The 72,089-nt window shown below is 38.3% G+C and overlaps 1 long non-coding RNA gene across 1 annotated transcript; it reads left to right on the top strand.

The window, feature by feature from the left end:
- Positions 1 to 36,785: 36,785 nt before the first annotated feature.
- LOC136289007 (uncharacterized) lies at positions 36,786 to 56,400 on the top strand. The gene is made up of 3 exons (XR_010720692.1): positions 36,786 to 36,854; positions 41,705 to 41,764; positions 55,875 to 56,400. It is a non-coding gene; the product is annotated as an uncharacterized lncRNA (long non-coding RNA).
- Positions 56,401 to 72,089: the final 15,689 nt, after the last annotated feature.

Here is a 72,089-nt window from a genome sequence, read left to right as displayed (position 1 = left end):
TGTGATATGGGGAAGTCAGGAAATAATACCAAATGTTTCCCTTCCACGTGGTTGGGATGTGTTAATGTTCTGTGGCCAGTGTAGGGTCAGGAGTGTGCAGAGTATGCTTTGCCCTCCAGAATCTTCTTTGTAGTTAAGAACCTGAATTTTTTTATTTGTTTCCCAAGTGTGCCCTTCCCTGGTTGTTGGTTTTTTTTTTTTTTTTTTTTTTTTTTTTTTTTTTTTTTTTTTTTTTTTTCCCCCTTTTATGAGGCTCATCATAGGTCTTTAAATTTGGGATTGTTGTTTGCTATGAAACCACTCCATTATTCCAGGAACATATGTTTGTGACAAGTACAAGTCATGAACATTTGAATAGTCTCCATCTGGCATGAATTAACATAGTATCATAATCAATGAGAAGTGTTAATACTGAGAAGATTGTCTGGGAATTCTAGATTTAACCAATATTTATAGTTATATATGGAACTTGCTTTTGGTTTTGCTTTGAAGAGCACAGACAAAGGCATGATGCTTCCAGTAGTGTAATTCTTGAAATAACTTGATTGTGCAGTAAAGCCTCTGTGAAATCCCCACATGCTTTTTATCTCTTAGAAACATATCTAAGGAAAATAACAAATGAAGAAATGGAGCAGGTTACTATTTGCTATGGTGAATACAGCAATGCTGGGTGCCAACTCAGCATTATTTTTTAACATATGTACTTTAAATCCTTCAGTGCCCCTTGAGCACATAACATATATCTCACATCCATATGGCCATATGGAGACACTGCACTCATTTAAATAACAAGTGCACAGTAAAATTATCTTGGCCCCAGAGTGCATGTTGTTTATAACAAGGAGTTACTCTTACTTCCTAAATTAAACAATTTTTCTTTTTTCTTTTTCCTATAGAACCTTAAGTGTAAGCTATTAGTCAATAAAAATTTTGGGTAGAGATGAACTCTTACCATAATATAACAGACACTGCTTTATCCACTGCTGTGTATTCTGTAGAACAGTCAAATATATTTTAAAAGGTCAATAATTCTTTCAATTCTTTTTTTTTCATACTTTGATTACACACCAAGCTTTCCTATGCATCTCTACAGTCTTTGGAAATCTTTTTTTTTTCTTTTGGGTTTTTAGTTTGTTCTGATAACCATTAAGTATTTTTTGAATGCATGGAAAAAATACAAAACATAACACCAGCAATGAATTAATCCTGAAATAGTTCTGCAATCTGGAACATCTTGTTAGACACAAAACATTTACAGCATTTGAGCTGAATTACCAAAATTAACCTTAGGATATGTTCCCAGGCCGGGGGCAGCCTCAGGTGGAGATCTTGGGTATGAGGAGTCCCAGGACTCTGAGCTCATCTCCAGTCCCTATTTTGGTCATCCTCTACTGGAATTATTTCCCCATAGTGCTCCAAGCTGTGCTGTTTGTGAGGAGCCAGATCTTCATCAGGAGCCATCCCTTCAGATTCCTTTGCACTTGGGTGAGGTGTTCTCTACCATGGCTTTCACTCTGAAGAAAATCAGAAATTTTACTGGCATTTTCTGAAGAAACAGAAATACTCAGAGCCATTAATTTTCTAAGAATTTTCAACAGCAGTTTGTGTGTTTTGGCTAAACTTCCGTTTAAAGCCAGCAGGAGAGGAGCAGGCTTTTCCCCCATCCCTCTAGACGTGAGTGTGAGAGCAAGGAGTAGGAAAGGGGCAGTGTCTGGCAAATTGCATAACTCAAGTCCTGTTTTTAATAAAGGCCCTTGAATTTGGCAGCGTGGAAGAAGCAGATGGGCTGCCACCCCCAGGAACACACAGCCCCTTGTTTGGTGTGTCTGGGCATCACTTCCCTGACAAACAAAGGGGTATTTTTAGGAGTGATGTCAGTTCACTGGCATTGTTTGGCTTGCTGAAATGATTCCCAAAAGCACTCCCTACCTTGGAGAGTGGCACTTTCCTCTCCGTGGGATGTCATTATCCCACGTGGTAATGGCTGCTCTGAAGGGCAGGTCAGGTAGTCAAATAAATGTGTAGTTGGCCTGATTGTTTCTCAAATAGGCAGGGCAATTTCTGCTGAAGGAGAGCGGGTCTGAAGTGTGCCAGAAATGGTTCTGATTTGCTAGAGAAATTCCAGTGGCTGTAAGCACAGCCAGGGGAACTGGTCTGATGTGTGCTGCAGAAATGATTATGATGGTGCTCACAGTGTGGGCATCTCATCCTGGTGCCTCTGTGCAGCAGAAGGAGCAAAACTGACTCTAGGTTGTGACCTAGAATGCAAGCACAAGAAATAACAAATAATTGTGTTTGTGCTGGGAATGCTTCTTGTGAGGAGTTGTGCAGTGTTTAGTGACACCAGACAGGAAATACAATTAATTCAGGTTGTTTTCTATTTATAGCATTAAGAAATGCCAGAGATTTTTAAATAGGAATGGTTCCTTTTTTCACAACTCCGTGGACTGAGAAGTCTGCATTACAAAAATCTTTACCCCAATACCTGCAAGACTCTTGAAAACATTTCTGAACAGTTGAGAAGCAGGTTTATCTGGATTTCTGAGGCAAGTACTCTCCTATGTCACTAAAGCAATCTACAGAATTCCATCCGTAATTACTGAACACAGTCAAAGAGTGAGGAATAATAAGAGGAAAATATTCTGAAAGTTGTTGGGCTCTGACAGTGTATAATGAGCATGTCAGGTAATACAGCTATTCTGTATGGCAAAGTACAATCTTTCATCCTGTGTCAAAAAGCTTCTCTAAAGTGCTTTTCATATTAAAAGTGTCAGGTATATATCAAGCTTTTTTTTTTTTTTTTTTTTTTTTTTTTTTTTTTTTTTTTTTTTTTTTTTTTTCCCCCCTCAGTTTTATGAGGCAGAAAGTGAAGAATGAGTTAGTGATTTGCTAAGATCACCAAGAAATCAAAACCACAATGAGGAGCTCAATTCACTTTTAGCCTCCTTCTTTACCTTCATGACATTTTAGGAGTTTTTCTTTTTAAATAATTTTAGAAATGGAGGAATGATACATTTAAAGACACCAGGTATTGCATCCAAGCCAGTGGGGTTAATTCATTTCAGCATATGCCTGTCATTTTGTGTCACTGAATGCTAAGCCCTCATTTTACAATTCATCTAAATGGATTTGTTCCCAGCTTCTCAGTAAATCTATTTTATAAAAAGTTCTGAGCTCTCAGCAGTATTCCTGACAAAAATCAGTATTAAACCAAGGTATTTTGGGTTATGCTGAGAAAATTTAAAGAGAAGAAGCCAATGGTTGAGTTATCTCAGTGCCAGCCATGAGCTCTCTCCTTTTTCTGGTTGTTTTGAGTGTGGTGGTGGTGGTGGTGTGATGTTGTGACTAAGGATGGAATTTCTTCTGCCTTATCTTCCACCAGCCCAAAAGTCTTGTTGAACACAAGGCCCATCAGTGACAGTGAGGTTGTCTTCATGTCTGGCACAGCATTGGCAGCTCTGCAGTGAGCCTGGGAACCACAATTTGGAAATTGGCTGCTAGAAGTTGTTCCTTCTGCAGACTTTGGGGGAATGGCCTGCTCATTTCTCACCACCTTTTAATTTTCAGCACATGTTCACATCTATCTGTTCCTCTCCATCCCGTGGAGGCTGGCAATTTTAGCTCGTCATATTAATCAGTTCGACTGTTAAAAGATAAAAGCAGCATGTACTTTACAGCACTAAGGGGATATGATCAGGGGAATTGATGCTGACCTTGTTCCTCTTGGCAGTTGTTCCCAGCCTGTATTTAAATGAAGTTCGCTGCTTTTGTTTCATTTCTCTGGGAGTGCTCGAAATAATGAATTGTTCAAATAGCAATTTTAACCTCGGTCTTGAAGCGTGAAGTTTCGTGACACCTAAGTTCATCTCAGAGCTTGCTGCTTCCTGCTGGGCTTCCTTTCCCTCATCCTGCAGTCCAGGCACCTCTCCAGCTCCTCCTGTGTCAACTCCAATACTTGTCACCTTTTTTTTCCCCCTCCTGGTTTGTTATTTTTCTGGCAGAAAGATGAACTGCCTTCTTGAGAGGTCAGATGAGCGTATGGCCAGTCCAGGAGAATCTGTGAGCTGTGGGATTACCCCTTCTGACATGGGCAGGCCCCTCCATCTTCTCAGGTGTCTCACAGAGTCCACCACGAGCTGCATTTTGGCAAATCCTGAAAGCTGCTGCCAGCAGCAGTCCTGCCACCTCCCGCCCCAGGCAGCTCGTTCCTTCCCATGTGACACTCCTGAAGTCCCTGCCATGGGCTCTCTGAACTGATTTAATGATTTAATCATGAGTTTAAAATAAGTAATTGTGCTGGAGTAGTTCTCCTCATTTTACTGCAAGGATCTCCAGGGAGCTTCTCAGAGCTCCTGGTTATCCTTGGGGTTTCTGCTCAGAGAGGCTGTTTCATGAGATGTTTTCATCACTGCCACCTTGGTTGTGCTGGTCTGGATGTTAGTGGAACTGTTCTGGGCTATCAAAGCTAAAAAAAAAACAACCAAAAAACCCAAAAAAACCCAACCAAACAAACAAAAAAACCCCACCAAACCAAAACAAAAAACCTCGTAGTTTTTTTTAGCCCCCTGAGACAAATCCAACACGTTTTAACCCAGTCAATTTCAGTTATCAGCCATAACCATAAAAAGCACTGAGCTGCAGCTTACAGCCAAGAAATTCTTAAGGAGCTTTTGTAACTGAGGTAATCATCAGAGTAAACTAAATTGACCCATTATAATTTTAAACAGACCTGGGAAAATCCACTCAAAGCTCATGTATTCTGCACTATTAGAGGCATCAAGATTTGTGTTTTCCAGACACCCCTCCATTTTTTCCCCTAAGCAGAAAATTCCCAATTACTATTGCCTACTCAGAGAGCACGTTTACTGCTTTTATAACTTTCTGAGCAGTTCTTTGAAGTGAACCAATCGTATTAATGTAAGAAACCTGTGATGATGGAAATTTTGGGAACTTTTTGAGAAATTAGATGATTTCAGTGTTTGACTCATGTCCAGTTTATTAGGATTTCTTCTATCCAGCATTTATTTACTGCAGAGGTCTGTGCTTTGTAGTTGTGCACGTGGCTTCACCTCTACTTGCATTCCTAGCAGTGTTTTACTAACTGGCAACCAAAACAGCTGATGCTGGCAGAAAAGAGTTTACAAACCTGACTAAATGGGATTTAACAAATTAGATTGCAACATAATTTTGTTTTGCATTTTTGAAGTTGTCCTGAAGTGATATTGAGACACAATGCTCCATTCTATTAATGCATTATCATATTAAGTCTTCTGAATAAATCTCTTAATTCTATAAAAACTGGGTAACAGCTTGATGGAGTGTGGGTTCTGCCGTTGTTACTGACTCTAGGATGCATTTATCTGTTTGAGAATTTTATGTTTAAGAGGGTAGATTCCATTTATTTTATTTGTCCCATGTATTCAGAAAATGAGACTATTTGTGCTGAAGCTCTTTAAATTTGTTCAGGAAAAAAAAAAAGCTCAGCTGCACCACAAAAATTCTATCTCCAAGTGATTTTATCAGAAGCAAAAAAAATTTACATTTTTGCAGTGCATCATTTTGTAATTTTACAGGTGTTTGGTATAAATCTATGCTTTATGCTGTTAAGGTTTTCATTAGCTAAACTTTATCCTGAGTATTCATCCCCTCTGTTTTTCTAGTAACACTTTTTGATGTTGAATAAAAAATGTATTTTTATTTTTTCTCAGCTGAACTTCTGAACAAGGTGGGCTTATTTGTCAAGAGCAGAAGATCTGCTCAATAATATTCCTTTTATCTGATTCTGATCACGATGTTTGATGGTCTTGGTGACAAGAAATGTTAAAACAATGCATGAAGGTATTTTAGACTTTAAACAGGTTGTTCCAGTGATTTGTACTTTCATGCACTTCTTTCTTTGCTGTTTGTGCTACTCTGGTTTTGGACCTGTGTATAAATGAAATGAACCTGTATTTACAGATCCATATTTTGAGACACTGTAGTTTTCATTGCAAAATATGGGACTGAACACGAGCTGAGGAATCGCTGTTACAAAATACAAGTTTTACAAGGAAACATTTCTGCCTCCTGGGTTATCTGTACCCGTGCAGTTTATTGTGTGTTTTCCATGTGTGCTTTTCCCAGGGAGACAAAGAAATCCCCTCCCAAATTTCTCCCAGGAGTCAAGTGTGCATGGTGCCATGGGTTTGTGCAGGAACTGCCTTGAGATTTCGGGAAAAAAATATTTGAGTTTGTCAATAGAGATGTAATGAGCCACCTGAAGCCTTAATGCTCAAACTGCTTACTTTATCAGCCGGGCTTGGAAGCGCCAGGAAAATGTTCTTTCAGCTCTATTTATGTGGAGCATCCAGATGTCAGTTAGCTAAATCACAGCCATGTATTCTCCAGGGAGATTTGAGGTCTTGTTTCCAGTTAAACGATACAGCAGGTGGTAATCAGGATTCAGATCAGATGGCAGCTCCACCAGAGGTTTTCCTCATCTCTCTCTTTCTCTCCCCCCTCATTTTTTTGGAGCTCGTTTTCACATGAGGTGGACAGAGAAAAACAAAGCAGCATGGTAACACTTTGATAGCTCCAATAAAAGGGGGTTTTAATGTACGGAAAAAGAAGGAGCATTTCTTAGGAGTTTATTTTGGTTCTCCTAGCTTGAAGAAATTACTTCATGGCCTGTTTTGATAATTAACACATCATGAAATCTAAATTGAGAAATAGAGAAAAATGGTAAAGTATGTGTGTAATATATTTTAAATTTAATTAATTGGTTGTTTTGAATTTCATAGAGAAACTGTAAATTGCACCTTTTCTTTCTCATTCAGTGATACATTTTCATTCCAGTGTGTAGTTATGCACTTTACCCTTAGTTTTGTTTTTTTTTTTTCTGAAGTCATCATTGCTTTTTGGAGATTTTTTAATTTCATCATAAATAAGCCTGAAGATTTCATATATTTGATGTCATCATGGTAATTCAGAATCTCTGAGTGTGTCTTTATTGGGAACGTTTAGTGATGATTGAGCAGGTCAGGTTTTAAATTTCATATGGTAGGAATATTGGTAAGAACATCTTTACTTGTAATTCTTAATTATCAATTGCATTAGTTCATTAACCAATCTTTTCCATGAAAACTCTAAATATTCATTGTTTTTTTTCATAGTAAGATTAACCCAAACCCACGACATTGTGCTTTTGTTGACACAGAGCACAACATATTAATAAACCCAAAATATTGATGTTAACACAAAGATTTAAACTTTTTTTTTGTTAGTACTTAGAGGTGCCCTAAGGCATTGAAAGTTGTTTAATCTCTTTTCAAAAGGCCTGAATATACTGTGTTTTCATACTGTTATTTGAAGCTTTCATGAACAGCTGGACTGAGCCTCTTCTCAGCTCTGTGTATCCATCATTCCACCCAGAGGAGGAGGATCTCCTGGACTGGGATTCCTCCCGGATGGTCCCTGATATGTCCTGTCCCAGAGGTTTTGGATTTAGTGGGCAGTGACAGCTGGATCTCAGGACAGAGCTGTCAACAGGCTCTGACAATTGCCCAGCTCAGGTAAAAATTATATTTTATGTTATTCACAACAGCTGCCTGTCAAACTCAGGTTTTTCTGTCCTTTCATAAGCCAGTCAAAGATTTTACACTTTCCAAGTTTTGTAATGGTATAAAGAAAACATAATTGCTCTCTGGGCTGCATTACCTTCCAGGATAGATTTTACTGTCTAATTATTGCCTAAAAATCTGATTTTATCTTAAATCTGTGTCCTTTAGGGGACTCCTCTGCTGTGCAAAGTGTTTTTACTGCATGGCCAAATGTAGGCAAGGACAACCAACGAAGACTGAGATAAAGAAGCAGATGGACTCTTGGTATTTGGAAAAAGGAGAAAAAAATGGAGGCAGTAAATCAAACATACTCTTTTCCAAACTTTTAGAGCAGTTTTGTTTCTGGTGCACATGTCAGCTGAGTGTGAGCCTCGAGCAACAAAGGGAAGCTTTGTTCCAAAAGAGAAAGGCTAAGGGGTGTGCTCATTAGATGGGCTGCAGCATTCCTGGGGAAAAAGAAACAAACCACAAACTTTTTTTTTATAAAGGTAGTGCATAACTTAGGGCTCTCCCTTGATGGCAGTAACTTCTGAACTGAAAATTTATATACATTCCACGTGCTTATTTTCCTCTGCAGTTCATGAATAAATGAACTGGCAGTGCAACAATATTATAGCTCAGGGTACTGCTGTTTTTGTTGACTGTCAAGTAGATGGTTTATGCTGTACCAGGGCTGTATGTGAGCTCTGTCAGTGTCCTGGTCACCTCAAGATGAATATTGATAAGACCCAAATGCTACAGCAGTCAATTTTGTATCATTTTCTCTTTTATCCTCTCTGTTAGTTTTTATGAGGAAGGAAGGTGAAGGAACAGTGCTGCTGCCTGGTTTTGCATCTTCTCCTCTCCTTTTTCCTGTTGGCACCACACTACTGAGGGTGATTTTCCACTGATAAAACAGCATGGCCTCCACCTGGAGTGTGTCATGATAAACCTTTGAGCCCAGCAGTTCAGTCAGAGTTAAACCTGCTCAGCTGTCTGCTCCTCCGGTTCCTGCCCTGTCAGTTTGTCCAAGAGAGTATTGGGGGAGACAGCTCTGGAAGCCTTGCTGAAGTCAAGATCCATATCAGCTCTGCTCTCCCATCATCCACTGAGCACCTCTCCTTATGGGAGGTTCATTCTTTATTCTGCTTTGTAATTCCATGCTGACCACTCCCAGTCATCATCCTGACTTTAGCTCATTATTGCCAGTGCTACAGCAAAAGTAAGTCTGTGTTAGAAAAAAGTTGAGACTAGGAAATAAATTATTTTTATTCTGTATTAACGCCTTAGAGAAGCCATATTTTATAATAAAACCTGTATGACTATAGATCCGTGATTTCCAAAATTGTAGGAATGAGTAAATATGGTCATAGATCTTCATCTTCATGTTCTTTTTAACAAACTTTACTGCCATGTAAAAAGTATAAAAGAATGTATTCCCAATACTCAAAAAGAATTGTCATAGTTAGATATTGTGTTTGGTTCCACAGGTCTGCTTCACCTACAAGTGTAAATCCACAGTTCTCTTAGTGAAGTATTAGGACTAAAGTAGCAGAGTTGGTGGTTTTCGTTTCTCATATCAAAAGAACACAAAAAGTGGTGTTTTCCACTGTTTTTAAAGGTTGCTATTTAAGTATGTTAATTGGCCATTTCCACCCTATTTATTATTAACAGCCTGACAAGTTTAGAAAAACTTTCCAGGCTCTGTAACAGTAGCTGTTTCTGAGTTTTGCTAATTAATAGTGTCCAATGCATTAATTATTTATTTTCAAGCATATTTAAAATGCCCCAAGCGGGATAATTCATGCTGCCCAAAATTAATGTGAAAATGTTACAAGGCTGAGGATAGCCAGAAGCAAAGTCTTTGACAAGGGCTGCAAATCTCATGTGTGTGTGTGTGTGAACTTCAGTGCTCCATGGATTGCTTGGAACTGCTGCCTTATTAATATAATTGTCTGTATTAGGGGAATCTGTGTTCAGGGCTCCCACCCCCAAAGAAATGCTGATTAGGGAGTATTTCATGTGGTTTTGGACTTAGAAAAGAGTCAGATGGAGTCATGCTTTCCTTCATTGTGAGTCAGAAGAGCATGGAAATGTTTCTTGTGGTGGTTTTATTAGTGCAGGTAAATTTTTCACTAAAGCCCATACCTGGAGCAAAAAATATATTAAGAATATAGTCTGATATGTGGCGAGAAGAATGGCTGTGGTGAGCCATGGCAGAGAAAAAAAAAAAAATTTAAATATTATGAGGTGGTAAATGTAAGCCAGTAAAGCGATGGGAGGTTATTTAGAACCACAAAGAAGCTCAAACATGGTTTCAGTGGTGTTTCAGTGACAAGTACCAGAAGAATCTCAAAAAGTTCTCAAACACTGATGGTGATTTTGTGCTAGGAAGTGTCTTTTGAAAAAACTGGACTGTGGCTTTTGTTCTCCAAAACAACTGGGAGTGGTTCTTGCCCCCTCTCACTTAGGGGGGAAAGGATTTCTCTGTCATACAAAGACAGTAAAAAACAAACAAACAAAAAAAACCCAGAAGCAATGAGGAAAAAAAAGGTAATCTTAGGTAGTTTTGTTTGTTTGTTTTTGTTTTTCATTTGTTTGTTTTTTGTTTTAAATAAATGAATTTATGCCTTTGGTTTTCCATTCCCATTGTATACAGGGACGGTGAAAGGCTTTGCCATTTCCCCAAGATGTGTTTCTGGGAAGCGTTTTCAGTACACCCAGTGAAATTCTGCCCTCTTTGTTACCTTTCTTATTTCCTTAATTACACATCCATTCATTTTTAAAGAATTCTTAACAAATCTTCCTCATTCCATCCATAAATGAACCTATGCAGTGCTCCTTTCCTTTTTTTTATTCCAGTTTATTTTTTTTTTATTTTTGCTGTTTATCTTAAAATTTTCTTATGAAAAAACATATTTCCAATTCCACTGCACTGAAAACTGACATTGACGCTTTTCAGCTCCATAACCTTTCTTAGAATAAACTCTGTCCACACAAAGGGCACTGACAGCACTTTTTAATTTACTTCTAGAAGTTGAATTTTTTTTTCCTGTCCTTAGTGTGACCATTCAAAACCAGCTAAACCTCTCTTTGTCTTTGACTGTACCCATTTTCTATTTGTTTCTAAGGTCACTGAAATGTTTTTTAATAGCCAAGTGTTGGGGTTTATGGCACAGGCCAAAGTAAGGGTCCTGAATGGAAAGAGAATAATGCATCAATGTTGGTTTTGGTCTGCTGAACACGGACTGCTGTGGCCACAGGATCTCCATCCAGTCATGAATGATGTATTTGTGTTACTGCTAAAAGAATACGGGCAAAGACAGCAGCAGATGTTCCCTGCTTTGATATCAACCAGAATAATTCTGTATTTTCTTATAACCAGCTATGCATGGCCCATGTCATGACATCTAGGGTTAGTGAAAAACAGCAATGCAAAATATTTGAAATTTGCTAATTGAAGGCTCAATCCCGGATGTTTAATGCGACAAAAAAAGTGAAGGCTTCCACTGAGAGGCTGAAAACAAATTATTGTGAGAGATGTGGAGGCTCCCTTCACCAACTCTTGTAATTCAGAGTGGTTGTGTTCTCAGAGGAGTGTTCAGGGTTTGATGGATTTACACTTAGGTGTTCTTGCCTCCTGTGTTGCCACAGCTGAGTAGTTCTTTTATTATTTGAATGCTGAAGTGCGTGTGTATGTCTATAAAAGTAATAAGCATGAGATTTACAGAGGAAGAGAAAAAAACTACAATGTACCATAGTTATACTGCGGTAAGGGACACTATTTTTCTCTGTTTCATCACATTTAAGTCACAGAGCTGTTTTTTTTTTCTTATTCCTATGGCTGTTGAGTTATATTTACTGTCCTTGTACCTGGATAGACAGAGAAGTGTAACATTCAATTTGAATATTGGCCTATGTTGATTTCTTTTTTTTTTGGGTGTATATTAAAAACTCTGATCTTGAACAGTAGCCCAGATTTTACTGCCACTTAATGAGGTTGATGGATTCTGGAGAAAACTCTGCTATCAATCTTTAAAAAAGTATCACTAGTCATAGTTGGAGTGCAGCTGAAAACTATTTTCTAACACCTTAAACAGTGCACTTAAATTGGGAATTACCTATGCATTAATGTATATTAGATTTGTGTTCAAAATCATTTTGTCTTTCAACAGTGAGGACATTACAAAGAATGTCATGTGAGTCAGCGTAACACAGACTGCAAATTTTGTTATCCAGTCTTGCAGTAAACTAAACTAGATGGTATTTGATAATTTTTTGACATGATTTTTTTTTTATCTCAGCAAACAACTAAAACAATAATGACCCCTGAATATCCCACAACGCTGACAAACTCAGTTGGACTGTGGTTCAAAGTATTTCTGTATGCAAACAAAATGCAATGCAAAATTCTATCTGATTGAGATGTTTTAGAAGATTATTTTTTAAATGGACCACTTTTATTTGAAGTAATGGGGATTTACAGCAAAAGATTGTAAATATGTTCGTTTGAGGAGGTTCATATCATTTCTTGCCAGAAGACAAGAACTTCCTGAGATAAAATGTCCTGCACTCTCTCCAATACGGGCATCTCCATACTTTTAATTGGAAAACTGGAATATTTAAGCTGCTGGGTCTCTACTTTTTGTAGAATTGTGATCAGGGCTGAAGCTCATAAACTACAAAACTGCTTCTTACTTTAGCATCTCTACCCTCCTAACTGGGAATAGATGCTGGTGTGAAGTTCACCAAGTATCCAGGTGTCAAGTCTGGCCACAGGAAAGAAACAGCACTTGAATGGTGTGCATTGTCAGCTCAGACATCCCTTCAGACCCTGGAGTCTGCTCTGAATGTCAATGTCAGTGCTGGGTCCCATTCTCAAAGCAGTGTTCAAAAGATGTGCTTTTGTCCCTGTATAAACACTCAAAACTCAAATATGCTTGTTTGGAAAGCCCCTAAGTTACTATAAAACTAAATTTCACCTTTTACTAAGCTGTGGTAAATTAATTTATAGAGGTTTCAAAATGAGAAAGTCACTTTTCAGGGCTCTGAAAATGCTTCTCATGCATTTATTGTCAGTAAACCTGATTAATTTGCAGTGTTTGCATTAAATACGTCTCTACTACTGTAACATTCTAAATAATTTTTAAAAGAATGATCACTTAAACTTTCATTCAATGCAGTTTCAGTGGAATGAGTACACAAAGTTCTCCCTGTTTCTCTCTGGCTTAAACTTGCTTTTCAGAGGGTTTGGAAATCTTTCCAATGTGTTTGTAAGGACATGGGCATTCAATTTTAGCCTGCTTTCCTGAGAGCAATCAATGCAGATTTTTATCTTTTGATTGCTTCAAACATTTTCCTGTCCCTCTCTTTGGAGGAGAAGGGCAATATACAATTTAGTCAAATCTCTTTTATAAATTTTTTGTTCACTATCACTCTGAAAGAATGGTCATGGAAACCAAAAGTACACACAATACAAACATACAATACCATGAATACATTCAGTTCTTGGGGACCTCTACATACCTTGATACTTTGAATTTCTTGTGTCCTGCTCCCTTTTGTTCTTGAATACCGTATTAATCGACTCTTTGAAATCCCTCAGATGAGTTTAATTGCTGGTATTGATTGAGTACATCCTAAAAACTTATTCTGACAAAGAAATTTAAGAGATTATGACTTTTTATGGATACTTTTGACATTGAAATTTAACAGTGCAGTCACTATATTTTTGTCTCTCATCTCTTCCAAACCAGCCAGCCCGAACAGTCTGAACTGCCCAAGGACTCATTTTGCCCCACAAATGTTTGTGCAAATCTGTTCTGTACAAGTTAACATAATTCACAAAGTGAGTTTTATTCTCAAGTTTAGCATTTCATTTTATCAGTCTGTCATTAAAAATAACCAGTTGCAAATTAGCAGTGCTAGCTGACTCTCTTTAATCAATTTCCTTAGCAATTGTGAGGTTCAGAATTGCTTTCAGAGGCATTTAATAATGCCAGCATTACATTTATATGGCATCTCAGGACAAAGGAGTTCATCATGACACAGAATCTAAACTGCAGATTGACAGAAATAAATCAGATGAGGGAAAAGAATTCCCACCAATATTATTTTACAAACAGTGGCATCTAATTGCCTTCTGTGTGTTCACCAGGACTGCTCTGAATCTTGTTTCTGAATGATTGATTGCTCAGCTCAGCTGTTCAACTGGATTTGCAGTTTATCCGGGGCTGTTGTGAAGTGAGTAAGCCTTGAAAATGAGTAGGATGGTGTTGTACATTACAGCTGGCTGGGTAATGCAGCACATCCAGCCCCTGACATTTTCACAGGCATTAGAATCTGTGTTACTGCAGGGCAGTGGCCACAGCCAGGAATGGGCTCAGGCCTCGAGCAGCCCAATATCAAAAGCCATTTGCTTCTGTGGGGTTGTGAGTTTGTCCCAGGGATTCCTGTTGCCTGAAAAAGGGATGTACAAATTGTTTGGTCACCGAGATCAGCCAGAGCACCTTAGGGAGCTACAACCCCGCACAAGTCTGACATCCTAAATGCTGCAGGTCCCACATAATCTGGGTGTGCTGATGTGGGATCACCTCTGTGGTGCCTTGTCTGGCCTACCTAAAAACAGAGGCCAGACAAAATTAGGGTGTAAAAAGCAGTTTATATTTGCTGAAGGGCCTTCAGATACATTTTGAGCAGAAAAAGCACCGCAGGGGCTGCACCCAAAAATGGACCACAGGTCACAAGTTTTCACACTTCGATCAGTTTGGTCCATTTGCATATTGGGGATCAATATTCCAATTACAGCTTCGGGTAATGAAGTCATTCACCCCAACTTTGCTCCCCCATCTCACTTTTGTTTCCATCTCTCAGGGCCTGAGGCAGTGAGGTGTCCTTGATCCTCAGGCCTGGAGAGGAATTGTTGTGTCCCACTGTGTGTGGAGTTTAGAGTTGTGCACTAAAGAACTGCAGGGTTCAAATAGATGAAAAATACAAAAGCTGAAATCCTAAAGCATCACTGTATCATCTCTTTTTTCCTCCCTGTTTCTCCAGCAGAACTGAAGCTGTCTCACATCACCCAAAGGTCCCCAAGGGCAGGCAGGAGGCTCCAGAGTGCAAAGCACATCCCTGTCTTCAGCTCTACCCTCATGAAGCAGCTCCAGGACAGTGCTGGGGATCCACAGGGTGATGTGGAAGCTTGAGAAGTTTCAGGTTTGGTTCACAGTGTGCCACTCTTCAAACACTGAAGAAGATACAACATTTTTTCTGATTTTTCATGATTTTTCAAGCCGAGAAACCAGCTGTACAATGTCATCTCTTGCTTTTCAGTCTAGGATTAGCTTGGTGAAAGGTAATGCTATATTTCAAATGGCTTGTTTTAGGTATTTCCCAAGCAGGAATGTTTATTTGAGTGAAATATCAGCTGAACACGTCCCCAGTCACAGATTTGTGCTGACATATGCAGCATATTTGAGTCCAGCTGGCAGGACTAATAAACAATACTTGTCATCACATCTTGTTTTTATTTAGAGAGAAAAAAAAATAGAAGATCTAATACATGTGTATAGTATACAAATATATATTTATGAAAACACAGTGTTGTTCTAAAGTAGGGGTCAAATGTCCAATCTGTTCTGAATTTGGTGTCTCCAACATTTACCTGTGTTCTTATGAATGTTTCTGGTGTTTACTACGGGCTGCTCTGATACCTCCTACTATGGTTAAAGAATTATTCAATGTCATTTTAGGTCACTTTCACTCAAGAGCAACACAATCCTGTAGTGGGAACTATATGCACTGGCAGCTTGCCCAGCAACAAACCCAAATTATTAATTGGGAAGCAGAAATGCAGGTGGGGAATACTGTGGGCACTATGTATCAAATGGGAAGGCTTGATTTCAAGGAGCAATGTCTTTTTCTTCAATATCTGAGGATTCTGCTTATTTCAGTTTGATGCTCTCTGGCTAAAATATTTTCTTCATGATTGTACATCAAAATTTGAATAACTCTTCTTCCCATAGTCATTGCTTATGGGCATAATTTGAAGCAGCTGATTAATTTCTCCATCTTTTCTACAGAAATCAATAATGGACAGTGGGAAGATTAATATTTGTGAAAGAAAAGATGATATAACAGCAATAAATCTTTTGTGGGATTCATATGTCTTCTTCAGTTACCAGGGCAGAAATGATCAAGTTAAATATGGTGCATATTAAGGGTTGTTTGTTGGCTGTGGGACAGAAGCCAGCAGTGCTGGGAGAGGCAGGTGAAGTCTTTTTGGTGACATTGTGAGGTCTTTTTGGGGACATTGGGTGGCGCCCAATGTTCTGCAACAGAGCTCCTGGAATTCCTGCCTCAGCATCACATCTGAGGCACGGTGCTGAAGAATTCATGCAGGACTTTTAAAAGCTCTGTAGAAGTAAAATAACTTTTATATTTTCCAATGGTTTGGGGTTTTTTTTTAATCACCAAACCCACATAAAGTTAAAAAAGAAAGCCCTCTTTGAAGTAATATTTTGAGGAACATGTCCCTTTCCAATTCTTTCATCATAATTGACAGGCCATAGAAACTCATCTCCCAAATGTTTCATGACAAATGCTTTGCCAGGATGGCTGAGCAGGCTGCACTAAAGCCGAGTCCCAGCTGACATGTGAATAATCTCCACCCTGTACAATTTGGAGCTGCAGTGAAAGTGTTGTCGGATAACAGATGGGTGAGCCCATGCCACAGCAGCTGAGGGAGTTGCAAGAAATGCCATGTGGCTGGATTTTATTTTTTTTCCAAAGCCTCTCTGCTGCTGCCTTGCCATGGAAACCTATTCCCCCAGCTTTCAAAGTGAGAAGAAAACTTTATTGTCTACTTAATCTCAAAGTCCTTTTCCACCAGTAGTACCTGGAGAGCAAGGGGACAAAATCTATGCTGAGACACAGCAAAGCAGTTTTCCTTCACTCAAGAGGTTTTATTTGTGAAGTCAAACATCCATCATAAAGGTTGTTTTTACTCCAGTGGTTCTGGCTCCCTCCTAACTAGGTAACAATGTCAGCTCAGCCCAGCTGCACAGAGCAATTCAGATCTCCTAGTGAGGTCCTGCACTCCTGTCTCTCTTTCAGGGGTCACAACAACTGTTCTTCGGCCACAGATTTCCATACGAAACAAAATTCAGGCTCTGTGGACTAGGAAACTTGACTTTTATCCTTCAGTTTCCTCTTTGCAGCTTCCCGATGGGCTCTCTTTAGAGGTTATTCTGACAAACAGATGAGAGAAGAGTAAAGTAAAAAAGAAATCAGAAGTCCAAACAAAAATACTCGGAATTGTCAGTGGAGAAGGGACTCCCCATGGCATAGCACAGGTTCCCAACCAGTCTTCCTAAATTTCACACCAAAGAAAACTAGTTTTGTGCTGAGCTGAAGCACAAGAAAAAGCCTCAGAAAGCTGACTTTCAGAGCCCAAATTCTTCCTGGAATGGGATGAAGACAAGGTGCCATTTTCTGAGCTGGAAGGTGAGCTCTGCAGTGCCCCTGCCATGGGAACTGGGAAAGGGAAAAGTTTCTGGCAAGAGTAAGAAAAGATTTTCATTGGGACCAAAGCTGGCTCATTCCTGAGATATGGCCTGGGCAACTTGGAGGTTGCAGAGGATGTTTAAAGTAAAATCTTTTTTTTTTTTTTTTTTTTTTTTTTTTTTTTTTTTTTTTATTTATTTATTTATTTTTTTATTTTTTTTTTTAGGAGTGGCGGTGGTGTTTCCCTAATCCTGGGGCCGTTTTCGATTCGGAGTCTTTAAGGAGCTGCTCCGTAACCTTGGCACTGAGCACTGGGATGTGCTGATGGATGGGAGAGCAAAGGGCAATGCCAGAGTGCTCAGGAAACTGCTGAGCTTCAAGTGCTTCCTCTGAGCCTGCCTCCCCTGAGCTGGGCTCCTGCTTCTCTGGAGAGGCCTCTCAGGAGGGAGGGGATGGATCCTTGAACACCTTTTTTTCCCCCATTTTATTCCTTTTCATGGGGTGCTTTTGACTTTGAACAGATCTTTTAAAATCACGGATTATTTCTGTGCTCAGACAGGACTGCAAGACATCTGGTGCTGGATGGAGGCAGTTGCAAGCTGTAGATTGACACTTTTGTACTGCAGGTAATTTTCTCATGTGAGAAGAAAGTTTGAATTTCCAGGGGCGGGAAATGTGAGATTCACTGCACCAAGTTTCCATTGGGCCTTGCAAAAAGACTAAGTTGGCTCAAATGAATTCTGTAACACCAGTGAAATCATATTAATGCTGTTTTAAGGAAGAGCTTTTAAGATTTTTACAAATGGAATTTGCACAGCTTTATAATTTTTTGAACACTTCTATGTCCAGATTTATACATTTTTTCCTTTTGTGGCCTAACAAAAATATTATTGGAATAATTAATGAACTGTAGTGTAACAGCTTTGGGGACCTCTCCTGCCACTAGATCACTTTTAACAGGATGTAAATGTGATTACATGATTCTTTTTTCATTGATTTATAAAATCAGAGGTGCTTTGTTCCATTCTTACTATGGCACAGTGTGGCAAGCAGCAGCTCCTCATACTTTCAACCTGAGAAATTACTATAACGTTTTTATTGTGAAGTATTAGGCAATTTTAACTTTAATTATTAGGACTCTCAAGCTTCATAGCCTTAATCTTGAAATATAAATGAAATATAAGCATTAATATTTATTTATTGGTATTATTTATAAAGTGCAACGCAGATGTCTGTGTCCAGGGATTTCTTTCAATTTTTAATATATACTTTTAAAACAGGAAAAAATTAATAATTAAGAAATTCCTCACATATCTAAATTACACCAGATAATATAAAGATGCACATTATAGCAGCTCACAAGAGAATACTGCTTGAGAAAATTTTCAACATAAATTTGTCTGATAAGGTCAAAGTAATGTTGCTGACAGTAGAAAAAGGAAGAGAAAATATTTTGCTGCTTCCAGGCATCTTCATGCTAAGTCAAATAAAGAATAACAAGAACAACTCAAGATATATAAGAGAAGAAATTCACTCAAAGGGAAAACATAGAAAACGTTTTTGTGTTGTTTGTACCCTTGTATGATCTGTGGCTGCTGCAGCACATGGAGGTTGTTTTCCATATTAGCTGAGGCTGGATAAAGGAGAAGATTTTGTTATCTCTGGGTCATGTAAATGCACTCTTTCCAACCCAAAAGCACAGTCAGAGTGAGGGTTAAGTCCTGACAGCCCCTCTTACAATTTAAATTCACTTTCATGTTTACTTTCAACTTCAATCACTGTGGATAAGCCTCAAAGCTGAACACAAATTGAAGGTGTGGGGTTTTTCTTCTCAGCATCCCCAGAAAGAACAGAATTTGGAAACCACCCTTGTGCTTCTGGATGTTGTGTAAATACTGATCAGATCTAAACTTTGCTGGTCTCTGGTGACCTGTACAGGGACAGTTTTTAAAACTGTGTAAGGATCTAAATACAGACGTACGAATCTCTGAAGGTATTTACAGAGCAGACATGAATATTCACCCACTTGTCCACAGTTTCTGGACTGCTGGTTTTGTTTCTGTGCATTAGACTGTACAGACTTCACGTTTTTCCTCCAGAAATGCGGGCTGCCATTCCCAGGCACATTGTGCATAGCACTAATTGTGTCCCCGTTGGCACTGATAGCTCAGCACAGACCGCTGCTGCTGCCGCTGCCGCTGCGGCTGCTGCTGCGGCTGCTGCTGCTGCTGCTGCTGCTGCTGCTGCTTGTGTGCTCAGGAGCAGGATCAGGACCCGGTGGCTGAGGTCTTTCCAAAGGGTGTTATCTCAGATTAACCTCAGTCTGTTCATCCAAGGACTGACTAAGAGCCCTGCCCTGCCTGCGGGGTCCTTCTGGTTTTCTGTGAGTGAATTATCTGTCAGGAACACGGGAGACTTCTATCCTGCAGGCAGCTCCCTTGAGTCGAAGTAGGTGTGCCCTAGGAGCTTCTTTGAGATAATTTGTGAACTTATTTTGGGGAGAACAAGTGTTTGTGGGCAGTGTCCTGGAGATCAGGGAGAGTCAGGGGCAGGGCAGCCATGGTGAGCGGAGCAGAACAAGTGAGGGAGCAGGCAGCACAAAAATGCAGCAGCTCCAGAAAAGATAGGAGCGAGCAATGAAAGGAAAAAGTAGCCAAGATCTTAGGAACAGAGCAGGAAAAGATCCCTCAAAGCAAAGTTTATCTTGCTCCTCTTTTGGCATTTTTTTCCAGCTTTTCCTAAGACAGGAGTTGTAGGCTGTAAGGATGTTTTTCTTCATGTTTCTCCCACCACACAGATTGCTTTTCTGATTCTTTGAGTACTTTGGATATCTTTCGCTTTCAGAATCTATTCACATTTCATTATTTTTGTCTGTGTTTCCTCCTGGTTCATATGGACTTTATGCATATTTCAGGATGTTTTTCATATGATATATGAAAATACCTCTACTTATTTCCTGCATCCAACTTGGCAACATGGAATATTGATTATTGTTCTGGGTGCTTTCAGTCCCTGTTACAGAGACTTATGGACAGACAAACTGAAGTTAATTTTATAAATAAGATTTATGGAAGAGCATATTTGTTGGATTACTGTAATTCATTGTTAGGGATTGGACAGATTTTTCTTTTACTGGGGGTAATTATATTCAATTCTGTGCCTGGCACTGTATGTTAAATCCAAGTTGTAGGCTATGTTTGAGAGTCATGACTGAAGCCTGCTGTGTGTATTGCTGCACATCAGCTCAGTCTGTAAGATCCTGTTTGCTCCTTTCAGTCTCAAATATCACTGCCTTTACCAGCAAAATCTGTTTTAGTGAAAACTTCCTTTCTGAAACTTAAAATTCTACAATAAAACAAAGTGCTCTTAATTTAAACCATGAGAAAAATCTGGGATCCAGCCTTGTGTATTGAAATTTCATTTTGTGTATCCAAGGGCCATTTCAGACCGAGTTTAATCCTCTAGCATTCCCTAGGCCAGGGATTGAAGCATATGAGAAGATCCTGAGGGATAATCCAGGACTCAAGTGTCTCAAACAAGATTACACACAACAGGTTTATCTTCTGAGGGAGAGTTATTGTGAGGTGTGCTGCAACATAAATACGAAACTGATAATTTTCAGTAGCTTTTCTGGAATTTGGAGTAAGTTCCTTGGTTTGTACTCCCTACTGGTGAAAGCCTTGGGTCGGCATTTCCCACTGCCCAAAGCCCACTGCCACCAGGCTGTAGCAGGGCTGCATTCATTTGAAATATGCTCCCAGAGAGGAGTTAATGGTCTTGAACTTTTCAGTACTGCTTGGGCTGATCTTTTAAGAGGCAGAGGGGAGAAAATGAGCTGCTGCCTGGAGTAGACACCACTACTCTCCACCTTTGTGCTTCAAAGAAAGCCTTGTTGTGCAGGACTTCATCATTCGAATGCAGATTAAACACTCAGTGTGCACCCCTATCTCTGTGCAGCAGGAAGATGTGCAAGCAGTTTGACAAAGCTGAGTGCAGATTGAATTCACTCCACACTGCAGGGTTCTCCCACGGCCAAATCCTCTCAATTCTTGGCAAGAAACAGAGGGCTGGGCTCCTGCCTGGATGTCACTGCAGAAAGACACATGCTGCTCTGCCCTTGACTTGCAGGTTCTGCAAACTTTGGGGGAAGTTTTGAGACTCACCATGGAAAATAAAAGAAGAAAAAAAAACTAGTTAGAATGTTGGGTTTGGCTTGGGTTGTTTGGTTTTGAGGTTTTTTTGTTTTGTTTAGTGTGTTTTTTTTTTGTGTGTGTGTGTGGTTTTGTTTTGTTTTTTTTTTGTGTTTGGTTTGGGTTTTTTGTTTTTTGGGTTTTTTTGAGCTTTTTTGAGCTTTTTTTTTGTTATCTGTATCAGTCAGTACCTATATTTATCTGTATCTATATATCTACATCTATATCTATCTATATCTATCTATCTAATCTATATCAACTATCATCTATATCTATATGCATATCTATGTAGTATATTTATATCTATATCAGTTATTTTCTATAGAAATAACTTGTAGACATTATTAAGAAATTAATAAGAACTCAAAGTCTTTTAGGCAAGAGAAGGTTGAATAATACCCTTTTCATTTTGGATTACAGTAATTTATGTAGTGTCAGACCTGACAGCATGGGCTGTCAAACTTGCTATCTCAGGTAAGCCATTTTTTATTTAAGATTAATTCTTTGAGGTTGAATCATAAGGTCTTTGTTCTTACATGACTCAGATTGTGTGCTGGGATTCCAGCTCTTTGTCAACGTTTTAAGACTTTTGATTGAGTCATTTGTATCTTCAGTTATACTTGTTTTTTCATTAAGTATTTCCCCTCTATTTGATTAAATATGCTCAGCCATGTTCATTAAATATGAGAAAATTTCTAGATGTTTCTTACCATGATGAAAATAAAATACTAGATTATTATATCTAAAGACTAGATTAAAAAAAAATAATTGAGGGGAAAAAAACCCCAGTCCTTTTTTTGTCTTCTTCACTGCGAGACACACACACAAAAAATCTTTTACTTTTACTCTTTTTTAATATTTTACTTTGTTACCCTGATTTCATAAAGTTATATATATATTTATTGACCACTTTTTCTTTTTTCTTTTTTTGTGTGAGCTGAAAGAAATTGTTCCGTATGTCTTTTTGTTTAGAAAAATAATGGCCAAAACTTCAGCATGGTTTTAGTCCTATGAATTTTCACATGGAGGCATGAATATTAACAATGCTGAGAAAGTGCTCAGCAAAAATAGATGTCTGATATCCAGAAAGTGAAAACCCCATGCTTGCATCACAGTTGCTATGTGCAGTGCTCTTGCTTATTCAGCCCAACCTATCAGCATTTGAAATTCGTTGTCCTTAGTGCTTATGTTTTGCTTAACTTTCCACTGGTTATCGCAATATAAACTCCACTTTGCTGAAGCAGTCATTGCATAGAGTTGCTGTAAAGTATTGCTCCGACTGGAGTAACTTCATTCCTGTGTGGAGGAGTGAGGTCTACAGTCTTGAACTAAGAATGGGAGCTGCCCGCTGTGGATTGTAGCAGAAAATACAATGAAATCCAGTGAAGTTTGCTCTGTCTGCTCAGGACAATTTTTTATGTCTCCTAATTCCTTGTTTTAGTCCTCAGCAGTGTCCCTGGCAGGGTTTGCAGATCAACAGAAGGCCAAACCCCCAGGATCTGCTGCAGCCACCCCTGGAGGGTGACGGATGAAGTGTGACCCAGATGCTTCTGAAGCATCTTCCAGTGGTGCACAAGGTGATATTTCCTTTGCCTTCCTTAAGAACGATTCCACTTTTGCTCTTGAAATAAAGAGAATAGCAGTTTCAAGATCACACAGAAACTTAAAACCTACTTTTCTGCTTGGACTGTTTAAGAGAACTTATTCCAAGTCATATTACCCACCTTCATCTAATAAACAAGTATTTTCATTAGCACATTCTATTTCCATTTTCATTAGGACTCCATTAAAAAGAACTCTAGAGGTATTTGCTCTGTGTCCAACAGTGATGGCAGCAAGCAAGCACATTAAAAAACTGTCACTCAGCCTGGTACATTAAGTAATGAAATCAGAAGGCAAGAGACAGGGACTTTGGGTGTTTGTCAACCTCTGACAATTTGAAATCAATAAGAATTTGATCATGTTGAAATATACTCAAGGATCATCTCCTAGCTGATTTTTCCTCAGCCTTACTGCTTTAGCCATATTTTCCTTTACTTCTTAGCTGAAAAAATAAAACCCAACAAACCAAAAAAACCCCCTGTGCAACAGGGGGCATGTTGGTTATAATTAACAAAGCAGAGTGTATTGAGTGGGATAAAGGTAATGAGGAACAAATTATCTTGTTTATAGCTGGCATTGTCCAAATCCAAATATATTCTACTGGCAGGCTTGCAAAGATAGATTCCTTTCCATTTCTCAGTGGAGCCTGCCTCATGTGAGGGATCACATTAAATAAGAGATTGCTTTTGTGGGTAGAGGTAGGTCAATAGTACCATTTAGAAAATAGAGATTGTTTATCAGCTTTTGTGGTACAAAATGCACAAATGCTTTGGGAAATTTGGATAAAACAATGATGGTTATGAAACTCTAAAGCTTCAGAGTTAAAATATGTAATAAAACACATGTCAATTCATAAGTTAAATTGTATTTCTTGTGGCTATGCCATGTATTTAGGTGTTTGCTCTTTGTTAATAGGAGTGTCTTGTCAGAGGCATCCATTTAAATGTTTTCCATATCAGAAGTCCTTAATATTGCATGAAACTAAAAAAAAAATTCACCAAACTGCCAGCATTTGAGAGTAAAGTGTCACACAAGACAGAATGCACACAAGTGTTATTTACGGTTATCTAACATTTATTTGTTGGGGGTTTTTTTAAGTGTAATTTGCATATTGCACTTTATTTCCTGATAGGAAAGAAAAAATATCACCACATTAAATACAAAAATAGATATTTGGGGGGTAATTTCTAAAGCAACTATTTGTAATATTTTCAATCTTTGTGCTTTTCAGCCGCTCAAAGAATTCATACATAGTGACCTCAGCTGAACACAGTAACACTTTCAAAGGAACTTGTTCAGAGAGTGAGAACAGAAAGATCTGAGGATATGAATTCCTCTGAAAAACAAACTATATTTTAATATTAAGTATCTTAAACAAGAAATAGGCTTGCTGTTGCTTCATATTGTTTATAATTAGAAATTACTTCCTACTTTCACTTTGATGTTCAGCTGAAGGGTAGGACACATTTCAAATCATGAGTGTTGTTGACTAGAATGATAAGGTTTGATGATTAATGTATTTCATGACAAGGTAATATGAAAAAAAAAAGGGAGTTTGTGGAGAGTTAATGTTCATTCCTTAATTATGTTCCTTCCTGTGGGTGAAAGCAGAATTGTTAGTGTTGGTGGAAACTTCTGGTTTGCTCAGCAGTACCTGTGTCAGCCTTGATGAGATGTGAAGCCATCAGTCTTTGGTTTAGACTAAAAAAGAGGATGCAGGATTAAGCTTCAGCCTCTTGATTAACAGAATTAATTATGGAGATGAGGATGCAGTGAGCCCATTAAAGGGAACCTTTGCTCTCTGTGGAAGCAACTGCACTATAGGCTCCCTTGCTTTGTTGAGATAAAAAATGTTCCCATCTGTTTTGCTGATGTGAGGACAGCTGCAAAGTCCCCCAAAGGGAGGGAGCAGTTACAAAGCACTGAAATCATGGATCTGCAGGTTTGGTGCCCAGCCTCACTGGTAATTCTGTGAACTTCTGCAAATCAGTCACTGGAAAATGGATTTTGATAGTACAGCTTGTAAGATTGCAAGGTCAGACCTGCTCGAAAGTTATGGCAATGGTATAGAACACAAGTCTGCTTTATAAAGAGCAGCCCAGTATATCCTGAGAGGTTTTTTTTCATGTGCTCATTTGTTTAGAGTTACTCTCTGGCAAACATATTTTATTAGTAGAGGTAATGGAATTAATTTTCTTCTCTCTTCATCAGCTGGCAAGAGGACACTAGAATTTGTTAAGGCTTGACAAGCACTGCTTAGTATTCTATTGTTAAATGAAAACATGTGCCCATTGTTACCTTTTCCAATCAAAAGTTTGCGTACCTATGGATGAAGCTGTGGAAGGGGTGTCTGCAGGTCACCTCAGTCCAACCCAAGATTCCCAAACCTGTCAAGTCCATGTTGAGCTGCTGTGGCTTTTAAACATTCTAACCCACTCCGTAAAATAATCTGCATTCTTGCTGAGAACAATGCATAATAAAAAACTTACTGTTTTTTGAAAGGCACTTGCCACATTATGAGATCAAATCCTTAATTACTACGGTATTCAGCAATTTCTTTTTTGAAGTAGTTTCTTTGAAAGAACTATTTCAGAACAAATATGTCAAGCAAATAGGCTTCTAACTGAGGCCTGGTTTGATGTTTCAGTCATTCACTGTCACTGTTGAACCTTGATAAGAAGGCCTTTCTTTTATTGTTCTTTACAAATAAGCTAAAATGACATGTTTAAAGTAGTTCAGCTGTGAAGTAATGCAAGTGAATTGAGATTCAGTGTTCTGGGAATATCAGTAATTGTAAAATGTGTTTTAGTTTCAGCAATTGTTAAGTTTCCACTACTACAAAAGTTGTTGATTAGAGAGAGATTGGATCCCCAGGTGCTCTTTTCTGGCATATGATCACTCTAGACAGCAAAAATACCCAAGGTATTGGTTAAGAATATGGTCCTTCAAAATAGTAATTTCTAATTTCTAAAACACTGAAGCCAGCTGCATTGAATTTCTGCTGCATGGTATGGTGGAAAATAAGATGCAAATGAAAAGCTAAGGTGGTGACTTGAGTGAATAAAATGGCTCGTTGTTGCCCAAGATTCCAATAATTGTGCTGTTCTCAGCAAAATCTTCTCTAAGCCAACAGCAGTACAAATGTTTCAAGAACATCACTTCTCTTTTTCCTTAAAAAAAAAACAAAAACAAAAAACACCCCCCCCCCCAAAAAAAAAAAAAAAAAAAAAAAAAGAAAACTTGGTGATTTTGCCTCCTCTTTGGGGATGAAATTATTTCCTTGACAGTTGGCAAAGGCAGAAGATTCACAAGTCTCAGCAACTGTTTTCCTGGTGGAAAAATCTAAGTGAAATGATGAGAACATCTGGCAAAGCTCTTAAATAAAACAGTACTTTGAAACAGAACTGATTCAGTGTATCCTAGGACATTACATCAGTGACATTAGAACAATTAATATTCAGGATGTGCTTAATTATAATTATACTCCACAGATGTTCCAGGGGAAAAAGTGGAACATTGTGCTTTCAGGTTGAGCTGTCATGCAGGCAGACTAATACAGTGGCACTTTACTTTGGCCCTATAAAAAATATTAACAAGATTGGCTGTTAAACCAAAATTATGCATGAGAATCTCAGTGGCAGCAGTCAACCAGCACTGGGGACTGTGTAAACAGTGAATATGTTGTCGCATCCACTGCATTAGGCTGCAAAATTTTGCGGGAGGTGGCACAGCCCTGACAAACCCTTTGTGCTTGAGCCAGGTCTAATGTGAGGATAATGGGAAAGAAATCAAGGATCTTCAGGCTGAGGGAGATATTCTGAGACTTTTAGCATTAATCTCTGTGTTGTTTTCTTGGAACCTCTGTAACATTCACTTGATATCAACTGAAGTCAAGAATGCGGCTGCCTCAATGGAAAAACTACTCCCCAGTAATTCACTCCGTGGGAGGAAAAAATTGGGATATTAGTAGTCTATTAAAAATTAACAGTATTTAATGGTGCCTTAGAGGTAAACCGAGGTTGAACAGGAAACCTTGGGGACATTTCCTGGCCTCCAGTACTTGAATTAGCAATTTTAGCACCGTTTTTGGTTTGTATTAGGTGGTTGTGAGCTAGGTATAATTCAGCTAAAAATGCAGCATATATGTCATTCAAGACAGCTGTGAGAAATCATTACAATTTAGCGTTGAAAATGAGCAGTTACCTGATCAAAACTAGTACAGGTACATTATTGTTGAAGACAAAGATTTTTGTGTCCTCATATCCCTCGTTCTCAAGAAGTTATATTTTATAAGATAGCAAATTGTCAATTAACAGAGTATCAAGCAATATCCATTTCTCCCTCTAAGAAAAATAAGTCAGTCAGTATTTTTGTTGGTTGCTGAGGTCAAAAGTACAGCTATCACTCTGGATGAAAAAACAACTTCATGAAGTCCCTTGGGAGTCCTGTAAGGGAGTTGAAGAGCAACCTTAACTCATCTGAAAACAAAAAGCGCTTTTACAGGAGATCTGCACTTGAGATTTGATTAGGAAAAAAGGAAATAATGTACTCTGACTCCATCAAGCTTCCAATGAAGAGCTGCAGTTAACACACTGCTAGCCCTGTTCCACTCCTGTTTAGCCACTTGTTAATTGTGAACAAACATTTACAGTAATTCATGCTTCATGGGTAAAATTTATGGGCATAGACATTTAAGTCCAAGAGTGAAATATACTTCTGAGTTCCAAGAAATGAGGATAAATTATCAAAAACTCCTGATTCCAAACAACTTCAAAATGTGTCCAGTACTGCTAATTAAAATTACTCAGCTGAGCATCTGATTTTAATTAACTGAATGAGGTTGTGATAGATGTGGTGTTTGTCATTTTGTCTCATTTTTCATAGCTAATGAAACTGCACATTTGGTTTCTCAAACTGTGAGAAAAATAAATGTTATATTATTTAAATAGATATCTCTAAAACCATTCTTAATTAGGTATTTCTAAACGCCCTGCAAATATACAAGGTGGGTTCTTCATAAAACTGAAGTGTTCAATGCATAGAGCACCTTAAAGAAATCCTTTGGGTTTAAAAACCCAAAGAATTACAAAGGTGGTTCAGCAGATCAATGTTTTTTACTTTCAATCCCCAGAGTCTCAGGAGTATACAGAGTAACTTATCTGCATGCAATACTATATAAGTGGTAGCTATTTTTGTATTGTTGGTGATTTGTGCTGCATTTGGCTCACTATTGAACTAAAATAAGATTTACACCTGTACCCAGACACTGACTTCTCAGTAATTCTTTCTTAATATTTTTACCTAAGCAAGCCTTAAGATTTATCCATCAGCTTCGTGTTGGAATGAGGGGAGAGAGGAAGAGAGAATGGAAAAAAGTATTTCCTCCTTTAACTTTTATTTCTCTTACCTAGCAGTTACCAAACTATGTTTATGCAGAAAATGTTGTGTAATATTGTTTAGTTCTGCTGACTGTAGTTTATAGAAAGGCACTAAAAGCAGCAGGAGTTTCCACATTCTCCTCTTCTCATGCAGACAGCCTTGTGGGACTTCTCTTTGACTGAAACAACATGAATTAGGGTTTTGTGGGGTTGTTTTGTGTTTCAGATGTCTCCAGCTTCTTTCTCTCACCACTTTTAAGGTCAGAGAACAAAATCAGTAATTTCGGAAATTGCTGGTTTTTGAGGGGATGAACTGATATTAGTGTGGTGGTTTTCCACAAGCTGCTGAGTAGGTTTCAGGTTCATCAAGCTGATCTCAGGTTACTGCTCAGAGCACCTTGGGGTTCGATTTTAGAGATAAATCCTGAGGAAGTCATAAATCTTGTTATGATGAAGAAGTCATCTTGGGCAGGGCGTGGAGGGGCAGTGTCAGGGCTCCTGTTCCAGGTGCTGCTGCCATTGGCCTGTAGGACCTGTAGGACAATGCTGTCTTGGACAGAAAGCTCAGCCTAAGCCCGTGGCTGAACACTTGGCAGGTGATTTTAGGCTGAAGTAGCTTAAATTTGATCCAAGAGCTTATCTGGCCCGCTCTCAAGCGATAACAGGAATCAAGGTTAGTGAGTTTTCTTTCCCCTATAGGTCAGGTCAGGGCAGAAACTTCTTGAGACCGAATTGATTTTCATATGTGCTTTTTAATAGTTATTTCAGTAGCATTTCAATAAAACCTCCTATTTGCATAACAAGGAAATAAAAGCCCTGATGTGCCAAAATTCACATGTGGGTTTTCATGCTTGTCAGCCATGTAAGCTTGTTGACATCTTGTAAAACACAGTAGAGAAATGGCACTATTTAGCTTGAAATTGTCTCCAGACATAATAGTAATGTAATTGGAGTTTAAAATAAAGAGAAAATATGTGTTGTGTTCTGTTGTGAGGTGATTGCAATTAGAGACATTTTAGGTCAAGATTTCTGTTATGCTTATTAGAAGGCATTTCCTCACTCTGCAAAGATGGTGGCCTGTATCTTTGAGACTGTTGCATAAGATTCCACACTTCCCCTTCTTGGGCTATGTGACAGGGACAGTAATTAGCACTAAACTCCAAGGCAATTTATTTTCATAAAATTAATAATAATGAAGACAATCGCATTTTTGAAAGCAGCTCTGTGAAAAGCCATCTCAGATCGCTGCGTGGAGATCTTGATTACACAGTGAAGAGGAGCTATTCACAGGAGGAAGTATTAGCATAGCCACATTCCACTAAAAACACTCCTAGTCTTGCCAAGTTTCTGTGCACAAAATGATATGCATGCTGTGCTGATGTTATTAGTTTCCATCCTTCAAGCTGCTGCAGTCCCCTCTGTATAAATCTATCCTGAAGAATCTTTATATGCCAAGGAATATGATCCCTAACCACTTTAAAGTGTGATGCATTTAAAAGAATGCAAAATAAAGTGTGTTAAAATCCAGAAAAGGAGACTGGGCGGATGCCTATTTGAATTATTTCTGTTTCCTATCTGTGAAAATTGAATTGACTGACAGTAGAAAGAAACGTTTAACTGATTTTATTACATTAACTTTTATTTCATTTGGTCGTCTTTAAATTCTATGGGTTCCATAATCAAAATCTTGAAGTGAAAAGCATCTTGAGACATTATGGAGTGAATGTTTAAATTTTAACCCGATTTGAAAAACACTGCTCTTGTTTCCTTCCAAAGCAAAGTATTATGTGGCTCATAATGCCATTGTAACATGTAAAAATAAATCACTGTGTTGAATTGGAAGGCTGACAGGCCTTTTAGTTCATGAATCTGTGGTGCTTGAATGCTTTCCTGAGCAGAACATGTTGGTTCAGACATATTTTGTGAGTCTACTTTGCAGCTTGAGCTCTGAAACCATCATCTCGTTGGGAAGAGAGGAAGAAGCTTTGGTCTCCTCCATTTATTATTCCTGAGCAGCTAAACTGCATCCACAGCTTCACAGCTGTCATGTCATCCATGTGCTAAAATGAATGCACATGGGAGGTAAATATCACCAATGGATGTAAATATCATCAATGGATATAAATATCGTCAACAGCATTTACATATTGATGGGAATGGTTGGTCAGGTGGAAGGTAAAATATTCATTAGTGCTTGTTGAAAGATTATTGTTGATCATCAGGTTTTAATGAATAAACGCACCAGCTCTGGCACAGGGTATTTCCATAATTTAGGTGACTTATTTTACTGCTTTTTCATTTATAGCCTTTTTCATACTTTTAATAATTTTTCAATCTTTCTTTCCTCTGCAGAGTCACTGGACTGAATTGGATCATTGTCCAGGTTTTAGGAGTGATATGTGTAATCCTAAAGCTCTCCAGATTGTTGCAGGTCAGGAGTACTCTGACCCTGATGAAGGTAAGTGGTGAAAAGATTGAAGCTGTAGGCAAAACAAAGAGAAAAAACCCATCATCTATCCAGCTAAACAGGTTAGCAGAAGACTGTTTTGTTCCCATTGCTCACATTTTATTCATGCATCCAGAAAAGTTAATGGTCAGGATATGTAGCTGCACATTTGACATGTTTCATGTGTTTATTATAAATTTAATGTGACTAAACTTTGTTATCTGCTACTTGAGAATGCCTCTGGTATGTGATTCATTTTGATTACTTGGTACAAAAGCTTTTCGTAATATAACCCCCATTCTTCATTGTCCCAGATTCTCATTTATACAAATTTCTTGTATCATGAATTTTGTACAGATTCCTGACAAGGTCCCCTGTGTCACTAAGCTTGTTAAGGTCTGTGCTGCTCCATGTGCTACATCTAAAATCAATTTCAGTCGCATTTGACCACTGTGCAGATGGAACATTATTCATGCATTAGACTTTCTAAGTGGGGTAGAACAGAACCTTACATTTATTCCTTACAATTGTATCTGCATTTTTGTATTATATATGGTTCAGTAACCTTTCGTGGAAGACCAGAAGATGCCTCTGGAGGCAACACAATGTGCATCAGAACTGATTTATACTGTAACATCTGTCAACTTCTCCCTAGGACCTAGTTGTGCCAGGATACACACGTCATCTTTCCTAATGACTTATCCAAAGACGGAGGCTGACTGTGGAAAGAGGTTTGTCACAGGAACGATTCTGATACTGCCTTTTTTCCAAGGAATACTGTTTAATGTGCCTTATTTTTTGGTTCAGGGATCTGTAGCTTGCCGTTTGGAGAGCATTTTGCCCCAAAAAGTTAGCATTTTTATTCTTGAACTTCTGAAAATGGGGCATAGGAATGCTGTTGGAAAATGTGGAAAGCACACACATAAAGAACTTTGAAAATATTCCAAAGAACTTGATTTTCCCTCTGAAATTTTTTAAAAAAGTCCTCCAACCAAGATCCATATCTCTTAAACAGAAGAGCTTAGAATAGCCAGTATATTTTATAGTACTGGACTTGGAAATGCAGCTGTTGAATCGCATGTGAACATTTCGTCAACATGGATCCTGTATGTCTCCATCATTTTGGATAACCATTATTCAGAGTGCCAGGTGAGTGACAGTTAGGTACCCAGAGGAGTTACCTGAAGTCTAAAAGATTTTGCACTTATGATTCCCCCTCTCAGTTTTATATACATTACCACTTTATTCTAGGGTTGTTTTTGCTTAATTGAAGTAGAATTTCCATCCTAACTTCAGAATCCTTCACCAAATACTAAAGCACCCTCTACTATAAAATAGTCACATTTTAGCTGGTGATTTCAATCACAGACAGGAAACTGAAAAATTGGTCAGATCCACAAATGTTCCTTTACAAACAAATTGTTCCCAATATTAAAAACATAAACAGTGATTTCCTCTTGAAGAGTGTATTTGTATTAACATAATTAATTTAATATTTGCAATCTTATATAACCTTTCTTCAGTTCTGTTGCCTGTGAGCATGATGCAAATACAAACATTTTATCACCAGAGGTATAATGTCCTTTTTTGTGCTTCAGGTAATCACCGGCTAAACTGTAGAAGTTTTGAATTTAGTGTGTAAATTAGCACGAATTTTCTCTTTTCTTACAGGAGATGTCAAAATTATATTTTAACATAGAGGAATCTTATTTTATTTTGCCTAAAGATATCTTCACTCCTATTTGTAAGTAAATTTTCAAACTGTAAAATGGCACTTTATTATAATTTTCATTTTAAAATATTTTGATTAATATTAGTCAGACCAAATAATATTTTTAGGGCTCTCCATAATGCATGCATACATGCAAGGTAAAAATTAAAATGAAACTGTAATTCAAGCTAAGCATGACTCCAGTTGTCTTCACGGATTTCAAGTCTGCACCATGTTTTTTGTCTTTTTGTGATGGCTGGCTTTATTGCTTTTATATTTATTATTTATATAATTTATTAGTATTGATTCAGTTTAGCAGATTGACTTATATGTTAGAATGATTTAGGTTGCTGTATTTTTTATTTTCCAATTTAACACTCTCTTGTATGTGAAAACACTCTGTGTAATTGTAGGGCAGGTATTTATGGGTTAACAAGGCACAGATCTGATTTAAGGATTGAACAGAATGTTGCAGTGTCACAGCTCTGTGTTTATTACAGGATTTGAGGTGAAACTCCTGTTCCACCTCAGTTGCACTGGCTGTTCAGGGGATAGATCATCTCACTGCCTTCTGGCAGCTGACTGTGTTCTAAAGAATCTAATATTCATCAGTCCATGGGAAGAAATCTGATCTAAAGAGCTAATTAGCTTAATTAGTGGAGCTATCTAGAATGGGAGGCCTGGCTTCAGTCTCATGTAGTGCAGAGTAAATGTAAAAGAAAAAACTGAGTTTCCCTGCAGTAGAAAGGGTGCAGGACTTGGCACATTCCCCTGGAATATAGCAGGGTGAGTGATGGGAACTTAGATGAGTCTTTTTCTCAGGAATTCTTGGTTTGCTCAGTGTAATTCTTCACTGAGGTACTTAAAAGCCAGTGTGGTATCAGTTGCCAGCAGCACTGCTGTGAGATTTTTCGGTTTGTGCCTAGTGCCATGGTCTCTGTGGTGGAGTTTCCTTTAACAGATCAACCAACTTCATGTCCATTCTTTAATGCTTATTCATTTTGGAACATGTTAGAACACAGAGACATGACAGGATCTTTTATGTAATCAAAATGAAACAAGCTTATGGAATCAGAGAGTTATTTAGGTTGGAAAAGACCGCCAAGATCAAGTCCAAACTTTGACTGAGGTTGACACCCTGATGTTTCCCCAACACCACCATGTCAACTAAACCATTTCACTAAATTCTGTGTCCAGTCTTTAAGTCATTTTGTTGTAACAAGCAAAAAGGTAATTTACATTTTTTTCCTTCTTTTCTTTATAATCGCATTTTTACAAACAGCTGACCCGTGCAATCTAGTATTAGATCATTTATTTAAACTAATTTGCTCCACTTTGGGGTCAGGGAATAGTACTTTGCTCCATATCTAGCTCAAAAACTGTGGAAAGTGAATATATTAATTGCTTTCCAACTGTGTTTTAATTTAAATCTGTTAATTATTGCCATTTCTACAAGCATCCTTTGTGTTGCTATGCACAAAAAATCAACACTTAAGAAAAATGAGTGCTGTGGGTTTCTCTCTTGTGATGTCTCTGGCTGGAATGAATAATGGTGCCACATTACCCTCAGAAGGTCAATGGGGTTGGAATGTTGTATGGAGCTGGACCAACCAACACTGACTTTCCATTAACTTTCTGCTCCAGCTGTCCTATGTACAAATCTTCAGACCAAAGCTGTGAGTATAATTCCTTTTATTGTTTTGGTCAAGGGAAAGGATTTTTGCCTGTAAACATTCCAAAAAAACTTGTGTGTGGCTGCCAAGCCAAGTGTTCTGTCTGGCATTTGTGAGTTAATGAAAGAGCTGCTTTAGCCTTAGAGCTGGATTTCAAAATACAGAATCTGGAGAGGAATGTTGCAAATGTAATGTTACCCAAGCCTCTCCTAATGAGAATTTACATAAAGAATGACCCTGTGGGATTGCAGCAATGTATGGTGCTGCCATTTAGGAGAATGGAATTGTGTCTCCAGCCCAGAAAAACTTAAAAGTAGGGATTGGAAGGTTTTGGTCTTGGGGGAAAAAGTAAGTGCTTTTCACTTTCTCAAGTCATTCACTGTAGACTGAAGTAGCTTCTGTAGGTAGCTGCTAATAGAAAGAAAGGCTGAGGTTATTGGAATATGCCTAATATAGTGAAAAAAAATGTACAGGCTTTATTTTATTGTGCTTTTCAGTCAATGGAGAAATAATCACAAGGTGAATACATTCTTAGAGAACAGTGGAACATATAAATAAAATAATAAAGCAGTATGAAAAGCAAGATCTTATGTCTGAAACTTTCAGTATTCCTAGGTGATGCCTAATCCAAGTGACTAATCCAAGTACTATTAGAAATTCACTTCTAAGACTGATATTGACCATGTTTAACCTGCTGTGGTCACATGGATAAATAGACTGGAAGATACAGAAAATGGGAGAACAAGGAACTTTCCCAGCTATCCACAGTTTCCAGATGAAGAAGTTTATGATCATAGATTCTCACTATAGTTATTGAGGAGAAAGATGCACATCAAGAGAATGGTGATGGTATGAGAGAAATGGTGCTCTGCAAGTCCTGCATCTTATTTTTGGCAGTGCACAGAATCTGCAGGTCCTTTTAATTCCATTAAATGCCTGAAGTTTGAAGGACAGCTCTAAGTGTATTTCACTCCTATTCCTACCTTGTCAGCATAGGGAACAACCGTTTGCTAATTGCTTTAGGAGAAAAGATAAAAATGAAGGCTGGTATAAAATGCAAAGCAGTATCTCAGAGTTACTGGCTGGAATGTGTTCTTGACATGTTTGAGTTTCCATCTGTGTGTTTATATAATGTAAAACACGAGATGGAAATATAAGTGTACCAAAAATAATTTTTAAAAAATCATTGACAAACTCATCTGGGAGATGTGTATATATATATATAAAATATAAATACACACACAAATATATATATATATACACCAGAGTTCCTGGACTGGGAATATTTGCTAAATTAGGAGCTTACAGTGGTGCTAATTGCAGTGGTCTTGCAATACATCACCATCATTGTTGCTGAGAAAATTTTCCCCAGGCACAATGAAAGTTAATGTTTGATATTGAAACAATTAATTTATATTTTCTTAGGTCACTTTTATTTCAGTCTGAAAGTATAATCAAAATCCAGGTTTGATTTTCTGGTGCCGTGAGCTGTTTGGAGGTAGATTTGTGAAAATGGCAGGCTTTTAAAAATACACGCCTTGATCAAAAGAGATTTGTTACCTCAGAAAACTTTGCAAATCGTAAGCAATTGCCCACCAACCTTCTGAAAGAGGTTTATATGAAAATGAGCATCCTCCTCCTCACAGAAATGAAAAGAACTTGAGATAGAAATGAAGTGATTTCACTGGGCCATAAACTGCAATTGGAATCAGAATTATTCCAGAGTGCTTCCTGCCCCATGCCTGCAGTCCCCAGGCTGTCACTGCTGGAATTGCCGACCCTGCGAGCCGTTTCTCCACGGATGATGGTTGTAGTTTACAGCCTCAGCTCACTCAGAAACAAGTTTTGTGCGTGAGACCCCCGTTTTTTTTTAATCTGTCCAACGTTTCACTCCTAGATATAAATTGTGATCGAATTATTTGGTTCAGATTGTTTCCAGTGAAAATGCCGTTTCTATAAATTTTTCCATGAAATATTTCCATTCCCTTCAGTAAATATCAAGTGTTTTTCTGGTACTTGAGGGGGAAAAAAAAATCTTCATTTCAATGAATATTACTGCTTCAAGCAATTGCATGCTGTAATACCTTTTATTTAGCTGACTTCTACAGGCTGAGGAGAGGTTCAGACTTTCATTTCTTTCTGCTTCTGTTGAAGCCAAAAGTGATACTTTCAACAATGTTAAGGGGAAAAGGTTTTGCTCCTGACTGTAATCAGGGGTCTACACCTGAATATGTTCAGTTCAGAGGAGTTCTGCTAGCAGCTGGAATGCTAAAATCCTGGGGTTCCTTGATTCCTGTGACCCAGCTAATCACCCCTTTCCTGAGATGAATAAGGCACGAAAATAACACCTGGCCTTCATGCCTTCGTCAAGGTTCTCACACAGAGCCACTAAAGAGATCAAATAAACTGTTTTGGAAAGCTGAGAGATGATTCAGGGGCTATTCTCTTTGAGCCATGCCAAAATGGGAGTGCTCGTGCACCTTGATTATTGCTGGTTTTGATGAATGCAGACCTTAAGCAGCACCTTCTGTGAGGAACTTTTAGCACAACGAGGCTCACCAGAGCTTGCCTCTGGCGGGAGAAGGTTTATAGCTGCTTCTCAGCATATTTGAAAGAAGATTATTGCTGCTGACGCATTGCAAAAAGGTAACATTTGTGTGCATCAGTGACTTAATTGCTTTCTATTGTACCACATCCCATAAAATGACAAACCTCATCAATAAAAAAATGCAGTAAGGAGGTGCTTTGGGATTTGTCTAGCTGTGGGGAACTGGAGGTACTTAATAATGTTGAGTAGCTATTTCCAGTGGCAGGTGGGAGGAGTTGCTGCTTCTTATTGGAAAACTGCAGATTGTGCATGATTTTTTAATGTTTTTTTTCCTTGTCCTCTAATTTCTCAGATAAAGAAAGAAATCAGTCATGACACCATTAAAAAAAAAAAAAAAAAAAAAAAAAAGAGAGAGAGAGAGAGAGAAAAAAATCTATTTAGAAGGGAGCAAATAAAGGACAGATTTATTTCCAAGGAGAAAGAGAGTTTTGGAAAAATTAATTTGAAATTTTGTCCAAGGGATCTGTATTTTGGAAGGGCAGGGGGAACTCTTACCAGCAGAGTTAAATCATACCCACTAGAGGCAGACAGAAGGAGTAGTCCCAGGTGAGGGCTGGTGTTTGCCAGGTGACCCTGGAGGTGAAGGCATTTGGCAGAGCAGTGGGCTGCAGGGTTTAACACCACTCTGCAGCAGCACCTCCAGGTCACTGGCAGCTAAACTGCCTTGTTGGTCTTGTTAACGTCTTTAATTTATTCTTTTTGCAGTTTTGTAAACACAGTGCTGCTGGTTTTCTTCAGCTGGGGCAAAATGGGACGTGTAGTCCAGCCTGAGGGAAGGCTCAAAAGGGCACAGAGCAAAATGTCTTTCCATGACCTGTGACTTCCTTCTTTTCTTCCTTTTAGCAAATTCTAGAGCAGATACAATTTTCTGTTTAAGTGCTGTTAAACACACCTACCAAGTGTGCACCAAGAGGGGTAAAACATATAACAGAATGAAGAAAATAGAATAAATTCTAATCACCAGTTTCATTTAAAGATTGTTTATAGTTCTAATTACTTTAGATGCAATTAGTCATATTCTTTTCAACATTGATAGGAATAATCCAGTTTATTAAAGCTTCTGTTCTGATGCCTGTAAATGTGCAGCTATGACCTAGTTCCACCAGAAATAAAGCATTCTTAATCCTACATTTTTACCTGTTACAATTAGTGATTTTTTTAAATTGTAGAACCTATTTCTCTGAATAAGACACAATTTTTCTTTCATAGTAATGTTGCTCCTGCTAAAGGAAAATAACAAGTGTTCAGGAATGTTCTTTTTGCTCTAGTCTTGACATAGAGAGAGATATAAAGAATCAGAAAATTAGGGAAAAAAATAGAGGATTTATATTATTTATCTATTAACAACTGTCTTTTGCATTTAGGACAGGAACTCTTTAGACACACATTTAATAGATCAAGAACTCACTTTGGAGGGGATAGTCCTTGAGATACATGTCCTGTACCTTTAACCTTTCTTTGTTAAAGCAAAATTAATCTTTCCTTCTTCAATTTTAGCCAAAGGTTACCGTCTGTACCACGTCAGAAGTGTGATGAAAAGTAGAAAAGGAAACAAAAAGGGATATTGAGGAAGCGAGCAAGATTGAAACCCAGCAAGGGTGCTGCAGATATTTAACTTTTCTGTTTGGCCCCAGAGGTGATCTATCCCTATGCATGTTCCAAAAATTCTGTAATATCCTGGCCTCAGTTAATCAGTGAATATGTGGAGACAGAGGCAGATGGAGCTGCACCAGTGCTTACTCAGTCTGTCCATCACTTTGGGGTTGTGTTCTCCTCCTTTTTGCCAGAGGTTTCTTTGAACCAAAAAGGCTCATCCTGCTGCTGTTTCCAGGTTTCCTCTGGTCTGATGTGGATGGTTTTGAAGTTCATGTTTTAACAGTGAATGGGTTACAAATTGACCTACACTTTCACTAAACTGCAAAAAAACCCCCAAAAACAAAAACAAAAAACCTGTTAATATGACATTGTTACGGGGCAGATATGAAAGCTGCTGTTGGAATTAAAATCCATAGCATTCAATGATTTTGCATGTTGATAAATTCTGTTTATCTGATAATGCTTCTGAGTTTCAGAGAGAATTATGTCTCCATTTAAACTTGCCTGAAATACTGAGACTTTATGAATATTATAACAGATTATTAATGGGAAGATTCACTCATTGTTTTCTTGCTACTTGCAAGCTTCACTGTACCAACTGCTATTATACCAGACTTCTACAAATATTAAAAAGATTGTTCTTTTTTTTTTTTTTCCCTGAAAACACATCTTTTGGTTACATTAATTTTTGGGTATACTGTCAAATCTTCTGCTACTTTTGTGGTGATTATTAGCAGTAGGATTTCTTTTGGATGTAAAATAACTTTCAGATGTGTGACTTTTTAGGTGGCAGACAACGCTTTTCTGGCTGCCTCATGTTGCTCTGAATTAACTTCAAATTTTTAAATCAAAGACTTTAGGAAGGTTGCCCTTACATAAAGTAATCACTGATGAAACTACCATTGATTAACTGTTGGGCTTTCATTGATTGCACATTTTCAGTTCCACAGGAAGATTTCAAACTTTATTTGTGTAGTATTTCTAAACCATAAAAGACCATTTTGTGTATTGTATGCATTATGGCATTCTTGTCAGATGTAAATCAGGAAGAGGGAAGAAATTTTCCTTCCTTGAAGTGCCAGGAATTTTTACATACTTTGTTCCAGACGTGCTAAAAGAAGTTTTTTTGTGCTGTTCTCCTGAAATGGATGCATTCAGCACAGGTCCCAGCCGGGTGTTGTTGATCTCTGCCATCTGGAAGACAGCAAGGAGGAGGTTTGAATATGTGGAGGGGGAATAGCTGAATTCGTGTCCTTTGCAGGTGAAGCTACAGAGTCATCAGTGCTGGCAGAGACCTTTGAGATCATCTTGCGCAGCTGCCAGCCCAGCTCCAGCACATCCCTAGGGCCACGTCCACAGATCTCAGTAGGGATGCACCCCACACCTCCAGCAGGGGCTTCCAAACAGGGGAAAAAGTCTCAATTTACCTTTGGACAAGTTAGGAAGTTTAGCTGGAAGATTCTGTGGGTTCCTGATTGTAATTGGCTCGGAGCCAGCCCAGAAGTGTGGATTGGACTCCGAGAATGTGACTCAAAGGGTATCGTTACTCTCATTGGGCCAAGGGCCAAAAAGCCCACCTAGGCTGTTAGGTACTAAAGAGAGAGAACAAAGAAACTCAAGGCTTTTGGAGGTGTTGTAGCAAGGTGCAAGAAATTTCTCAGGCACCAGTGCGCGTTTTTTATTTGTTCTGTTATGTTTGTTATTTTGTTATTTTTACTTATTAAACCTTCTGATTTACAAAACACCTTGGAGGAGCAGTCTCACTCCAATTAATTATAGCCACTTTTCTGCCAGGCTGGCCCTCAGAAGTATGGGTCAAACCCATAGGTCTCCTCCCCAGGCCCTCCTGTGAGGAGCTGTTTCTCTGAACCTCTTGCTGTCCAAAACGATTTCACGTGGATGTCAGCTTATGTTTTTGGAAACCTCAGGGCTGCTGTGTGGAGAGAAGCAAGCAAGCAGCTGACCTTTCATGCCATTATTTTCACAATTATCTAATCAAGGTTAAGCCAAAGAGCCCCCTTTAACTCGCATCTCCCACATCTGAAGTGCAGCTGGATTTTTCTGCACTTTTGCGTCCTGGGCATCGTTTTCCTCAGCTCTTTGATTCAGGTAATTATTTTGCAGCCTCCCAGCTATATCCTGGGCTCTTTGCAAACTCCTGCTCCAACAGAAGGCCAAGATTGTTCTTTTCATAGGAGCAAAACAGGTTGTGTCACCAGTGAATGCAGGATTCATACTAACTGCTGGCAAATACCAGTGGGGAATGGGGTCTTGTGTTCCATCCTGGATTTGCAAAATTGAGCTTGGTTTGTGCCGCTTCATTTTCTTCACTTTTGTTACAGAAACTGTGCTGGCTTTTTGAGATTATTCCTGCCCTTTGACCTGTGGGTGTGAGCAGAGCTCTCCAGTGTGCCCACTGCTTGGAATTAGCTCTTACAGACAGGCTGTCTCATTAGTTCTGGTTGTGTCAGAGCCTTCCTGGCTGGGATGAGCTGCAGAGAGAGAGAGCAGCAGCTGAGCTAGGCTGGCAGTGTGACAGCAGCCTCCTGAAAAGCACAGGGTGCCCCTTACCCCTTCTCTAAATCCACGTGTTTTGCCCTTTTTTTGTCATCCCTGTTCTGGTAAAGTCTTTCATTGAAGTCCCACCTCATGTACCACCATCAACAAGTACTGCAGTGTTGGAAAAGATGAAAGTTTACAGGAAGTTTTACAGATATGAATGGTTAGCAGGAGGCTCTCTGAATGTGGAACCTGAAAGCAGAATAGACACAGAAGCAAGTTTGGATATAGAAGAATAAAAGATGTCTAAATGAAAGTTTTTACTGGACAACTAAGAAGGGAAAGTTTAAGTCGAGTTGGAAAGAGGTTTTTTGGCTAGAGCAGAGGATATATTGACCACAAACAAAAAAGATGTTTTTAGCAAGCAGAAAGAGGTCTCAAGAAAAGCAAAAGATACCATAAGCAAACAAAAACATGTTTTTACCAAGTAGAAAAAAAAATCAAAGAATCTTCCACTGAAAGAAAACAGAAAAACAGTTTTGAGCTTAAACTGTAATATAATACGGTAATAAAAGTAGTTGTAATAGGCTGTAGGTTAATGTAAAGATACTGTGTATAATGCTGATTGGTTTTTATATATTAAGATGCTCAGTAAGGAAAACTATATAATGCATTGTAACCAAAGGTAAAGTGACTTCAGGTTTTGCCTATAAGCTGATGCTGACAGCTTTAGGCCTGTCTCTGTTACCCACGACCCAGGACTGCTGTGACTTCAATCTGTGAAGTAAACAGCACCTTTGAAGAGCTGCCTGGAGTCCCATATCTCTTGTTCAGGCTCTTACACTACAGCATATTTAATATTTGTTAAAAATATTTATTTATTCATTTTCCATCTATTTCACATTTCTGCTTTTGCTTTTCAGAACTGGCCTGTTCTCACAGTAGCCAAGGAGCAGTAACAAGGAGCCTGCAGCTGAACCCAGGTGTGTTTTGGAATGCAGTGGAAGGGTTGTGTGGCAATTTGGATGTTCAGGATGCACTGTGAGTGTTGTTTCCGAAGTAAATTCAGAAAGAGTGGCTTTGACCAGCACTTGTTTGTGTTTCTACTGTTTGTGGGGATTCTGTTCCACTGTGGCTTACTTTGGACATGGTTTTTGTTTTTCCTCCCAGGCAGGGACATATCACCAGTTTTCAGAAAAGTAATAAATGAAAATTAACAAATGAAAACGCTAAGTAATTTGCAGTGCTGTCTTACAGGTATCTGATACCACATTTAGGTGATTTGGAAATTTTCGGAGAGGTCATTTTTGGTGATGATGGTAATAGGAACATGCATTCATTGGGCTGTTGTGTGATGCTCACCTGAGCTGATAAAGGGTGACAAAATGGTAAGATTAGCCCAGAGAACAGTGCAGAAGAAGATACAGCTACAGTTTGTTTTGGGTTTTGTGGTTTTTTTTTTCACAGGAAAAGGGAGGCAAACAGTGAAGTTACGAGGAAACAAATAGAGGTGTTAGTTTGCAGAAGCTAAATAAATAATGAGCAGCTCCCAGCTGCACAGATTTTATTATTGGAAGAATAGATTTTGTGTTTTTGTGTTGGCTTAAACCCTTTTGTTTCATCATTTATGATAGGACTTTACAGTTAACACTTGTTTAAGGGAAAGAGTGGCAGAGATTTATGACTTTCAAAACCACTTAACGTATTTTGGCAAATAGTGTGGAGCAACTATCATTTCAAATAATGAAGATACTTAAATAAGGTAATAGATTATTTCTGTTATCATGTTACTGCATATATTTTGCCCAGTAAAGTTGATGTGAAATGACAATTTTATTGTAATCTTCTTCACAAAATTTTATTGCTGTATTTTGTGGCATGGTTATAAACTTGTGCCTGGGATAGAAAATAGATGCTGGAAGAAACTTTTAAAGTCAAATAGAACTGAGACTGTTTGCATATATGAAATTATGGTCATGTTTATGACTTTTCTTTATTTGAACTTATTGGCTTTGGCATATTGTTAATTTTGCTTTTAGGGTGTGCAGTCAAAGTTTAAAAAATGTTTTTATTGAGGCTGTTAGAATCAGAATCTGCTACATGGTGCCTATAAGCCATGTTTTTTCTTCTCAAAGTAGTTACAGTCCAGAGCTGAATTGCTAAATAATATGAGAAGTTTCTAAATAGAGCAATGATTTTATTATTAAAATATATGTGGGGGAAAGCTGAAAATGGAGAGATTACACCTTGCCAAGTGCACTTACAGAAGAGAGACATTAATTATCTCTCATAAAATGCCTCTGATTTCTCAAATCTAGCAACTTTAAAACAAAAAGTCTGACATAAGCAGTGATTGTGCAGCATTTAATTGTTAGTTCCATAAAATATGTGGGAGGCAAAGGAAAAATTGGGCAGAAATACATAGAGAGGACTTGGCCTTGAATACCTGAATCCTTTGTTTCACTTATTTCAAAGTATATTTATAGCACAATCTGCAGTCAGTAGCAACAAATGTACTCCATGAGAGAGCATTTGGAACTAATTGCATTAAATAATTACTGTTATATTCTGAATCATGAATTCTTAACCAAGTAACCTGCTTGTATGCAATGATGCTCAAGGACTTAACATATATATTCTTAGTTCTCCCAATCTAAAGAATTCTTTAGCATTCTACAGTACTTAGTGAAGCCTTTTTCAGAGTGATGCCTATTAAAAATAAATGTTAATGTTTCAGGAAAGTGTAGATGTTTAAAGGTGATTCATGGCTTCTTTCTTTTAAAAAAATGAGAATTGTGTACTGCAGGACAAGTTCAGGAAGTATGAAAGCACTTTACAAAGGAAAGAGATTGAGTTTAGTGTAAAATATTAAAGCTTTATACTGACAGATCTGTTTTTATTTAAATTTTTATTGAATTTTTCCTTTGAAGTAACAACAAGAGACACATACTGTTGGCAGATAAACGATGCTGTGCTGAATGAGTGGCTACTTAACCCTAGAACTGTCAGACACCATTATTCTCAATGTCAAGGAGCTGGAAAGCTTTATGCAATGTTTTCTGTTCTTCAAATTAAATTGGTCAAATTTCTGTTCTTTTATACATTTCTATGCCACAGCTACATGTGACATCTAGACTAGCTCAGCAGGGAGTGCTGAATTTGGCTCTAGACCTGCTTACAACTTGAAGCCAAATTATGCTTCAGGTTTTCTTGAGAGCTCAAGCAGCAGAGCCTGAAGCACTGATGTTGTTCTGCTTCTGCTCTGAGCTTTAAAGTATTCTGATATCTGAAGCAGCCATGCTATTGTCCTAATTAGTAAATATAACAATGGAAACATCTCTCAAGAGCACTGAGTGTGATTCTGTGAGTGCAAGACTGCAATATGTGAGATTCTACTTCCATGATTGAGATTTACCCCTTCAGATTGACGATATACCCATGTTTTAAATGAGGGATGGGCATTATGAGCATTTCAGATGACTGCTGTCACAAAAGGCTGGTGTATTCCTTCAGTATGGACAAATGTTTCAGTGCTGGTATTTAAATATGTGTCATGGGAACCTTCATGTGGATTACTCGTATTAAAGTCATTCAGCACCTTCTTGGATGATGTGTGTAATAGTTCATTCTAGCAATTATTCTCTGTTCATTTCCTTTTCACTCACACTTGGCAGGCATTCCACTCAGGTTCTGAGATTCAAGAACACAGTTCTTTTACCCTGAGGTTCTGTGGCTATCTTCTAATCTGTCCTTAAAATTATCTAATCAAAAGCCCTGCTTAGATTCTAGTAATAAATTCAAGTGTGTTCTCTTAATTTGCTCACATCCTTCATTTACTTCCCAAGAAGAAAACTCATCACATCAGTAAAATTATGAAAGAGGGTGAGTTTTAAGACCTTGACAAATTAAGACAGAGATTTGGAACTGCCATTTAGGCAATCCCTGTCAGCTTCATCACAAATTTCAATTCCAGTGGCACAGAGTTCTAATGGTTGAATTCCTTGATTGCAAACTCATGGAAACCAGTGGCTTGTGTTTAATCTGAGAATTATTTTGCAAGGAATTTATGCTCAGGTAACAAGTGTGATGGGGAGGTCAGATCACCTGTGTGTTTATAGCATGGAAATTGGTGACAATGGCCACAAAAGTTCCAAAACGGATGAGGAGAGGCTCCCGCACCAAGTCAGTCCCTTCCCATTCTGCATACCTGATTTCCTCTTTAAAAAAAATATATATATATATATAAAACTAGTGAGGAAAGAGTAATTAATGACAAGTGGTTACTTCAAATCATTTTACCACTGGAAACGGGGACAGAATTTCCCCTGCTACGTTTTCAGAAAATCTGATTTACTCTGCAAAATGGTGAAATGCTCTGCAAACGCTGCAGAGGCAGAGTTGTGGTAGTTGAGTGTTGTGCCTGAACAGCAGGAAAGGAGAAAACAGGTGCTAAACAGCAACAATTAGCATATGTATACCAACTGATGAGGTGTTAAACACAGCCTCATGCAGAGGTGTCAAAACCCTGGCCAAAGGATCTGTTATAGCCTGTTATGTGAAATAATACAGATGATATAAACCACAATGGAATATAAAGGGCTTCAAACACCAAATGTCCTGGTCACAATCACAACAGCTCATTTAGCTGGACATGTGTTTTCAGGAGATTTGCAGCATGTGTACATTCAGAACCAATGCATTTCTCATTAAATGAAAAATGAGTGGTTAATTATCAGATAATTTTGTAATGATTTCAAAACAAATGATTGCTTCATTTCTGCTGTGCCAGTGTAGCCTTAAAATTCGATGTCATATTTTCTTTTGTCACTTCTGTCATTTACTATTTGTTTCTTTTTTTTCCTTTGCTTGCAGTGAAAGCTGGAATATAAGATTTAGTGTTCTTAGTTTAAATTGTTGTCATGGTCTGCTGCTTTTCCCACTCTGAAATTATCAGGTTCTATTAGAGACTGTGATCTTCTCTTTCATTTTATGCCATATATTCTTTATGATCATTTAATGAATGCACTTAACAGTAATACATGGGAATCTGATAGTCATGCATCTTTCATGATTTTCTCCTTCAACTTTTGCTCTCTGTTTCATGCCCCAGGCATGGCTTGAACTTCTTTCCTTCCTATTGTCAATATAAGCTTCGTTGTCTCAGTTTTCTTGTTGTTGTCTTCAGGAAAACTGTAGGATTCAGTCCCCAATAGAAGTTTGACTATTAGAATTTATTCTTTGTAATATCCAAGTATTTTCAATTACAATAGAGCAAAAAGATTGTTATCAAAATAAGATACTGCTTTCATTTCTTCTTTTTTTTTTTTCTTTTCGCCTCTCTTCCTTTCCCTATTGCTTTTTCCTTTTTTTTTTCTTTTTTTTTTTTTTAAGTTTTATGGAAATTGAGTTAGAAGCCATCAGTCACCCAGAAGATGACTCTGAGTGCTACTATGAGAACTGTTCTCACAAAGAGACTATCCTGCACTGCATCAAACTCTTCCTCTTCCCAGACCTCACTTGACAGTAGACCCTTGAATGAAAGCCAATCATTCATAATCACCCGATTTTTACGATCCTTATATAAATAAATGTTCGTAAAAAACTTAGCTCTGGAATTAATTTGTGAGTCTCTCTTGAAAAATAATTAAATGTCTAAATGCAAAGAACAGTCTCTAAAATGGTCACATCCCACCTGATCTTGCCTGACCTCGCTTTGTGCCCAAGTAAAGCCTGCAAGCAGATCCTGGTGCCTGTGATAATCTCAGTGTTACCTTTCCCTCATGGTGGTTTTTCTGCCAGTTTGACTTCACAGCATTTTCAAGATGTTCCTGAAGTTGGATCACACTAGGTAGGCTGAGAAATGGAAGACTCCCTGTGAGAACTTTGGGATTCAAGCCAGCATTCTACTTTAGATCATCCATGAATCAAATGCATGATCCAGCTTATTGTCAATTGCACTCTAATCTCATGATAAAATATTACAGTTATGACTGTAGTAAATGAGAGTATAATAAAGTTTAGAAATAGGAATGGTGCACTGCTCAGAATAGTCCTTCTCCACCCTAAATGGCAAGCAAATATTGTTTATTATTTTCTTTATTTTTTATTATATATTGAGTATTTTCTCTGCGAAGAGACTGATTCTGGTGGTGCTGGTTATGGCTGTATTTCACTGATTTTTGGCACAGCGGCTGAGGCAATGAGACCCGCGTTATCTTTCAGTGACTGATTATTCCTAGTTGGCAACAGTACCAGAAACTTTTAAGCATCTTTTTGAGCAACTTTTGCTCATTTGCTCAGCCACAGCAAGAAGGAATTTAAGGGAAGAGTCAGATGCAGCTCTTTAGATCTTGCCACCCTTGAGACTCATGGTGAGTCAGTTTAACCTGCACAGAAAGGTGGACTTTTATTTGACTTTATACTAAGCTACAGCCTTAATACAAAATTCATACGTTCGGAAAAGGGATGTGTATTTACAGGGGAGGATAGGAACTGGTATATACGCGGACTTCTCTTTTTTTTTTTTTTTTTTTTTTTTTTTTTTTTTTTTTTTAATTTTTTTTAAATTGTTTTAATTTTCTAAGATTTTTGCATTTGTTGATGAACAAGCCATTCATTGTCAAAAGTTTGCCATTCCTGGCTGATTTGCCAGGTGCTAACCGAGAATTTCAGAACTGAAAGCATATCAGGTTACAGACCCATTGTATAAATCAATTCTTATAAAATTCTTTCAGAAATCTACTTTCCTGCAGATTCAAAATTAATTAACACCTTCCAATTAATTAGATTTCTGAAAATATGGTGAGGTGGGCAAATTGTGCTGTACTGTATTATCTGAAGGCTAAGTGATTTAACTACTAAGTCTCATGTGAAAGAGAAAACTGAAAAGAAGAAAAAGCAGAAAAGTTATGTGCTACTTTTCTAAAATAATTTGCCTATTTTATTTAAAAAAATGTATTTGCTTCTTGAACCATATGGTCCCTGAAGCATTTTAGTGGTTAAGATTTAAAGAAAAGTAGACTAGTTTTATTCTGTGCTATGTTCCTCTTTTTGTTTAGATTGGTAGTAAATAATGTGGATACAGATCAGAGTTAGCACATTTCCAACACAGCATTGAAACCTTCCTCGTGAGATAGGTCTGGGATTTTGGGAAGGGAAGGAGCACCAGATGGTGTTCATTAGTGTCCACTCAGATAATAGCAGAGCCACTCATTGCCAGTAGGCCTTGAGACATTAAATAATAAATCTTCCTTGTTACTGTGCAATTAACTGTTAGAATGTTAAGTGGTGTCTTGTTGGATGCTTTACATGAAATTTAGAATATGGGTAAAGGAGTTTGGATGTTTTCCCCCAGTTACTGCATGAAATCTTGACTAGTGGATGGCTGAAGTGAGGATTTGAGCCACCTTACAGACGGTGGCAGAGGATTAAACTAATTAATTACCCTGCACTGTGCCATTGGTGTTTTGGGATAATTTCCTGTTGGGATGGCCTTAAATGAGGGATTTTATCAATAATGACTCCTTCAGCACAACTTCTCTGTACCAGTGCAAGGTTTGATATCTCATTTTTCCAATAATAGGTCACTTTGTTCCTGCACATGTTAACCACAAGGTTCATTTTCTCCTTTCTGGTTGCGTTTGAGACGCGGGGCAAACTTCCCAACAAATGTAACTGAGTAATGTTCAAAATCTGGTGTGAGGGAGTTGAATTTTCATAGCTTAATTAGTGTCAGCAGGTTGCCAATTAATTAATGGAATTCTTTTGTGCTATCTCCAGCTGTATTTAATTAGACTGGTTATAGAGGAAAGAAGGCTACTGTATGAATTCAACGAGGTGATGAAGCTTTTTTCGGAAACTGTGCTTTACACCTTGTTAGAGGCGTTTTGTTTCCTTTCAAATTCTAAATTCTTCACATTCTGCAAATGAGGACAGTGTGTTCTGTCAGCAAATAAGTGGTTGGTGAGGTTATTAGCTTTATGATATGACATGGAAGTATTTCTGGATTGCAGTGTTTTAGAGAAATTGTTGAAGTTCATGAGAAAAAAAAACAACAATATTGTGATTAATTAAAAATGTATTCATGAAGATACAAGCTGGATGCCAGTATAATCCAACCTAAAGACATGGCATTTTAGAAGAGGTTTGTAATAAATTACGTCAAGGAAGACCAGATCTTTCTTCTTTTTTTTTCTTAATTTAAAAGACTTAAAAGTATATAATCTAGAAGTAACAGACTATGAGTTAAATTGCTGCACAAGTCAAAGCTTGTTAGAAACATCAGAATATCTATATTATTTGATTTATAGAAACAGAATTTGTATCTTATGATAAAATGTGGTTTTAGGATCTCTCCATGGTTCAGAGTGGGCTTTCCAGTTGCTCCCAGCACACCCATATTAAATACAGTGATTACTCTCAACTTTGTCTAAAATAGAAAATATATTTAAAACAAACAACAATAAAAAACCACAGCAATAAACAAAACCAGAAACAGAATTTCAGAAAATTAACTAATTGAACAAAAAATGCCAGAAGAAAATAAAATGTAGGAACTTCTTATTTTTTGGTAATAAAGTAACAATGATTATAACAGACATCTTTCTTTTCTCAATTTTCTAACAAATTTGAACACCAATTTTCTGCATTTTTCTCTTCCATACTTAAGCACCATTTATGGTTACACCATTACATTACATTACATTTATGATTACACCATAAATGGAAGGGCCCATCCTAGACTTTGATAACAAACGTGGAAGATTTCGGTGGACAAAAGATTTCCAACATTAGCAAAAAAGCATCATTTTGTGCAAATTTATTCCTTGAGAGCCATTTTCCAACACAAGAGTACTTAATTCCTTTCTTTTATTGGAAAGTGATCAATAAGATAGGTGTGAGTAAAAATACAACTCTGTGTTTACAGAAAATTAAATTTATGTTGTAGCTTTATTTCCTTTCCCAGACTTAACTGTGCATCACCACCCTCAGAACTGTGAACCAGGAGTGAGATATTTATCCAGCCAAATGCCTGCAGAGGCAAACCTGAGCCCATAATTTGACAATCACAACACAAACAGCCTCAGATCAGGGTTCAGATATTACATTTAGGGGGCCTGAACACAAGTCTGCCTGTGCCTGCTCACAGACACGTGGAGAGATCCCAAATTAGAATCGGTTTTAATGGTTTTGCTGAACTCTTTTCATCTGCATGGAGGAAAAAGAGTCATTCCATTGTAGAAAGTGCCTTTCCATATTTATTTATCTATGCTAATCTCTACAGGATCATGCCAAAACATAATTGTTTAAAGAGCATGTGCACAGCTGGGAGCAGCTATTTACTTCCTGTGCATTTTGTGATGATCTTGTCAGTTCATCACTGAGTTCCTTGGGCATCTCCATCCAGGTGCATTCAAATTGCAGTCACTGCAAATTACATCCTTACCTTGGCAAAGCCTCCTCCCTTCTGTACCAGCACAAGAGCTCCAGCTAACTAGAAAATTCACTCCACTGATTTTTTCATATTAAACAATACAAGCATTTAAGATATTATTTATATCTCTTAGCGAGGGAGAGTAATGGGAGGAACACCCTGCATGACTGAATCCAGTTTCCTACTGGTGCAGTCAGGCGTAGGAGAGGGATTGTAAAATAAATTGATCAAGCTACATCTCAAAAGCAGTTAGGATCTGCATGTTGACTCTGCTGCCTCAGAACGCTGGAATGCTGCTCCGGAACAACACAGCCCGAGGAACTTTCATTTCACTTCAATTTATTCATGTACTCATTGACCTTCATTTGTCTCACTGTGTTCAGGAGGAGCATTGCAGTTCTTGCTTTATGAAATCCCATGTTAGATCCCTTAAAAACTTTGTTTTTTAGGCCTCTTTAATATCTCGACAAACTATTTCCTCCTGCATGTGTTGCAAAGTGTGATGAAGAAATGTGGGAATGGCTGGAACAGAAGGGTGTGTTTTAATTCCTCCTTATTGTTCACTGCTACAAATGCTGTCAGAGTTCCCTCTCAATATTATTGTTAATATACAATAATAACAATAATAACAATAATATTGTTAATAAACAGAGTCCCATATTGCTTTCAATTAGGCAAGAAAATCATCACTTTTGGACTTAATTCAAAAGCCATGTGTTTGTAAAGCAAACAAAACTTTGAGGCATTCCTCAGGATTTCTCTAAGGCTGGCAGTCCTTCATTTGCAAATGTTGTTGTGATCACAGGTAGGCTGATGCATCTCTGCTGACTGCAACCGAATTGATCTTGCTTAGGCCAGCGTTTAATTTGGCTTTCTGCTGCAAAGGTCTAGGAACAGACTAGAGTGCTAATAATGTATCCACTAAATCTGTTCTTTATAGTCCAGTGGGGAGGTAGTTGACTACTTTATTGCGAGAAAGACTTGTACTTCAAAGTTAAAGAGGCAGCAATAGCTTTTAGGCTTCCCATTTAAGTAAAATCCACCTCTTGGCATTTATTTGTTTTATGTTATAACTTTATATGCTCTAGAAATAAAGGCTTAATAATATGTACCTAGTTAGAGAGCGAGAGGTGACTTATCTAAGTACATATTTTGTTCTCATTTTAAAGTAGAGTTGAATCTGAAAAGCTGTGTGGCTTTTTAGAAACCTTGTTGGGGTTTTTTTAGAAAGTTTTGGAGCAGAATTACTCGGGGCTGCCTGTGCCTGATGCTGCCTTTATTAGAGTGACTATGAGGTTGTTTTTGGATCTCAGTAAAGATTATGGTGGTTGTTTTATCATTATTACTAAGCACTGGAGTGCTATTTCAGTCCCTGTGTTTGGGAATCACGCAGAAATCTGTGAATTAGGGGGGAGCCAAATTGAAGTTTTCTGTGTAAAACAAAGCTTGCTTTTTTTTTTTTTTTTTCTTTTTTTTTTTTTTTTTTTAAGTGAGTGAAGAGCAAAAAATCTGTGAAGGGCAAAAATCTGCTCATGCACTTATTGTGAAGAGCTGCTTGGATAAATAAACATATTAAATGTCTTTCCAGATGGTCACTGCTTTCCTCTGGTATTTGCATGTTTTATTTTGGTAGTCCAGCCCACAGCAGTGAAATAAGAGTGTGTAAAGGTCTGAGGCTGAGCATTTCCTCATCATAAGAACCAGCTGAAGTGATGCAGCTCACAAAAGCAAAACAGGAGAGGGATTCACTGAAAGGGTTGTGTATCAGAAGGCTGGGGCTGCTTATTGGTGGTATTTACAGATTATTTATTTCGTTTGCAGTCCTGGCTGCTTTGGCAGTGGGTATAAAACCTACGCACGAACTGAAAGTCCAGTGATTTCACTTCACCACACTTGATCAGGACAGATGGCTCCATATTATCTCTTTTTTGCCTATTTTAGTCTCTGAATCAAACATAAATGTTGGGTTTTTTATCTCCTGTGAAATTAAGTGAGGGAATTCAGGTTTTTCTTCTCAATAGGGACTTTATTTTTATGCGTGGTTATAGCAGCAGTGCTGGGTTTCCTTATCATATCCTACCTTATCTTCCAAAACATTGTTATTTTGACTTCATCATTACCATTAAATGGCAACATTTTCTGGTATAAACTTGAAAAAGTCATCAGTAGTGTTGTTAAAGATATTTGATGAAATTTTTCACTCAGTCATTTAAAAAGAAGTGCTAATAGGATTGCAGTTATGTTTAATATACAAAACTGCAAATCTAATAACTTGGCTTTTAAAACTAAAAAAAAACAAACTACTTTCCCTTTACTGTTATAAAATTCTCAGAAGCTGAATTAAACTGACATTTTATGTACATGGTCTGTTCTGAATTACAGTTTTTCCACAGGTGGCAGAATTTCAAACCAAGAATGGAAGCAAATAGTTCCTCTCTCTACAGTCTTTATCCATATTGGTGACCAACATGTGATAAATTGGATTTTTTTGTACTAAACTACTCTTTCCTCTGCATGTTCTGGATGCGTTCTGTGCAGAACTACAAATAATATAAAAAAATAAAAATAAAAATTCCAAGTGCTGCCAAATAGCAACTTCTGATTTTTGTGCTTGATTATGAGTGGTTTCCTTCCTCCAAAACATAAAACCTCTTTCCCAAATGCCACACAGACTGTTTGGTCTTTTAGCTCCAAACCTGTCACATTTCTGTTTTCTTCTACCTGATGAGATTCAGGCTGCCAGATTTTGCAAACAAATGAATGTTTAAACAAATGGAAAAGAAACCATATAGAAAAGACTGTCTGTTGAAGAAAGCAGATCAGGAGAATCACACCTCTAATCTGACTTAAAGACCCACATGAGAGGCATTTTACATTAGTGTTAAGGAACTAAGCTGTCTCAAAATACAGAAGGTTGCAGTTCTATCGTGTGCAGTGAAATTTGGGTGAAAAAATTACAGTAAAAGTGCTTTCCTCTGTTTCTAAAATGCTGTTTGGCAAACATTGCTAGTCAGTGTAAAGGTGTTGAGATGCACTATTTAATTTTAATTTTTTTTTTTTTTTTTTTCATTTTAGCCCAACTGGTTCACCAATTTCCAGTTTCTTGCTCAGTTTCTCTCTGGAGGAGAGGTGGGGGGTGAATTCCTGTGAATCTCAGCAGGCAGCAAGACCTGGACCAGAACAGTGTCTCTGCCTGTTCCTGGTCAGGCTGTTGCCCAAAATTTCATACTTTTTCATATTTTTTATTGTCTCCCTGCTCCTCTGGGCTCTTCAGCATCCTACTTGTGTCCTTTCCATGTTTTTCCTGCTCTTCATCCATCCTTCCTCCCTGGTCCCTCTACTGCTTCCATCCCCCGTGGAGATCAGCTTGTCAGGGATTTGGTGGCATGTGGGGGTTTTTAATGGCACCTTTTCATGTGCAGGTGTTTGAGATGATAATTCTGCTCTTTCAGTGGCTTCTGGATGGAGGCACAAAACTTTTAATGGTGCCTTTAGCAAGTTTTGACTGGTTGCAGCATTGTGAGATGGATGAATTGCTCCTGAGCTTCAGAAAACAGGTGCCTTTTATTTTTTTGGCATCTGGTCCTCCAGCTCAGAGCCAAAGTGCTGCAGACTCATCTGTCTGGAAAAAGGGAGTATGTGGTGATGTAATAAATGAGGCAGTGCTCAATCTAACCACCAGTTTTATGGGTTTTATGCAGATGAGCACTAACCTGTGTTTCATGAGTCATTAATATCTCAGTTCTGAGGAGCTGCTCATGTGACTTAACTATACAAACAGATGTATTTAGTGCCTCAGTCTTGTAAAGAAGATAAGAAAGAAGAGGTTCATATGATGTGGAGAGCTTGGGATCATCTGAAGTGACCCACATAGGTTTTGTGCACAGATGCCACCTGGCCAGACTGAAGTAAGGGGCTGAAAAATTGAGGGGCTGCACCTCTGGGAGCAGTTGCTTTTTGTTTCATTAATAAGCCCTTTCAACTTGCAAGACAAGTTGCAAAGGTTATTGAAAGAAAATGTTGGTCCTGATTTGTGGCTGCTGACTAAGTAAATTTCTGCCTGGGTATCGGAGTTTCCATTAGTGTCAAATTTTTAAATTTAAATTTTATAGCCTGCATAATTTGTCCCCGAGAATTGCAGTCGGTTCATTGTAACAAATAAAATCACAGGAAAATAACTGCTTTTTCACAGATTATTGAATTGATGCTTTAACATGAAAATCTAGCCTTTAAGATGCATGCTATTACTGTCATTTTGGCTTTAAAAAAGCTTCTCAAAAAGTCCTTTCACTTTAAAACTGCCTAAGTGCTTTATACTACACAGAATAAGGTAAATCTAACTTTGAACTATTGAACAGCAGGACAAAACCTGCCCATTAATAGACTGAGGAAATGATTGGGAGAAAAAATGGAGTAGCTGAGTTTAGAGAAACTTGTACTTTTTTCTTAATGAGCAGTTTAACTGCCGATTGATCGGTCATTCAGCATTACAGTAAATGGTCAATGAAATATATAATGATGCAAGACTGCTTTTTAACAAGGCTAAATCTTGCAGCAATCAGGAATGCTTAAGGCAGAAAAATACAGACAGAGCAAATTTCTCTCTGTGCTTAATTAAAATATATATGTGTATATATATATAAGAAGCAATAACAGCCATTCAGGCAGGTAATCTATGGTATTCCATATTGTGGTGGTGGCACACTCGCTCATGAAATTTCCATTTTGTGCTTTCGTCTTCTGATTGTTTATTTCATGCCAGAGGATTTTTTACTGTTGGACTTTAGTCAAACCGAACTACTGGAGAATGGCTGAGTTCTTAAGGTCTTGAGCTCACAAATCTCTAGGGATTTGCTGACTTTCAAACCTGGGAGCTTGAGGCAGCTATGCAAATGGGTGAAAGTCAAAATATTGGTATGTGTTACAGTATTAATTCCTACATTAACACTTATATAGGCTAAGACTGAATGCAGGACAGAATTTCTATTTCTGTAAATGAAAAAAAATTAGTTGTCGGAAGGAAAATTTAGACCATAATCGAGTGAAAATCAGAGCCCATCGCTGTCTTGTTTCTCAGCAAAAACCATGATATGGAGCAATCCTTTGACTGGTGACATTTGCCAGTGTGAATGAGAAATAATGGCAGAACAAAAAAGTTTTTTTCTTTTCTTTGCCTGGGGTGTGAAATGTATCATTATAGGCAGCGCGGAGTGAACGGGTTAACATTTACCTAATTTGTGATGTGTGAAAATAGACATCTCCCGGCAGAGCTGGAATGGGAAAAGTCTCCAAGAGCAGGGTTCAGGGAATGTTTGCCCCTCTTTACTGATGTGAGTGCTCTGACACTGAATGCACTCTTTGAAGGGGTGTTAATTATTTGGCTTTTTTTTTGACCTCCCCTTTCCAGTAAGATGGGAACTAGAAAGTCTCATCCTCAACATACCTCCCAAGAGATCGGGTGGAGTGATGGACACCACTTCCCTTTTTGGGAACTTGGTCCCCAAGTTATAGAAGAAACCTTTTTTCCCTAATAACTAGAACTGTGGGAAATTGCCCTTCTCCACAATGATCCTGGCAGGCTGATAAAGCCATAAATTGCATATAAAAACGTCTTTTGACATGAGACAGGTGAGTGACTCTGATGCATCTTCCGTTGGCAGTTCTGATCTTCAGGAAGGCTTGGACTTCTGGGCACCATCTACTTATTTCTGGGCATTGGAAGGATGAGAGGAGTTCTGTCCCTCTGCAGTCTCACAAATGAGAGCTACACATGACCAGCCCAACTGGATCCTACAGCAGGTGCAAATAATGGATTCAATATTCGAGTGTTCTGCAAAATGTACAGAGGAGTTTGGAAATTGCAGTATTAAACAAACTAATTATGATAGCATTAAAAACTCTTCTGCATGCACAACTTTAATTAAATTTGATTTTGTACCTCACGGAACTGTCTCTGGGCTTTGTGAATAGTAGTAGTTCTGGCATTGATTAAGACTGAATGTGATTAACATTAATTATTGATTAAACTTCCCCATATCTTCACATAGTATCAAAGAGAGATTTATTGATGAGCTCTGAAAGGTCTCACAACTGCAGTTATGATGCTGTAATTCCTTTTGGCTACAGCTAAAGTGGAGCATTCATGAGATACCTCTGCTGCTTGGGAAACTGAGTGTGAAGTCCACCTCCTCAACATTATCAACTCAGGTTTCATTATCAGATGAAATATCCATCCATTATATATTTCATTATCAGATGAAATATCCATCTTTATTGAAGCATAAGGCTGTGTTGTGGGGTGCTTGGAATTTTTTAGGGATGAGAGAGGAGGGAAATGAAGAAATGTAGACACCAGATCAGGACAAAAACCTGATGTATAGGAGAGGCAGTTCTGATCATATTCCTGGAATAGAATTCCACAGCATTTCAGGCAGTCTTGCGGCTCTTTGTCAGTGATTGGCTTTAAATATATTCTCTTAGTTTTTTAACACCTTGCTGGTGTTTAAAAAAAAAAAAAAAAAGCATTGGAAAATGCTTCGCCTTTGACAAATCATCATATTGCAGCAGAAAAAAGAAATTCAAAAATTTAAGATGAATGCATGAATTAATAATGCTCAAGTGAGAAAAATACGATAAAATTGATCTTCTGGACCTCTGGGAATTGGAATGATTGTTACATTGGATTGTTAATTATGGAAGTCTCTTGCAGAATTCTGTCTTCAAATAATTTTTCATCAATTGTAATTTTTCAAGGGAAACGAAATAGCAATTTACGACCTTTTCAGATTAATTGATCTGCCTGTTTATCAACTATCCCCTGTGCTTGGTAAACATTCAAATGATGTCTTCTGAATGGAACAAAGAACAATAATTCTGTTAAATAAAGGAGGATGCCACGGTAAGATAAAGATGTTGCTTTAAAAGGGTGATTGTATGACCAATGCACCTTCAGGCACCAAGATCCAGGGGAAATTACAGACCCAAACAAGAGGGGATGGATGTTGTTGAGGCTCGTGGGGTGGGGGGTGGTAGAAACCTTCCTTTCCTGCTGGTTATACTGATTAGAAAAAAGTGATGATTTTGAAGTTGGCATATTTGTTTTTCCTTGTTAAAAGCCAGAAAATTAAAGAAAAAAAGGTAGCTCTAACTAACATTGTTTAAAGCAGGGTGGTAACCATTTTTCAATATCTAGATAATGAAATATTTCTTTGGGAACAAGTGTATCAGCACTGGGAAAGCATAATGTACTTGCTAGCACCATGGAAGGTCACCAGCACACTGCTGTAACTGCTGAGTTGTGGTATTATTTTAATTGGGTTTTGCCTACTGATCTGCATGATCAATTCGCAGAACATGCCAGAGAACATGTGGCTTTGACTTTAAACCAGACTCCCCACCCAGCACAATTAAGGCTTGCCTTAATCCCAGTGTAGGACATGGGTTTTTGTGACAGCTCATGGACAGACACAGCTGGACACTTGACACTGAATCCATGCAGTCAATTATTCTGTATTTATGTCTAAGGTACACAGAGAAGAGCAGTGTAGGCCTCTGTGATTTGGCCAGATTGGGTCATTGAGGTCAGAACTGAGGCACTGAAAAGGTGAATTATTTGTGGACTTTATTTCCTCCAGTTTTTTTCCTCTGTCCCATATGGAGTGATTGATGTCCAGAACTCACATATAAGAAGAAAAATGTTTGCCTTTACTGTGGATTCATCTTTGGAAATTGAATATCAACCCCCCCATTCACTTTTCCATGTCCACATCAGCCCAAGCCGTAGTCAGTTCCTCCTTCTGTGTGTGTTTCATTTTTCTGTTGCACGATGGAATTTCTGCTCCTGTGCTCCTGTTTTCCTGGGGCTTTTGATCATGTTGAGTTATTTCAGAAGGAGATGTGCTCCTGTTCTGTGCTCCTGTTTTTCTGGAGCTTTTGATCATGTTGAGTTATTTCAGAAGGAGATGTTCAGCAGGTGTGTTGGAGGGCTTGTAGTAATATTGTAGTAATACGGTAGTAATATAAAATGTGTATTTCTGAATCTGACTTTGTAACATCAAGGGCAAGATTCTTTGCATGAAATCTCTAGACAATTATTTTATATTTCTATAACGGACTTTAATTTCTGTAAACAGAATTGTAAAAAAAACCAAGGTGGTTTTGGGATTTTTTACACTTTTTTTCCCTTAAATCTTCTGCAAGCTGGCAATAAAGAACAATGGTTTACTTTCCAGCATTTCTGATTTTATTTTCCATGTCAGCATTGCAGCATTAGCCATGCTTCTGCAGTTGAAACATTCTTTAACTTATTTTTGAACATTCCGTAGACTGCAGAAATAGATGCTTTGATAGTAATTGTGCCCATGTATGTATATATTAAGGGCTAAAAGTGAATTATTTTTACTGATACATTTTCCTGTACATTTAAAACAAATTTTATGCTCTGAATTGAAGATGTCTTAACAGGAAAGACACAGTGAATATTCATCAATTCTGCTTCTGGTTTCTTTGTTTCCTACAGCTTTTCCTTGTTAATGTGGGGTGTAGTTTTGGTTCTCCCTGTAATTAATGAATGAATGATATCAAGTAATTTGTTGAGTTGAGACACTCAAAGAGAGGGTTTCTTAATAATAGGAATTTCTTAAATTATATGGCCACAATTTATAAGTAGAAATAGAAGTGCAGATGAGCATATTGGAGATGAAGAATTCTTTGTTAAGGTACAGCTACAAATAATGAGATAACACTATCTGATAGCTTAAAGGATTACTGTGTTAATCTATGTCCCTCTGAGATGCGGTTTTTGTGTCTCCCAAGGTAAGCAGTGATCTGATCTGGGCACTTTGCAGGAATACCAGAAACAACACTTCACACAGGCAGTAGCACGTTCTCAGTTAAAAATGTGCAAAGAGCCAAAGCTGTGGCACTCTGGGCAGAGGGAAAAAGCACGGGATGAAATGTGTGTGCAAGGAGAGGTAATGCACCCGCTCCCTCCTGAAGAGCCTCAGTCGGGGTTTGTGAGCAGTGCCATGAGCCCACAGCCATTCCAGCAGGGAATACCGGCAGTCTCCAAACCCGCCAGCACAATGTGACAGATTTAAACAGAAGTGTAAAGCATTTTCTCTTAAAAAAACCCAAAAAAAACCAAAAAAAAAACCACCAACAACAATAGCAACAAAAAAAAAAAAAAAAAAAAAAAAAAAAAACAACCTAAAAACAACCTCGTATGAGGTGGAAAGTATGAAGGTATCAAATATTTTAACTGCTAAAAGCTCTAGGGAGCTGATGTTCCTAGGCAGGCTTTTTGTGTATCAATGAGTGGTTCAGACAAAGGAAAACCAGAATGGACAGGTTTAGCTCGGAGTGTTGGAAATAATTATATTCCAACCAGTCTTAAGAAGGAACATAGAGAGTGTATTAACAATGGATCATGACATAGATTCCGGCACTTAGATGTAACTGCTCATGTAAATTACCAGAAGCAGGTTTTGTGATCTTCCAAGTTTTGTATAGTCATTCACAGCTCATTAAACCTTCAGCAGTGCTGTCATTCACTAAACACAAAGGTAGCTTGGGAACTGCATAATTGAAGTGTTTTAGGCAGACTGCTGTAGCTAAATTTCTAAACAGTAACCACTCACCTGGGGTTTTGTGGAATAAGGAGTAGTGCAGATAATGAATAAGATCCCAGTGCACCCCTGAAGCTTTGACCTTTTATTGAACCTGATAGACCTTCCCAATGTTTGAGCCTTTGATGTCAAAGTGTTCTTGGTACTGAAACAAACTGTGGTCCTGTTGTCCTGCTAATGCTTAGATTAATGTCCTATGTATATTATCAGAATATGGTATCGTGGTCATTGGCAATGAGATTAAAAGCAGGTGAGTGTTGGGGGCTGCTTAGTGACATACTGATAACATCTGCACCCGTGCTCAAAGACAGTGTGGAATTCATATTAGGGAACAAATTAGCTGCCAGAACAGGAAAACAATATTTAGATAATTTATTTTGTATCAAAATCTTAATGAACCAAGAAAACGCCTTTATGTGTGGCAAGATTGCCTGCTTCTGTCCACCTTCCTTCTCAGATCAGTTTGCAGTGGGGAGCCTCGCCCACCCGCCAGAAATCGCCCTCCCGATCCCAAATGAGCATCAGCACCCATCATTGCCTCCTTGTCCGCCCTGGGGAAAGGATTTCTTTCTTGAGAAAGAAGAATGGATGGCAGGACCCTAACGAGATGAGAAGTGGCCACAGCTAGCCCCACAATGTGTGAGTCTCATGCTTTAGAGGGGTGTTAGCGCTGCACCTTCACACAGACCAAGTCACGCGTGTTCCTGGCCTCGGAGGGGTCTAACCCAGCTAACTTAAGAACTCCTGTGCTTGTCTGGCAGAAAGTACAGATGTCGTGCGTTTAATGAAACCCTCAGAGCAGCTGCTTTCACTTATTCCTCACCCTCACTGTTCCCACAGTCCTCCACTACAACTCTGACAAATGCAATAGGAGCAGCTACGTTTTCAAGGACTTTATCTCCTGATTCCGTTCTATTTCCTGGTCCCTTGATTGCCTGTGTTGCATAAATATTAATTCAGCGATAATCTCTCTCTTGGTTTGAACTAATTAGTTTTCTCTCCAAGTTCTCTCTAACACAGGTGTGTTTCTGGGAATCCCTTGCTGAGGTGACTTCTTCCATTCAGCGCCGTGGAGGAGACTGTCCCTTCTCTGGGACAGCACTCTGACAAGCTGCCTGCTCCCAGGAAACTCTGGAGCTGCACAAAGCAAGCCTGGCATTGTAGGGCATCCATGCTTTTATTCAGGTGGGCTTCAGCCCAGTTCTCGCATCATATCAATACCCACAAAATGCACGTGAGAGATTGGGACCTGCATGGAATATTGGGAGCTTTGGTGTGAAGCTCCAAGGAATCCGGGAGACACTCTGCACGAACTGTCTGAAATTTGTCATTCACTCCCTGGATGGGAACATAATTAGCACTGCACATAGAACAGTGTGAGTTTGTTACTTGCAAGGTCCGGACTAAAAATACTCCTTCTGTATGTAGTCACTGGCTGTGACCATTCACTGGTGGCAGATGGAATAACGGGGTTGTTCCTTTTCTCAGGAGAACATATGTTTGTGCTCCTGAGCTTTCTGCCCCAGCATCCTCTCGCTCCCCTTGCAGCAGGTTCTGTGTTCACCTCACGTGCAGTGGGGTGTCCCCAGTGACTTTTGTCTTCCAGGAGATGATTTTGCTTGGTTTTACCTGCCATGACCATTTAATTTAAGCACCTAAATTTGTGAGTTTGCTGTCTGCTTCCCTGGGCCTAAGATACTGCTGCTGTTCAGAAGGAGTTTTGTTCTCCCTTGTAGCATCAGCCTGAGGATGATCTGGAGCAGCTTGGCAGGAAACAAACAAGGCTGAATAAAACTGGTTGTAGCCATGAATATTTGAGCTCAGTGTCCACGCCAGGATCAGAAGCAGCACCAGAGAAAGGAGCCAAAAGCAAGGTCACATTTCCCAGTGGCAGCCCATGGCATGGGCAGCTGAAATTTTGTGCAGCCACGGGGTCAGGCTGTGAAAAAAATGAGTTAGGGGCTTCTGAAACAGAAAATCTTATCCCTAAAGCATTCCTCATCAATTCAGTGTTCCTTTGCTCATGTTTTTTTGGCTGTATGTATCTCAAACTACTCTATCATGTTTGTAACACCTTTTTTAGAAAGTTTTTGGTGCTTGAATAAAGCATTAGACACTCCAGTGGTGCTGCTCGGTGCTTTAATTCTGCATTTAGTGCTAATGATAAAATCTTTCTTTCCTAGCTCAAAGCAGGTTTTCATATGTGCGAATGTTCTTGTTTTCCATTGCTAGTCAATGCAGTTCATTGTTTGCCTAATTAATGTAATTATTGCTAATTATGTAATTACTGTAAATACATGTAATCAGTGATTCTAATTTGTAATTATAGAATTTTGATGTTGATTTGTGCAAAAGTGCTTACAAAACTTAGAAGAAAAATTGGTCATATACAGCAGGTAGTTTTAAAAATTTGTAAGAATGAAATTGCCCTTTTTTTTTTTTTTTTGCCAACTGCCAAAAGGAAATTAGTTCTGATTATTTACTATTTGGGAATGCTTTTTCTTTCTTTTTTTTTTCTTTCTTTCTTTGTTTTTTTTTTTTTTTTAATAAAAAGTAATAATTACATTACAGAAGCCTAAAATTAATTTTCTCTCCTCTTATGTTATAGCTTAAATGAGTTAGCAAAATATTGGATTAGTAGAGTGTAGGTGCCAAATTTAACCTGTAATTACAGTAGCCACTTGAAGTGAAATTACAGCACAAAAATTCTAACCAAAAAAAGATAAAAATGCTTTTGCTAAACTCCTTTTCCTCCATCCCACTATAGGAAGTGGGTTATTTACAGAGAACTGGCTATTGCTTTCAATTCAGACATAAAGCTTCTGCTAGGGAGATTGTAATTACCCAGTGGGAAAAAAAAGTCAGATGGAAATTAGCTTCTCACCATCTGCATATCATGAAATACTTGGCCTATTTGCATATTCTCAGTTCTCCTTCTTCCCCATCCATGGAAACCAGAGGAATTCCTGCAGCCTCATAATTCTGCTCGGGTCTCTTTAAGCAGAGATCAATAACTTTGGGTTTCAGTCCAATTTTTGTTTATTTTTATTATAGCTGTTGGTTGATGATATTTATATCTTCTTATTTTGTCAGAGAGAATCTGTTCTGGTGCTATGCAAATTGTTTGCTTTTTTTCATTTGGTAACCCAACTGGAAGTTAAAGAAACCTAATCAAATCTACCCTCACTGCATTTTCCATTTCCAAGTAATAAACAAGAAACTCTTGAAAATTTCTTTTAGGGAAAATTATTTCAAGTTTGCTGAGTGGAGAAAGGCCTCAGAATGTTAGGAAGATGTGGGGCTATAAAATGATGTATGGTAGGAGCATTTTCCATGCAAGTTTTTCCTTAAGTGTCCACATAGAGACAGGTTGTTTCCTGAGGGGTCTTTGATGTCATCCATTGGAGCTCTTCTCCGTGCTTACTTAGGTACTTTAGGACTGAAAAGTTGGGGTTTATCAGTGGAGTTTCTGGGCCTTGGCACACAAAACATTGTTTAATTTGCTTTCTGGAGTGAGCCATGGTTTTTCATTTTGCTCCCTACCTGATGTAGAAGTAGTTTTTATACAAGGATAAATTTCATAAGTGCATCTATTTGTGACTTTTAATGACAAAATGCACTGTATTTTAATCATGGTTTAATGGATTATAAACCTGAAGTCCTTTGAGTCTTGCCTTTTAAATGATGGGCCTGGTCTTTAGCTTGGAGCAGAACATTTCTTCTGGATTATATGTGAAATTTCCTGTTACCCACACAGAGCTTAAAAACTCCCAACCTTATAAACATCTTCATTAAATGTTGCCTGGAAGCAGTGACTTCCGTGTGTTAATTATATATTATATTAAAAAGAATCTGTTTTAATAATTACTTCCCAGTTTCCATTAGCTCTCGTATCATTTATGATGAGATGGTGAATTTTGATTAACATAATTCATTATCTTATATACCTGTCATATCCTTTCTTGAATCAATGCATGGAACATGATTTTTTCTTTTACAACTTCTTGTTGAAAAACTATGTCATTACTTTGATTGATTAATTTAAAGGACAGTATCATAATCTAAAATATGCTGCAAAACACAAGGTCTGAACCAGAACAGCATTGGTGTGGTAAGCATGGATGTGATTTCTAAATTCTTAGCATTTCAGTTTTGTGATTTAACCAAAATGTTGAAATATTTAATATCTCTAAACACCAGGTCAATCAAATGACCTTGTAATGTACTCTCAGTAGATTTTTATAAGAAAGAAATGAAGGTAAAAGTATTCATCATCTTCAGTCAGTGTTTTCCATGCAGATTGATAAGGCCAGCTCTGAGATCAGTCTTAGCTGCTCATGAGGCTGCAAAATTGTGTGACAAAACAAAGCTGCTGCTCAGGGCTTCCCTTTCTTCTGCCCTGCTGGGACATGCTTCTACACAGGGTCATTGGCAAGAAAAGAGTTACTCTTGATGTCTGGATTTTGTGCAGAAACAGAATTATTTCATTGTTAACAAAATTTATGTAGTGCTGTGCATTTACATAACAGTTTATAAACATTGACATGCTTCCTGCCCTGAAGAAATGAAGGAAGGAAAATAACTTAATTTTTTTGATTTTTTTTAAAGTGGGTCAGTGCCAGAGGTGCACTAATTAGAGAACAGCCATTGGCTAGAGAGTTGATGTATTATTTTGTAGAAATCTCAGTATCTCACATTTCCTGTCTCCCATCAATATATTGCAATTGTTTTAGGGTGAATGGTAAGTCAAAAAAAATTTTTCTTGAACATTTTGCCTTCATACAGTTTGCCGCTATCACAAGCTACTGTCTCTTACAGTTTTCTTGATGGTTGTGTTTGCATTTCCTCTCTCTATTACCACAGTTGAAAAATGCTCTGGAAATAATACACATTTTTGAAAAGACCAAAGCATACAATTTTTCTTTCTGTAGTTTTGGATGGAAGCATGATTGTAATACAGTATCAGACTATGGAGTGTAACGTGTTAAAGGACTTGAAACCAGCAAGCAGAGCCAATATTCATCTGTGTTTAAGCCCAAAAGGACGAAATTTGCTATGCGTTACATTTTTATAAATATAAGGCTTTCCTCTGCAATCAGCAGAACAACTTCATTGCAAAGTGGCAGTAAATGAGAGGAGGATTCATGAGGATATGTCTTCTGAGCTGCCTCACCAAACCCATCAGGCTCAGCTCTTCCAGCTGCTACAGCCAGCTTTTCATGAGCTGTACCTGGGATGCCTTGATTTTTATCTTTCCTGTTTTTCAGATTCTGTGCTACCCAGGGGTGCAGCTCTGCGCCTCAAATTAAGTATTAAAAAACTCTGCACAGAGCAGGGAGACAAAACAAATCCTTTTCCTGCTGCACACCAAGGACAACTTTCAGACCCAAAAGCACAGACAAGGGTGGGCTGGAGGGAGGAACAAGAAGGATGGGATCTCACAACCTGAAGCTGTGAACTGGACAATTAAACCCAATATGTAAATGGACCAAAACTTATAAAAGTGTGGGACCCCATGACTGATCAGCCATTTTGTGACCATTTTCTGTCCATTTTTGGTCCATTTTGTGACTATTTTAGGTTGACCTTGGGTGTAGCCCTGGTTGGGCCCTGTCCTGCCCAAGGTGTACCCTAAAGGCCTCTCAATAAACATCTACTTTATTCTCTAGCTCTGTCCCATCTCTGTTCCAGGTCAGCCTTCCCAAGGCATCAACTGTGACACCAAAGATGTTGGAAAATGTGTAATTGCAAGGGGGCAGGGAGTGTCTGCTGCTGCACTGTATTTGTAAAAGTGCCCAACAGCATCGGATGGACTGAACCAGGCAGGGAGGTTGTCCTGGGGTGACTCTTTGATGCTTGTATCCCCGGTTGTCTGTTCTGTTTATGCTGTATGTTAAGCTCTCTGCCTTTAAGACTAGTTCAGAGAGAGAGGAGGGAGAAGGAAGCAGTGTGTAATTTGTTTCAGACAGGGCCTGACTCCTGCACATTGTTTCTCTTGGACAGCGTTGTCTGCAGCACCTACGGACTGTGGGACAGAGATCTCCTGTGCTTTTAGTTAGTTTTAGCTGCCAGAGGCAGAGAAGTTCCCTGGACTGTTTTTTCTTTTCCTCAGGACTGTTTAAAGCTGCTCTGGACTGAAAAGCCCAGAGGAGCACCGGGAGCTGACCCGCGGCCCGGCGGGGCCTGGGCCCGCAGAGCTGAGCTACCCACAGCAGGGACTGTCTGAATTTGTCATCTCACTTCAGAACAACGAGAGGTTCCATTGTTTCATATTATTCATTCGTTATGCTTGTGGGCACTTTGTTTGTTAAATAAATAGTTTCTTTCACTTTCCTCCTAGGCAGTTCTTTCTTGGGCCAGATGGGGGTGGGCCCGTTTGGGTTTGATTTCCAGAGGGGCCCTCTCTGGGGATTTTCTCCCAAATTTCCCCTAAACCAGGACAGAGGTGCAGGCTGTGTGTCCCTCGCCCGTGAGGAACCTGCTCATCCAGGGACAGCCGAGGCCCAGCTGATGCATTTACAGAGCCTGTGGATGAAGTAAGCATGAAAAACACAACCAAAGGTAAACAGAATTTACAAACCGGCTCCAGTGAAACGCGTGTTAATCTTGCTGGAGTCTTTGCCTTCCCACATTCCTCCCAAGGAGTATGGAGTGTAGGATTGCATCGCTCTCGACCTGCATATTAATGTGCTCAGAGTGTAAATGCAGCTACAGCCTGGGCAAAAAAGGCTGTTAACTTGAAAATCTGATGAGCTGAGACCTGTGATTGCTCTCAAATACTTCGAGAGACTGAGATAAATGGTTTATTAGCAATTTATCAGATGGTGTTTAATCCCACAGCTTTCAGGCCAGGCGGGTCTGGTGGAGGGAAGGAGGAGGTCAATTTCAGCCTCTGAAGAAAGCAAGAACTTCATGGCTGGTGAGCAAAAGTCATTCTCATAAACTAAAAGTGCAATGTTATTTGCCTGGTCAGCAGGGAAAAACTGGGAGGAAATATTCAGCTTTCAGGAAAACACTCTCTTTGGCCGTGGACTGATAAAATTACAAGAGACTGGAAACAATAAAGAATGGATGTGATGAACCATTATATTTATGTTCTAGGAATAGTAAACGTTGGAGTTTCGAATGCTCAGTTGTTAGTGTGAAATTATGAAACTATTAAATGTCTTAATTTGCATAATTTTTGTATCATACAAGCCCAGTTTTGAGCACTTCCTCATCTGTCCATTTAGAGATAATGTGAGTTTTGATTACCCTTGAGCCTGAAGGGAGGGATAGTACTCACAGCGTGCAAACAGCCCCATAGAATCTCCTCTTCCTGCACAAACACAGGAGCAAAAACCAGAAATGCCTCTGTAGGTGGAGCCATTGCTACCCAGGTGTCTGTGGAAGGATATACATCCAAAATTCATGTCTCACATGGCAGGGTAAAAGTAAGACTTTGCAGGTCAGGGTGGCATTTGGCAAGCTGGTAATTGAAATTTTGATTTTTAGGTATAATTTTTGATAATTATATTAAATGGGAGCAACCAGCAGTGTAAAGAAAACCTAGGAAAGGGAAAAGAGGATTGGACTATTTGATATTTTTATGTAAGTTCATGTCCTGAAAGAGTTATATGTGGTTGGAATATGCAAGTTTCCCTCTGAAATAATCCAAGTGCATGCATGTAAACACTTGTTTTTCACTGTAGCAAATTTAATCTGAAGAGGTGTTGTGGTTGGATTCATGCTTTGAAATAATCCTTCAGGAAGTCATTTCCTGCATGGACAAGATTAACGACACTACTCATGGTGTAACAAGCACAGATCCTTTCCCAGCTTCAGGAAACACCAGAACAGTTTGATAGATAAAAGACTCATATTCATTTCAGTGGAACCTAAACAAGGAATCTCTTTTGTGTCTCTTTAAACTACAAAAGCACACAGAGCTGCACACAGCATCCTTGCAGATAGCCTTTGTCTGGTGTTTAAGAGTGTTAAGGCATCTCATACTGAGCCTGCAACTTAAGAACTTGTACAAGTCAACAGCTGTGACCTCAGCCAAGCAGGCAACTGAGTTTTCAGATAGCAAGCTGTGCCTCATTCTTCCTTGGCCAGAGCTATGTATATTTAATTAGTGTCCTCTCACCTTCACGCTACGTGTTTTCCCACTTGACGCTTCCTGGCATCAAAAGAATGTCCTTGAGAAAAAGTCAGGCCTATTGACTCCTGAGCATATTATTTGACTTGCTGTTCAAGTAGTCTGAAGAAAGAGCTGGAAATAATGAAAGACACTGCAATGTGGAGCTGCCTTAACTGACAGTGTCAGGTGGGTCGAAGCTATTGAACAGTTCCTATTAAATTAGCTTACCTTCATCTCAGCTAGTTAAAGCTGGCATGCTGACAAATTAGTTGCTTTCTGTATATAAAAGAGGAGAGGCAGGATGAGATTCCCATTTTGTAGCTCAGTGACAGTAGATATGTCACATCACAAGGTCAATAACAATCTGTCCATGGAAGAAATGTAAATGTGTGGCTGGTGTCAATACATTCTGGATTAGGTTGTGAAATATTCATTCCTATAGCAGATGAGCTCATTTGCACTAGTAAAGACCACTTTATTCCAACCCAGTTAATTACAATGCCTTATATTGTCTGTTTTAAAATCTGATTACAGCTTTTGTTTAGCTTTCCCAATATTAGCTCTGGTGCATTCTATGTGCTATTTCTGTCCAAAGAGTGTTAATAGAGAAAGTTAATGGACATGCCTGGAATGTGAACAGGGTTAGGGGGATATTTATTTATTTATTTTTGCTCATCAGAGCAGATGGATTTTACAGTTTTCTCTAGAGGGAGACTCTAAAACTGTCATAGGCTGTGTTTGACATCCAAATAGAAAATATTATTTTGGTTGTTTGGTTGCTGTGGCTGTAGATTTTCTCATATGCCTGTACTCAGATTTTAGGAATAAAAATGCTTAAAAGGTAAAACTGTTTTTATCACACTGTGATATGCTAAGTGTTGGGTTGGGAGTACTTTGTTTCTCCTCTTGACATATTCCAACTCCTTCACTGCTGGGTTTTGATCCTAAATTAGTTTCTGCATGAAGGGCAGAACTTCTTCATCTTTTAGGAGTAATCTCTGGTAAGGACATCATGACCCGTGTTTAAGCACAGTTAGAGCATGCTGCTAATTACTGCAGCACTACCTGGCAATGTTCTCAGTCACATCACTATTTCTTACATACCAGCATGAGAATTTTAGATGTGTTGAAACAAAAGTATTTTGAAATTTAATTACTGAAATCGCCAGTTCAAATGACTATATCACTTTTAGAAGTCTGGAGAGGTTTCTTCTTTATAGGTGCCCTTTGATAGGACTGTTCAATTCCGTGAACATTTTCTGTCTCTTCCTCTTCATTATTTTTATTTTTATTTTTATTTTTAAATTGAAAATATGTGAGTGCTGTAATTATGTCCTGGAGTACAATACTAAACTTGCTCCTGCTGTTTCCAGGATGTCTGTAAATCTGTGAAGTTTCATTATCACTGAATTTCGTCTTGCCAAATCATTTGGGCACAAACCAAGGCTCCAATTGTGCCACTTAACTTCTGATCTGAAAAAGTGCTGTACTGCACAGGGCTTGGTTTGAGGAGGGGGGAAAAAGGTTACCACCTCAGTGGCTACTAAATCTAAAAGAAAATTTTAATATATAACTTTCAAATTCATAGCATTGTTTTTTGACAAATTTTAAGAATCTTACAGAATCACAGCATTTGAATCTCACTTTTCTCTGGGGAAGATTATGCCAGCTGTAAGTGTACCTTCAGATGTGCCCAGTTTCCATTTGTTTTCCTTTATTTTTGCATTCATCAAACTGATCTAAGTAACTTGACTCACACCTATGAAAACTTCTCAGAAGGTGTATTACACCTGTCTTTCACTTCCAGCAACCTGTGAAAGATTTGTACTCAATTCTCCAAAGACTTTAGAAGGTGAGGTTTGCCTATTAATAATTTCTTTTGGCATCATCTTGCTGAAGGCAACCTGAGCAATTTTCAGTGCTTTTTTTACATCTATTGCAGGGCCTGGATTCTGCCTGGAATCACACAAGGAGTTGGTCTGTCCTTGGTAAAGATCGTGGCCATGCAAGAAAAGTTGACCTGCAGGAAGACACAACATCCAGTTAATGCCCTCATTTCTCCCATCACAATTCTCAGTGAATCTGGCATGACCCCCTGCATGTTTTGTGCATCCTATTATGCCAGAGAACTATTTTATATTATGGTTTAACATATGGAATAAGCAGTCTCTGCATTTCCATCAACTCACGTTCCAAACACAACCTCGGTGTCCATTCTCCAGGAGCTAAGCCCAGTAAACAGCATCCTTACATGTAGTGAAGTACTCCCAGGTAATTGCGAATGGGGTAATTAATGTGGAAGTGAAAATATTTAATTAAAATATTGAAGCTCCTCTGCAGTTAGACCTTTAATATTGAGGATTTTTCCCACTGGGCAGAAAAACAGCTGATGTGCAATATATTTCCCAGAATTTATCTTTGAAAACCCTCCCTGTATGACACTTTTGCTCTTGTGTAGGGAATGTTTTATCAATATTTGTACCCATTTAACAATTATACATCTTTAGAAACTGAAAGCACAGTCAAATTTCATCAACATCTAACAGGGAAAACACATGAACTTTGTTATAAATAAATTATCTGGAGTAATAAGAGAGCTGGTGTTCTATGAGCCAGCCATCAGCCTGATACCTGGAGGCAGAAAAGAAATAAAGTCGCTGCTATTCCATGCTTCAGATTCTGATGAACATAGAATAGCATGTGGAAATACAAAGATATTAAAAGTATAAATTTTTCATCTGGTGTGCTCAGCAAGCTTGTTCTTTGTGCTTTATCCCATCTTTCAAGCTTTTGAGTCTCTTTGCTAAGGTTACTGAGCTGTCTTAATATTTTACATCAGCAATAGTTGGAATGAACTCACATAAATTATCCACAGGTAGTGGGGTCTCTAAATGAACAAGCTCTCAGAAGATATTCAGAACACTTGTGATCCCCAGCTTGCAGTTCTTGATGTCCTATTTGTGTGTGTTTACCTGTTTTTATCAGAAAATATGGAGGACATGTTGGTAGATGCAGTGGAAATTTTTATTTTGTGGAGTTCTCTGTAGAAGCTGATTATAATTTGTGCCTGACAGAAATTTATTATTGGCAAGCAATTTTAATCAGAAGTGATATGACATCTGCTGTAGAGGTATAGAAGTGCATAAATATTTTTGTATTCTCACTAGAAAAATAAACACTTCTGGAATATCTCATCTGTGATTTTACTTCTAAAACATCCCCCTACTTTTAGCAACAATTATTATTGACAGATACCACCTATACTGTGTGACACTCCCTTGAATCCAATTAACTGCACAATCACGCCCTGAGGTATTGAAAATAACAACTCACACAAATATCACTTTTATTGGTCAGGAAAATGCTCGTCCTGTTGGAGTTAGCAAAGAGTGGATTCTTTTTCATGGTGTTGCATGTGTTGTCTTGTACTGAATCTCAGTTTTAGACTTATTTCTAGAGGGAAAGCACAGAAACATAGGGAAAGAAGCATAGAACGAATTCCACACTTTCGAGCTGTGAAAATGCAGTTCATTGGAGTGTGTGTGGAAAAGAAGATAGGTTCTTGAACTCTACCTGCTTCTCAAAAGCTATTTGGTGGTTAGGATCCATTATTCCAGCAAAATCATGTAGATTTTTGTCTGCAATGTGGATTATCTTCTCCTTTCCTTCCCAGTTTGTGATATCTTTCTCCTCCTGTGAAAAAGTAACCAGAACTAAAAACGTGACTAGATTTTGTATGCTATCAGGGAAATGACTATGGTGTTATTTTTAAAGGAATTTTTTTGGCTATTTCATGAGATTTTTGTGTAGAAATAGAGGTATCAAAGTGACATGAGAGCCCTGTACAAGAAATTTTCTCGTGCCTCTCTTTTCAGTAGAGCAAGGTAAAATAAGAATATGGTTCTAAAATTAACCAATTCAAAAGAAACCATACTCTTGGGTTAGGGAAAGATATTTCTAGCTTAGGCCAGGCTGAAATTCCCTTTTGTGGAGCACAAAAAATACTTCAAAGTAACTTCGCTACTCAGCAAAACATTTGATCACATGATCATTGATTATGGTTCTTCATAGCTATTTCTGTACTGTTTGAAAAGTCTTTAGTCTTATTTATTTAAAAAATTCCAGAG

This window comes from Chamaea fasciata, unplaced genomic scaffold (genome assembly GCF_029207755.1).
Source record: "Chamaea fasciata isolate MVZ Bird 193981 ecotype frontalis unplaced genomic scaffold, bChaFas1.0.hap1 SCAF_4, whole genome shotgun sequence".
NCBI classification, from domain to species: domain Eukaryota; kingdom Metazoa; phylum Chordata; class Aves; order Passeriformes; family Sylviidae; genus Chamaea; species Chamaea fasciata.
The sequence above is the reverse complement of the archived record's forward strand: the minus strand, read 5'-3'. Positions and strand labels throughout refer to the sequence as shown.